This window comes from Apodemus sylvaticus, chromosome 3, assembly GCF_947179515.1.
Source record: "Apodemus sylvaticus chromosome 3, mApoSyl1.1, whole genome shotgun sequence".
Classification (NCBI taxonomy): Eukaryota; Metazoa; Chordata; class Mammalia; order Rodentia; family Muridae; genus Apodemus; species Apodemus sylvaticus.
Genome location: NC_067474.1, coordinates 54,982,335 through 55,043,282, shown reverse-complemented (window position 1 = coordinate 55,043,282; position 60,948 = coordinate 54,982,335). Strand labels below are relative to the sequence as shown.

Below are 60,948 nucleotides of genomic sequence, written 5' to 3'. Positions count from 1 at the left end.
GACTTTGACATCGTCTTAAAAATCAAAAACAAATTATGTCTTAAAACCATGTATAGGTGTGTGTACTTGTCTGAATGAAAAGATTAGGAGGCTTAGTCTTGTTGGAGGAAGTGAGCCCCAGGGGATGGGCTTTGAGGTCTCAGAAGCTCCAGCAGGCCTCCTGACTCACTGTTTCTTGCTGCTGCCTGCTGATTCAGATGTAGAACTCACAGGAGCCTCTCCCTCACCATGTCTGCCTGCATGCTAACATGCTTCTTGCCTTGACAATAATGCCCTGAACCTCTGGACGTGTAAGCAGCCCCAGTTAAATGTTTTCCTTTATAAGATTTGCCATGGTCAGGGTGTATCTTCACAGCACCAAAAACCCCTAGATAGTGTGTGTGTGTGTGTGTGTGTATGTAAGACCTGAAAAAACCGAGGGTGCCCCAGCGCCTCATGCCTCAGAAGGCAACACCCATATCACTCGAAAGAAACGGTCTTGATGCAATAGCAAGAGGATTTTTATTCCAGAGGCTCTGGGGTCCACAGTCGTACACCGTGCAGAATTGGGACAGCTTTTATGGGTTTGTAACAAAGCCCGAGAATCATAAACCAATCATTCCTTAGCATTGAGAGCCCGCTCAGTACGAACCAATCGATTTGTACCACTCTATAGTTTTTAGGCCAATCAGTTTGGATTATCCTCGCATTCCATGGACCAATCAGTTTCCTATTTTCTTGGAGGTCCATAGCTACAGCTAGTTAGCTCATTTCCCATTGCCTTATGGGGCCAGGATCACTTACTCAAGGCCCTTTTACCTAGTTCCTAACAAAGGGTGGGCTCAAGGAATGTGACCTTTCACCTAGTTTCTAACAAAGAGTCTGGAACTTCTTACTTTTTGGGATCATTAGAGAGTTAGGCTGTATTTTTTATCCTTTCATGTACAGTGTGTGTGCATGCATGTAGGTATGTGGATATGAATGTAGGTGCCCTGGAAGTCAGAGGAATCAGATCTCCTGAGCTCTGATGGTTGCAGACGGCTGTGAGCTGCTGTGTGGGTGCTGGGAATCATATCTGGGTCCTCTGGAATCCCAACAGGTGCTTGTAAGTGCTCTCCACAATTTAGGTTTTACTTCTTACTAAATGATAACTATAGCACATTCTTCTTTAGTGCTAGATATGCCAGATATGGTTAACATATTTTATATGTATTAATAATTCATTTGATCCTCAGAAAACTTTTTTTTTTTTATTTTTAATTTTTGAGACAGTTTCTTTGTGTAGCCTGGCTATCCTGGAACTCACTGCACAGACCAGGTTGGCCTCAAACTCTCAGAGACCTGCCTGCCTCTGACTCCTGAGTCACCCTGCCTGCACCCCCGCCACCTGATCCTCAGGAATTATGAGAGCTCCTAACAGCACACCCTGGACTTTCCAGGTCAGTGACTCTCAGTGCTGCAGCTCACAGGTGTGACTGTTTCCTGTCTCTCAGGTAGATGATGGGGGAGGAAGGTAATCAGAGGGTACAAATAGGACTAACAGAAAGAGGTAGAAGGTACCGAAATCTAAGAATAGGCACTTGGGGGTTGGACAGAGTCACACTATGCAGCTGCCCTAATACTCTCTATGTAGACCAGGATCACAGAGATGCTGAATTTAAGTTGTACAGTGCTAGCAGAGGAGCTCCTCCAGGCCTGGAAAATGACGTTCCCTAGAGTTCAGAGTCCAGTGTTTGGGGCAGCAAGAGCGAAGGCTCACCCTCGCACACACCCTCTCAAGTGTCCTCTCCTCCGGAGCACACACAGGGTTCATCTTCCTCAGCTGCACCTTCTCTTCCCGATAAAGGTGCCTTAAACCTCAGCACCTGTTCCCAAGTCCCTTGATGTGTCCCCCACCCCCACCCTACCATCCTCCCAGCTTCCAAAGCCTGAAAAACAGAAGTATTTGATTGGCAACTGTGAGCTGGTGCTGGTCAACTTGTAGCTCATCTGTTCTGGGGTCCGAGTCCACGCCGCTCCTCCAGTGGGTTGGGACCACCATGAAGCCTGGAATCACAAGGTGATCGCAAGCAGGGTCGTCAGGGATGAAAAGATGGACACACCTTTGTAGACACTTCCTCAGCCTTGCACTACCAGGTAGACTTGCAATATGAACTATACAAGTCCTGTCCTAGCAAGCGAGACCTCTGTTTGCCTGCCAATCTCATATCCTTGTCTTCTGAGAAAGGCCTCTTGCCAGCCCCTTCTCCTCCCACAGTTCTAACCTTCAGGAGTGAAAACAGAATCTCCGCCCACTAATTTGGATATTTCTTGAAGAAAGAAGGAAGTGGGTCTGGGCTAGAGATCAACAGTGGAGCCCTTGGCAAACAAGTGCGAGGTCCTGCGTTCAGCATCCCTAGCAGCCAGCGAGGTGTTCAAGGCTCCCGACTCCGCTGTGCCTTTGACAACACATTCGCGCATGTATCATCTGTCCACCCCAGAACAACAATAACAAAGCAAAACTGCAGCAACGACAAAAAAAGTCCCAACTAGGTCCCACAGCTGAACTGGATTTCGTAAACTCAGAGTCCCGCACCCTGAGATTTGGATCGATCGGGGCTTCTCAATCCCTCCTCTCTCCTTCCTCCCAGACGGTGCTCTTCAATACTCCAGACCAACTTTACAGGGCAATCCCGGAAAACATTCCACAGGCTTTGTCTCTTCCATGTCAGACGATCTGAAGCCTTGTGCAGACACTCAAGAAAGCGGCCCTCCACTGCCCCGGGGGGGGGGGGGGCACAGCGGGAGTGGCCAAGTCAACCACAGTGGGTGTGGCCCAGTCAACCACAGTAATTCAGTTTCTTTTGCCAGCGACGTCCTTAACTCAACAAAGAAGCTGTGAGGTTGCCTTGGCCTGTGGATCTGCAGAAATGGGGGTGGGGGGGGGGGCGGGGGAAGTCGAGCTTCTTTCTGGGCAAGAGATCAGGACAATGTGCAACCTCTGAATGGAACAGGCCTGTCCTTTTAGAGTTACAGAAAGCATATTTTCTAACAAGTTGAAACAGATGACTTTTACCCATAAGCATATCAAAAAAATAAAATAAAATAAAAAAAATGAGGGTCCTTCATCAAGGATTCCAGCGCTGGGCTGGGAACTGAACAGAAAAAGGAAGACAAAGTCATGTCTGCCACAAGTCGGTGGAATTGTGGGATGGCTTTTCTCAAGATTTGGCCTCCTGTTCGGACAAACTACGAAAATCCAGTAAACGAAGCTAACTTCTCTTCCTTTTTCCTTACTAGCCATTAAGACATCTGGAGGCCGGGTTCACAGAGAGGTTTTTGTGTGGTTCTCCTGCCCTCTGCTGGGTTAAGAAGAATGTTAGTTAAGTGGATTTCTGGAAAGGCCAACTGTCCAGAAGGGGGCGTGAATGGGAAACAGGACTTCCTGGCTGTCTCTTCTGTCTTATATCAATCGTGTTGAGGAGGCTCTAACTTAGGCGCCCAGGTTAGCCTCAAGGTGGAGTCATCATGCCTCAGCTTTTCAAGTGCCTGATTAAATTCCTCTCCCCCTCCCTTCCTCTCCCTCCCTTCCTCTCCCCTTGCCTCCCTCCCCCGTCCCTCCCTTCCCCTTCCTTCCCCTCCCCTCCCCCACCCCTCCCTTCCCCTTCTCTCCCTTCCCCTCCTTTCTCCTCTCCCTGTCTGACCTGACCGCGAGGATGCACAGACCTTAGGCAAGGCTGAAGATAAGATAACAAGCTCTGACTTGAAACAATTTGGTTCTACCGAGACTTTCCCTAATAGCTGACCCTGCAGGCAGAATATAGTCCTGCCCTTCCTCCCTTGCTTCCCTTTTGTTTATAGTGCTTTTCATTTCACCTCACTAGGAGTTAGAGTTTCCCATAATTTTTTTTTTTTATAACTGACACAACTTTTGGCAGCATAATTTTTCTTCTTGAGAAAAGAATTTGAAGATATAGAGGAGTGCCAGGAATTGAACTCAGGGTTTTATACATGCTAAAAACACTCTGTTACTGAAGTATAATCCCGATATTTTCCTTATTATTTTTTCTTTTTTAGTAATAGGGAACAGTTATTAAGAAGAAAAGGGCAGGCTGGAGAGATGGCTCAGTGGGTAAAAGCACTGACTGCTCTTCCGAAGGTCCTGAGTTCAAATCCCAGCAACTACATGGTGGCTCACAATCATCCGTAATGAGATCTGATGCTCTCTCTGGTGTGTCTGAAGACAGCTACAGAGTACTTTCATATAATGATAAATCTTTAGACCTGAGCGAGCAGAAGTCCTGAATTCAATTCCCAGAAACCACATGATGGCTCACAACCAGCAGTACAGGTACAGTGTACTCATATACATAAAATAAGTAAATAAATCCTTAAAGCAAAACAAAAAAGGAAAGAAAGAAAAGGGCATGCCCAAGTGTAGAAGTGGTCTAGTGAGTTGAATAAGACAAAAAAAAAAAATACCCAAGCAATGGTGTCACATGCCTTTAATCCCAGCACTCAGGAGGTGGTGGCAGGTAGAAGTCTGTGAGTTCTTGGTCAGCCTGGTCTATAGAGTGAGTTCCAGGACAGCCAGGGATACACATGGAAATCCAGCCTAGAAAGAAATTAAAACAGCCGGGCATGGTGGCACATGCTTGTAATCCCAGCACTTGGGAGGCAGAGGCAGGCAGATTTCTGAGTTTGAGGCCAGCCTGGTCTACAGAGTGAGTTCTAGGACAGCCAGGGCTATACAGAGAAACCCTGTCTCGGAAAAAAAAAAAGAAATTAATAATAATAATAATGATGATGACTTATTTTTAGGTATGTGTTGGGTGTGTGTGCATACTAGAATGAAAGTGTCAGCAGAGTTCAGAGGAAATCTTGAGATCCTCTGAAGCTGACATTGCTAGCTCAGTCCATAGAACATGAAATTCTTTCTTAATCTCAGGATCAAGGGTTTGAGTACCACATTGGGTGCCAGTGGTAGGCCAGTGTCCACTCTGCTCGGCTGCTTGGGGAGGTGGAACATGGGGGTTTGAGGGCCTTTACCCCACTCTGCCACCACTGAGACGCTGCTCTGGGTGGGAAGGTGCAGTCTGAGACGTGGGAAAGCCAGAGCTAGTTCGAGGGTCCTCAGGCTTGCCATGAGGCTGGGCCGTGGGGTTCTCAGATTCCTGGACATCCAGGTGCCACTAGGAGTCGCAGGAAGAGCAGAGAATAGAGTGTGTGTGTTTGTGAGAGCAGAGAATAGAGTGTATGTGGGGGGGGGGGGGCTGGGAACAGCATCTGGGGGAGCAGGGGGAAGGGGAGCTCCGGCTTGCCCCAGCGGGGTGATTGTTCTTACACATACACACTGTGTGAAGCAAAGCAGGCTCCAGCAACTTTATTTCTTCTCTTAACCCTTTTATATCCCCTAAGACATAATTTTCTATGTAAGAAGAAAATCACCTCATAGCTACAAGTTACACATTTTTTTTAAAAAACAATCATCACAAAAACCATATTCTTCAAAAAACAGATTAAAATAATTACACAAAAGGAAAATTACAACAGAATTATTGACTATGTATCTTCTTTTGAAACTTATACCCCACTAAACATTTCTCCTCTTCCTCTCCACAAGCTTACTGTAACCCCAAAGCAATATTTTCATTGTCATAAATAAACACAGTTTAAGCAAGCCAAATTTGTAGTAGTAAGTTTTCCCTATGCTTCGCTGGTGATTATCTGTCTTACTAAGGAACAGGCCACCTGTCTTGCATCTTATTTTTGAAGTTTTAAACCTGAGGATCATCTGTCCTCTGTTATATCAGAGGTATTTGCTCAGTATTCAAAAGCTTCCTTTCCATAGTGTATACTGAAAGCCTAGGTCACGAGATCGAGGAACGTGGGTCCAACCTAGAGTGAATGTTTTCTTTGATCACTAACTTGTCCCAAGCCTATTTTTCTTGCTGCTACAATTATGTGCTTGTAATGCGTGGATGTGCACTCTATTCCTGTCTTTAACGCATGCAGCTCTTGCTGTTTTATGGTGAAGGAACAAATTCTATTCTTGATTTTAATTTTAAACTTTCTATCAGCTATCCTAACTTCCCAAAGTTATTGAAGTCAAACTAACTTGCTAAAACTACTTAAACAAAACTAGGAATTCCATGAAATCATTAATTCATCTAAACAGCATTATCTTGCCCAACCGATCACCCAGAAAGTAATCATAGCAGGCTATAGGCAGTGAGGGACTCCCAGAGGCCACTATCACCAGACAAACAAGTGAGGAGTGTGGCAGTGACGGCATGAGAAGGCATCAGTAGCAAGAAGCAGTCCTGGGATGAAGTCTCTGAGGCTGTGTCTTTCCAGGGTATATCCATCGCAGCCAAGAAAGATGGTAGGCCCTTTCCAGGAAGTTCACTTGTCCACTGCAGCTCTTCCTGCATGACATCCACCAGCTGAGAAACAAACTCAGGTCCTCTGCAAGAGGAGCACCTGCTCCTCACCACTGACCCATGTCACTTCCTCCTGTCTAATTTCAAAAGAAGGGTGTGCCCTGGACCGATAGTCTACCACCATGTTATGATTCCAGCCCAAGGTTGTATTGTGTTGTTTATTTTGAAACATGTTACATATCCCAGAACTCTTTTTTTTTCTTTTTTAATTTTTAGATTTATTTGTTTTGCTTTTTGTGTCTGCGTGTTTGCCTGCATGTGTGTATGTGTACCATGTATGTACTGGTACACATACACACATGGTGCCCGGGGAAGTGTGAGGAGGGCATTGGATCCCTGGGATTGGAGTTATATAGAGATGGTTTTGAGCTGCTTTGTGGGTGCTGGGAATGGAGCCCGGGTCCTCTTAGCCACTGAGTCCTCTTTCCATTTCCCAGGCAATGAACTCTCTCTCTCTCTCTGGTTTTTTGAGACAGGGTTTCTCTGTGTAGCCCTGGCTGTCCTGAAACTCACTCTGTAGACCAGGCCGCCATATCTGACCTAAATTTGAATTTTCTTTTTTAAGACAAGGTTCCTCTGGGTATCCTGATGGCACTAGAACTCACTCTGTAGACTAGGCTGGCCTTGAACCTAGAGATCCACCTGCTTCTATCCTAACTTTTATCTCAGCCCCGTGTTACTTGCTATCTTATGCTCATGCTCATGGTCTATCTCCTCTCAGGGCAGCTTCCTCCCCTCCTCTCCTTCTTTCTCTCCCCACCCCATCCCTCCTGAGACCCCTAACTTGATCCTCAAGTCCTGCCTTTCTCTCCCTATTACCCAATCACAGGCTTCTTTTGTTGATCAGTTAACTTGGGGAGCAAGGTTTGTACAACAAACACAGGTGTACATGAGAATTCGCTCATCTTGGAGTACAGGGTTTAGCATTTTAATGACCCATGTAATTTAATTAAACCAACCCCAACAACACGGTCTTGCAATCTTCTCTTATTACCCGTCACCCCCTCCCCCCAGAACATTTACACTCCTGCTGCTCCCAGAATTGACCTCATATAAACCATAAGGAAAAGGGGCGCCCAATGAAGGAACTACTGACGACCAGGAGGGCTGGATGGTTACCACTGATAGACAATGAGTCTAGGGGCAACAGCTGCACTTGGAAGAAAACTTCCCTACAAGACTTGTTGCAGAGATATTTGGTGGTCCCAAGGTTGCCAACACTGACTCAACAGGCTAGAAAAGGCTGTCAGCGGTGTGTTCAGAACAACCTCAAGCAGCGACCCAAGGCCCCAGGCTCACAGAAAAATAGGGATCGTAGGCATTTAAATATCTAAGAATGGACTTTGTTGACACAAAGCCCACCACAGGTGCTGACACTTGCTAGTTATGGCGTGCACCTTTCAGATTGGGTTAAAAAGCTTTTCTCATCTGCACAGAGAAGACCCAATGAGTTTCCACTTTCTGACCTGCTAAATTACCCCACACTTTGGGGTCCCACTGAGTTGGAGGGTACAGAAAACAGACCAGTCTTTGTCAGCAAGGTGATCCAACACGTGTCCCAGGCAGCAGGACTAGCTTGCAGCTTGCACACATGGTACCCCAATCTTGAGGCTGAGCCGAGGGAATGAACAGGACTTTACAAACTGGCCCAGCGGTGCCAAGAAGCAGACCTCTCTTGGCCAGAAATTCTGCGACTTGTGCTGTTTAGAGTGTGCCTCATGCTCTGTACTCTCCTTCTGAGATCATGCCTCTAGCAGTTCTTGAACACGTGGCTGACGATGCACAAGAATTGCCCTGTCCTTGCCATTCCCTCAGCTCTTGAAGTTGCAGGTTGCAAACTGTTGATACACCATGGCCACACCAAGGCTGGAAGAACCGGAGCCTAGGAGAGGCAGTGTGACCTGAGTCAGGCCAGCCTCTGAAACTGACCACTTCAAAATGACTTCTAAATAGGGATGACACCCCAGATCCTACTCTGCCTCTTGATGTCTTTGCCCATACTGCTGTCTCAGTTACTGTTCTATTGCTTTGAATAGAATCCATGACCCAGATGATTTAAGTGGGGCCTTGCTTATATTTTCAGAGGGTTAGTCCATGATCATTATGGTGGGAAGAATGATGGCAGGAAGGCAGGCAGGCAGGCAGGGCACTGGAGCAGGAGCTGAGAGCTTAACATCCAGATTTACAGGTAGTAGAAACACACACACACACACACACACACACACAGAGAGAGAGAGAGAGAGAGAGAGAGAGAGAGAGCACTTGGGTGGGCCTGCTGTGACCTTTTGAAACCTCAAAGTCCAATCCCAATGACATATCTCTCCCAACAAGGCCACACCTCCTAATCCTTCCTAGACAGTCTAGCAACTGGAAACCAAACGTGAGCCTGTGGGGGCATTCTCGTTCAAACCACCACACACATGGATTCACATGTGGACCGGTCCCCATTCAGCATCTCCGACTCTGTCAAATAAATTGGTGTGGAGCACCACCTTGTCCCAGGGCAACTCTGATACCTAGATACCCAAAAATGTAACTAACTACCCTCCAGAGGGATTTTTGTCTTATCTTCTCCAAGTGCTGCTATTTGGGAAAAGGCCAGCCTTGGGTCGCGCCTTGGATCTCATCATGCTGTGATGGCACTGCCCATGCCAGCAAAGCAGATCATGGTTCCGTTTAGCATGAGAGGACCCCCAGGTAGAGGTAGTGAGAGCCTTTGGAAGAGTGTCCAGAGGACAAAGGATGATCACGGAGGAAATGTGAGAAATAATATGGAAACTGACCATAGAGGGGATGACTCATTCTGTAGGTTATCATGCTGCATATGCTGTGTTCAAGGCAAGTTCTACACTGGAATGTCTGACCAAAGCCTGGCTAACACCACAGCAGTACATGTTTAACCTGTTCAGGTCATAGAAAAAACCAGTGTGTGGGAAATAAAAATGACTGTACCAGACCAAATCAAAACAGCATTGGTGGTGGATGCTTTAATCCCAGTACTTGGGAATCAGAGGTAAACTCTGTGAGTTTGTGGTCAGCCTGGTCTACAGAATGATTCCAGGACAGCCTGGGATATCCATTGAAACCTTCTCTTGAAAAACAAAAACAGTCGGGTGGTAGTGGCGTACTGGGAGGCAGAGGCAGGCGGATTTCTGAGTTCGAGGCCAGGCTGGTCCACAGAGTGAGTTCCAGACAGCCAGGGCTACACAGAGAAACCCTGTCTCAAAAAAACCAAATCCAAAAAAAAAAAAGAAAAGAAAAGAAAAAAAGAAAGAAAGAAAGAAAGAAAGAAAGAAAGAAAGAAAGAAAGAAAGAAAAGAAAAGGAAAACAAAAACAGGACTGGAGAGATGGCTCAGCAGTTGAGAGCACTGACTGCTTTTTTGAAGGTCTTGAGTTCAAATCCCAGCAACCACATGGTGGCTCACAACCATCCATAATGAGATCTGACGCCCTCTTGTGGAGTGTCAGAAGACAGCTACGGTGTACTTATATATAATAAATAAATAAATCTTTAAAACAAAAACAGGGGCTGGAGATATGGCTCGGTGGGTAAGAGCACTGACTGCTCTTCTGAAGGTCCTGAGTTCAAATCCCAGCAACCACATGGTGGCTTGTGACCATCTGTAATGAGATCTGACTTCTTCTTCTGTAGTGTCTGAAGACAGCTACAGTGTACTTGCATATAATAAACAAACAAACAAACAAACAAATCTAAAAAACAAAAACAAAACAAAAAATAAAAGAAAAAAATAAAAAAAAGAAAAAGAAAATTAAATGTAAAAAAAAGAAAAGACATAAGAGAATGCCTGTATTTTTTACCAGTCCTGCTGGGAGCAGGGGTGGTGGTGGCGGCGCACGCCTTTAATCCCAGCACTTAGGAGGCAGAGGCAGGCAGATTTCTGAATTCGAGGCCAGCCTGGTCTACAAAGTGAGTTCCAGGATAGCCAGGGCTACACTGAGAAACCCTGTGTGTGTGGGGGGAGGGGGGATGGTATTCCAGGAGCCCCAACCCATTTCTCCAAGACAGATTCACAAGAAGAGGGAGTGAAGGAGAATAAGGAAAAAGACTGACAATAGGTCGTTGTCTTTAGCAATCTGACCACAAAAGCTTACACCAGTCAACTGCAACACTTTTAAAACCAAAAGCCCCTTGGCTAACTTCCTGTTTGTTTCTGTTCGCCAGCCTGCTCACTTGCCCCACCTTGTGGTTTTAGAGTATAAAATAAAAGTGCAACCGGCTCTGCCTCTTTGAGGATCTAGCCTGGCTTTGGTAAATGAATACTGTCTTGAATGAATCTCCTGTCTTCCACTCTCACTGGTGTCAGAATGCTTATTACAGAGACTCCTACAATGTTATCACAGAGATTTTCTTTTCTAAAAGATCCTCCTAAGGTTAAAGTAAGTTCAAAATTAAGAGAATATGAGTATAGCTGGGTGGTGGTGGCACACGCCTTTAATCCCAGCACTTGGGAACTTGGGAGGCAGAAGCAGGCAGATTTCTGAGTTCGAGGCCAGCCAAGGCTACACGGAGAAACCCTGTCTCGAAAGAAAAAAAGAAAGAAAGAAAGAAAGAAAGGAGGGAGGGAAGGAAGAAAAGAGAATATGAGTATTTGTTTGGAATTACTTCTTTTCTGTAGTAAGTACTGAGGACTGACCCTAGGTCCTATGCAAGTCCTACTATTCAACTAGATCCCCAGTCTCTTTCTGCCTTTTATTTTTAGTCAGTATTCTCTAAGTTGCCCTTGAATTCTTTGCAGCCTGAGAAGGCTTTGAGTTTGGGATCTTCCAACCTCACTTTTGAGTACCTGAAACTGAAGGCCTGCACCATCCAGCCTGTCTGTTGGAACTGGATTCTGCAGTACGTTCTCAGTAGTATTTGGCTCAAGGATCTCCGAATATTTCGTAATATTCCCTTCACTATTCTTCCACATGGTGGAAGACGAGAATCAACTCCAGGACAGCCATGGCTCAGAGAAACCCAACCTCAGGAAACAAAACACAAAGGGAAGAAAGGAAGAAAGAAATTCTTATGTTGTGCTCAGAATGGGAATATCTCAGAAGTCATTATACTTATTATTGAGATAGAATTTCATAGAATTTCTCTGTGTATCTCTGGCTGTCTCGAAACTCACTTTTTAGACCAGGCTGGCCTTGAACTTCCTGCCTTTGCCTCCCCAGTGCTGGAATTAAAGGGGTGTGCTAACACTGCCTGTCTGAGACTGTGTTTTTTAGAGTTGATGGGAAACAGGTGATTTGAAAACTGAACGAGCTGGGCACGGTGGTACACCCCTTTAATCCAAGCCCCGTAGAAGAGCCAGTTCATTGTAACAGTAGCACATAGCATTTTCTCTAGTTTCAAAGGACTGTTTTTAAGATGTTCCCAAGGCATGGTGGTGCACACTTTTAATCCCAGTCCTCCGGAAGCAGAGGCAGGCAACAAGGCCAGCCTGGCCTACACAGAAAAATCCTGTGTCTAAAAACAAACACAACACAACTAAACAACAACAACAACAACAACAAAATCAAATAAAAAAGTAAACAGTATATGAGAGGCTATATTGAAAGGCTCTAGTTTTGATGGGCTGGGGGGAAAAGAAGACTGTAAAGAAGTTGTGTGGAAGGTATGTGTAACAGACTAGAGCAAGAACCATTAGAAACCCCTAGATTATCTCAATATGTAATTTTACTAGATTTGACACTGTGCTATATATACTTTGCCAATATACTTTTAAAATAGTTTTATTGGAGATAGGCACAGTGATGTACATCTGTAGTTCTAACCTTTGGAAAGTAGAGGCATCTTCAACTACATAATTAGCTTGAAGCCAGCTATGAGCTGCGTGTCCATCCCACCTTCTTCCTAGACTTTATTTATACAATTCATCAATATTTGTCTATTTGTTTTAAAGTGGGGATTTAACCAAGACCTCTGACTTGCTAGTAAAGCACTCCATCACTTAGCTTTGTCCTCAGCTCTGTCACGTCATGCCAGTAAGGTATGATTTAAAGTCTATAGTGAAAGGAGTCTCAAATCTGTTATAACTTTGCATTTGGTTACATTTCTTTTTCCGTAACCGCAACTTTTTCAACTTAATTCTTAGCTGGAGCTGAGCGTGATAATGCACACCTTTCTTTAATCCTAGCGCTAGGGAGGCAGAGGAAGGTGGGACAGCCAAGGCTATAGGAAGACTCCGCGTGTGGGTCCATGAAACCGAAGGACATTCGCAATCGTGCCACACTTTCGCCTCCACCTCAGGAGGCCAGGCTCAACTGCAGATCCCTATACTTTCGAAGCGGGCTCTCTAGCTCCACAAAGACTTCAGACTAACACACGGAACCCCGCACCTCAGGCACCGCCCACCTGGGCGTGTCCTTTCTTCGCCCTTCTTTAGATCCCAGCGTGGCGGAAGTGACGCAGCGCGGCCGCCGGAGGTGTCGCGCGGTGCTGTGCGACCGGCTCTGTACTGAGTGGGGCCTAGGCCCGGAGTGTTACCGCTATGTCGATCGAAATCGAGTCTTCCGAGTGAGTCCTGCCGTGGCGTGTTCGCGGCGTGGCGTGGCGTGGGGTGGGGTGGGGTGGAGGGTACTCGGGAGGACGTCGGAGGGGGCTGCGCGCCGGAGGCTGCGGCCTCGAAGCCCTTTCCGGGTTGGCTCCCTCTTAGTTGGGCCCGCGGGAAAGCTGCCATGGGGCGGGCAGCCGGGAGCCCCTGGGCTCCGGCGTGGGGCTGTGCAGGGCACACGGAGCAGACCTGACTGCTGTGTTTTCCTCTGCCAGACACCCCTCCCTCGGCGCTGCCGGGGTGTCGCCAGCGCCCCAGCCTGCCTGTGAGGCAGCCCTTCTTTCTGGTCCAAGCACTAGTTATCCTAAAGGCTCGGTTGCTTCGCCGATCTGATCAGATCCAGTGTGGGCTCGTGTTTCAGTTTGCAGCTTGTAGATAGAGAACCTCTGTGTGGACACAGAGGATTTGAATATTGGGTCAGAAGAATGATAGCTCGCGAAGGCGCGTGCGGCGAGGAGCTAGGTGGGCGGGGAGTGACTGACTGAAGAGTCTTGCTTGGACTCCCCAGGACTCCTCCCGCCGCCTCTTGCTTTCTGAAAAGTAAAATTAAATTAGCAAAGAGCTGTGTTCTGAGTGCAAGGGAGAGATAGGTTTGTTCTGAAGATCTGCAAAAAGCAGGGTTTATTAAGTCGGCTGAGTCTGAAACCTGCTACGTGTTTTTAAGACTGAAGCTGGTCGTGAAGTATGCACAGCTGTAATCGCAGCACTTAACAGGCGAGTAGGAAGGCCTGGAGTCCAGCCTGGGCCTCTTCATAGCGAGATACGTGTTTCTAACTCAGTTATATGTAGGTCACTTTTTTTTCCCCCTGGGTTTTGTTTAGTTTTCGAGACAAAGGTTTCTCTGTGTAGCCCTGTCTTGGAACTCACTCTGTAGACTAGGCGGGCCTCACACTCAGAGATTCACCAGCCTCTGCCTCCAGAGTTCTGGGATTAAAGACATGTGCCAAACACCCTGCTTTATAAATCATCTTTAAATGAATGTATGTTTTGATTGCGGGAGGCAGAGAGTAGACAAAAAACAGTAAGTAAAATATGACACAGTAACAGATGGTCAGTGTATAGAAAAATAAAACAGTGACAAACAGTTGGAAGGTATAACTTAAGTCAGGGCAGGCACTGCAAAGGATTTTTTACTTTGGGACCTAATAATAACCTTAATGACCAATCGTTGAACCTTGAGGAATATGACCTTGACCTGTGCATGGTCATATTATTATTGTTGTTATTATTATTTTGTTGTTGTTTTGAGACAGGGCTTCTCTGTGTAGCCCTGGCTGTCCTGGAACTCACTCTGTTGACCAGGCTGGCCTCGAACTCAGAGATCCACCTGCCTCTGTGTCTCTGCCTCCAGAATGCTGGGACTCAAGGCATGTACCAGCTCCTCCCTGCTTGTTGTCTTTTTTTTTTTCAAAAATTTATTTTATGTATGTGAGTACGCTGTAGCTGTCTTCAGACACTCCAGAAAAGGCTGTCAGACCTCATTACAGATGGTTGTGAACCACCCTGTGGTTGCTGAGAATTGAACTCAGGACCTCTGGAAGAGCAATCAGTGCTCTTAACTGCTGAGCCATCTCTCCAGCTTGTTGTCACTTTTTAATGGATCAGATTTTCTACAGCAATTTAGATGATTTAATTTGTTATTTAATTTTGTTGTTTTGAGGCAGGGTTTCTCTGTGTAGTCCTTACTGTCTTGGAACTCGCTCTGTAGACCAGGCTAGCCTCAGAAATCCACCTGCCCCTACTTCCTGAACGCTGAGATTAAGGATTAAGGCGGTGTGCCACTACTGCCTAGCCAGTTGATTTTAAAAAGAAAAAAAAAAAAATCAGTGACTATTATAGGTTTAAAGTATCTCACACAGGGCTGGAGAGAGGGCTCAGCGGTTAAAAGCACTGACTGTTTTTCCAGAGGTGTGGTGGCTCACAACCATCTATAATGGGATTTGATGCCCTCTTCTGGAGGGTCTTAAGACAGCTACAAGCCTGGCAGTGGTTGCGCACGCCTGTAATCCCAGCACTCTGGGAGGCAGAGGCAGGCGGATTTCCGTGAGTTCGAGGCCAGCCTGGTTCTACAGACCTGTCTGGAAAAAACCAAATACAAAAAACAAAACAAAACAAAAAGTATTTCACACAAATGTCCAATAGATCTAGTGATCAGAATAATAATGGCTACCAACATGCTTTCAGTCTCCAGACTGTATGACTTTCTTTATTTCTTCCAGTGTGATCCGTCTAATCATGCAGTACTTGAAGGAGAACAGTTTACATCGGGCGCTGGCTACCTTACAGGAGGAGACTACTGTCTCTCTGAATACTGTGGACAGCATTGAAAGTTTTGTGGCTGATATTAACAGTGGCCACTGGGATACTGTTTTACAGGCTATACAGTCTCTGAAATTGCCAGACAAAACCCTTATTGATCTCTATGAACAGGTAAGATGAGGTGATGTTCTTGAGGTTTTTGGTTGGTCCTTTAATTAGGAAGTATCAGCGAGCTTCTCTTCAAGCACTTAGGGGATATAACTCCTTGTAAAATGTTCATTTTACAAGACTCAACAGTGGATTTTTTCCTTCCCTTTTGGAAGATTCAAGATTTTTCTCAAATTATTTCTTGGTATGATTTTGAGGATCAGACCCAGGGAAACTGAAATTATTTTTTAGGTGGTCATTAAATGAAATAGTCTAAAGCTGAGCATGGTGGTTTGAGACCAAGTGGTGTACATAATGAGTTCTAGGCTGACCAGGAGTATATAGTAAGACCCCGTCTTAAAGGAAGAAACAAAACAAAAAACAAAAGAGAGGAAAATTTTAAATCATATAATGTGATTCAGTTTAGGCACTGACACTAGAATTAACACATACCACTAAGTCTGACATAGATTTCTCTTATTTCAGATACTATATACCCCTACTATGTTGGGGTATGCAGGGACAGGGCATATTTATTTAATTCATTTAACTTTTTTTCTTCCTTTTTCTTTGTGTTTTTCAGTTTTTGTTTTTGAGACAGGATTTCTCTGTGTAGCCCTGGCTGTCCCGGAACTTGCTATATAGATCCAACTGGCTGTGAACTCAGAAATCCATCTGCTCCTGCCTCCCTCAGTGCTGGGGTTAAAGGGATGCATCATGACTGCCCACTTTAGGTCATTTAGGCTTTTGGCTTGTTATATTTGGTGGCTCACATGACACGATCAGATTTGATAATCTACTAAAATAATCCATAGAACTCAGAAAACCTCTGTATTTATGTGATTAGTTTGTTTGTTTTTAAATCAAGGACACCACAGATCAGTACTAGCCAAAGGAAAAGACAGAGCCAATCTAAGAGAGCCCTGCATGTAGAACTTTGTCTCTGTGGAAAGGGCTGTGACACCCACCTGCAGATCCCCAGCCAGAGGCTTCTGTGGAGATTTTGTTACATAACCCCACTGGTCAATACAGTTTCCAGCCTTAGTCTTCACCACCACCCCCCCCCCCCCCACTTCCCCACTGGCTCTTTTCACCAGAGGTGAGGTTGACTCAAAACCTTAACCTGATAGCATGGCTTTTCTAGTAAGCAGGCTCTGTTCTAGGGTATCATAAATTGACATGTTACTCAAAAGGCTATTGAATAACATAATTTTGTCACCAGTAGAATTTTAAGGGTTTTATAAGTTCTAAAATATGACCCTAGCACAGACATTGACTTATTTTTTATAAAATAACACTGAGGTGTGATCATTCAGACTTTTAACCTTAGCACTTACAGGGTGGCCTGGTCTACATAGTGAGTTCCGGGTGCTCCAGAGCTGCATTTGTAGTCAGCCCCTATTTCAAAACAATCAAAACCAAGAAAAAAATGATAATAAAAAGAAAATTAGAATTTGAAGGATGATCATGGTGGGGGTGGGGGTTGCTAAAGAGAATGTGCTGAAAAATTGGTTTTCTTTCCATTGTCCAGGTTGTTTTGGAATTGATAGAGCTTCGTGAACTGGGTGCTGCCAGGTCACTTCTGAGACAGACAGATCCCATGATTATGTTAAAGCAAACCCAACCAGAGCGCTATATTCATCTGGAAAACCTCTTAGCCAGATCTTACTTTGATCCTCGTGAGGTATGTCTATGGTAGTTAAAAGATAGCCTTTTTAATTGTGAAAACTAAGAAATATGGCCTTGCAGAAAGAATGTTTAAACTTTGTTTGTATATGTGTATTTGGGCAGGCATACATGTGTGGGGGTCAGAGGACAACTTACAGGAGTTGTTTCTTCTCATTTACTATGAGATTCAAACTCATCATCACGCTTGGTGATAAACACCTTTTTTCCAAAGATCCATCTATCTCATCCACCCAGAGAAGTACCACTTAATACACACACATAAAGACATAGTTTCTTTTTCACAAGACCTTCCACTGGAGAGCTATCAAGATAAAAGAAAGGAGAATGTAATAGGAACTGGATTATAGAAAGTTCGGATTTGGCCGAGCGGTGGTGCCGTACACCTTTAATCCCAGCACTCTGGGAGGCAGAGGCAGGTGGATTTCTGAGTTCAAGGCCAGCCTGGTCTACAGAGTGAGTTCCAGGACAGCCAGGGCTACACAGAGAAACCCTGTCCCAAAAAAAAGAAAAGAAAAGAAAAAAAAAGAAGGTTTGGATTTTTGAAGAATGTGATTCTTTGGCCCTGCAAGTATTTCTGAAATTAGAACCACACCTCTCTCCTTATCACCTGGGCTCTTCAGGAATAACTGTGGAGATGACTGATCCCAGCGCTCTCAAATACTTCTGAAATGCAAGTGTGCAGAATTAGAAAGTTATTTTAAAATACAATTTAAAATACAAATTTGGTTTAATTCCTCACCTGTTTAACTGGATATTTTGTTTTTGTTGTTTTCCTCTTTGAATGTCGTTTCCTTTGCTTTTAAATTTTTTTCTAAGTGTGTGTGTGTGTGTTCTTATGTGTACGTACATACATATGTGTACCTGTCTAAGGAGGCTAGAGGCATCAAATATATCTAAGGGCAGTTGTGAGTTGACTAGTGTGGGTCCTGGGAATCAGCCTTCTTCTCTGGAAGAGTAGTACATGCTACCAGCTGCTGAGGGATCTGCTGTGCTTCATTGTGCTTGGCTTCTCCTTGGACATGATGTCACCTCCTTTTTTTTCCTAGGCATATCCAGATGGAAGTAGCAAAGAGAAAAGGAGAGCAGCAATTGCCCAGGCGTTAGCTGGGGAGGTCAGCGTGGTGCCACCTTCTCGTCTTATGGCATTGCTGGGACAGGTAATTAAATAGGTGAAGTTACCCTGAGTTCTGGTACTGGTTCCTGTGTAGAAGGCATATTTCTGAGCTAAGGAAATGGCACAGGCTGGGAGTGGAACCTACCTATGAAGCTGACTGCTCAGTAGCTGTGCCATGCACCCTTCCTCTTCTGCTGGAACAGCAGACTAGGCATCCGGGACTATGAGTGCTGGCATCTTTAGAGTTATGTTGGGACTGTGCGAGGGTGGGGTCGGGTGGGGCGGGGCTTGGAATGATGCTCATGTTCCATGCAGTCCTTACTCTTCCCGTCTTCCTTGTCAAGCTGCGCCTGTGGCTTGGTTAGGAGGACAAACCACTTGCTTCCTGTGCATGAGATTGTAGATTTGTTCCCACCAAAACCAATAGTGAGGCATAAGTTTATTTCCTGACGTGAAAAAAAATACGTATTTATGGAATTGCTGTGAGTACATGTGTGTGTGCATGTGTCTGTGTATATGCATGTACATGTGTGCACAAATACCAGCACTTGGGAGATAGAGGTGACTTAGGGAGAAAAGGAGTTGTTTCATTATATACTCTAGGAAAGCCAGGATAAGAGCTCAAAGCAGGAATGTGGAGGCAGGACCTATAGCAGAAACTAGTTAATATGCTGCTTATTACCTGGGACCATCTGCCCAGGGATGGTACTGCCCACAGTGGGCTGGGCCCTTACATCAATTGTTAATCAAGGAAACATCCTCACTTCTGCCCATAGGTCAGTCTTTGCAGATGATTGGTTTTTGTGTCAGGTAGGCAAAAATGAACCATCAGGAGTGCAAAGCACCCTTGTCTAGATGTGTTCAGGGTAGTATTCATTAGATAAGTTGACAAATTGGAAGCAGTGCAAATATTCACTAATACATATGTTGATTAGATAAACAGAAACTTCCAGCAAACAGTATATTTTACAGCCATTAAAATGATAGTTTTGCAATTCCTAATACATATGGACTGGCATATTAAGGTATGTCAGAATATGAGGTGAAGAAAATACAAATTTAGTATATAGTGTAGTTATTAATAGAGCAATTAAAAAAGTATCATGTCAGAGGATGACTAATATAATGAGTAGAAGGAATTATGTAAAAATGTTATTAGTGGCTGGCTTTGAGTATTGGAACCCTGCTTTCTACATTTTTGTGTATAATAGAAGGAAATAACAGCAACAATAATAATTAATAATGAAATAATGGTGTGAGATAGTAGATTTTTCCTGTCAGGGTCTCCCATGAGAAGTCCGTGCACTTGCCTACCCTGAACCATGATTGTGTGTGGATGGTTAAGGGTGGTGTGACTGAAAGCTTACTCATTTCCACACACCTCCTTCTTTCAGGCATGTGTTTGCTGAGCAGTGATTACTGGCTCTTCAGAGCTTCTGAGCACATTGATTCTTCCTTTTTCACAGGCATTGAAGTGGCAGCAGCACCAGGGATTGCTTCCTCCTGGGATGACCATAGATTTGTTTCGAGGCAAGGCAGCTGTCAAAGATGTGGAAGAAGAGAAGTTTCCAACACAGCTGAGCAGGCATATTAAGGTAGGGTCCAGTCAATCCCTTAGACATGTAACAGTTGGTGATCAGTTGTTGGCTACTATCATGTATAGAGCCAGGCCTGCCTCAGGAGCTGGGGTTCCAGGGCGGAGAGCTCTGATGTCCTCCCTGGGTTCTCTTGGTGCCCATTTTGGGGGTACTGCACTAGCTTGGCAGTGTTGCATGTGAATTGTACACACAAGTAGATACATATTTGACATTCAGCCCATAGTCCTATATTTAGAGAAATGGTTCACTGTTTGGTTAAATCTTGGACTATATGAACTGTCTACCTATATGACCTGCTAAACATTCATGCTTAGTCTGTTGCATCTCAGGCAAAGGGTCAGTCAGGGCTGTGAAACTGACTTGTGATGTTAAGGAAATTTATTTTATCTAATGGCTTACTTAGTTACTATGTGAATTAATGCCAGGGATTAGACCTAGAACCTCAACGTACCACTGACCACACCTTGATTTTATTTGGATACTTTTTTGGGAGAAGGCACAGTCGAGTAGTTCAGTTCCCAGAATTAGAGGTATGCTTGCTAACATTAGCATCTCTTTTACATTCTAGCTTCTCTGTAATTTTGTGTGTTTATTGAAGTCATGGATTCAAAAGTGTTGCATATTATGGGGATAGGGAGATGGCTCAGTGGATTAAAAAAAATGCTTGTTATGCAAAGATGAGGACCTGAGTTTGGATTCCCAGCACCCACATAAAATTGAGTGTGACAGCCTGCATGTGGTAGTCCAGTGGTGGGGTAGAGTCTGACAGATAGTATAGGCTTGCTAGCCAGCCATTCTAGCAGAACGTGGGGAGCTCCAGGTTTAGTGAGAGACTGTGTCCTGAAAATAAGGTAGAGAGAGGCACAAGATACCTGATTCTGACTTTAGCCTCTGCATGTGTGTGCATGGATGAGTACACCTGCATGAACATGTGCACACATGCATACACTGCACTGTACATAAATGCGCGCACACACAGATGTCAGGTATCCTTTAACACTCTGACCTTAGCATTTTGGATTTGTTTTTTTCTGCACTGTATACTCTTTTTTTTTTTTTTTTGTTTTTTTTTTTTTTTTTTTTTTGAGTCAGGGTTTTTCTGTGTAGTCCTGGCTGTCCTGGAACTCACTCTGTAGACCAGGCTGGCCTCGAACTCAGAAATCCGCCTGCCTCTGCCTCCCAAGTGCTGGGATTACAGGAGTGAGCTACCACGCCCGGCTTTGCACTGTATACTCTTAACTGTGTACTCTGGCATTTTTGAGTAGTGACTTTACATACTTTGGTGTCATTCTGTTGATGCCACTGAGCTAGATTTTTTTTCCAGTGTAACTTTCTGGCATGCAAGGTTTGCAGTGAAAATATAACTAGACATGATGGTGCATTGCCAGTAATTTTGCAGGCTGAGGCAGGAAGACTCGAGTTCAAGGCCTGCCTCGGACCTAGACTCAGTTCAAGTCCAGTGTGGGCAACGCACTGAGACCTAGTCTCAATCGGACAGAGGGCCCGGGTAGGCCAGCAGGAGAGCACCTGCTGAGGATGTGTGGACCGGGGCTGCGCCCAGCACTACAAACAAAAAAAAGGGGAAACCATGTTAGTCTTTTCCTACCATCTGTCTACTGTCCTGTGGTTTCCCTGACATTGGAACATTGTCAGTGCCAGTGTTGAAGGCATTTACCAAGCAATAGCTTGTCTAATAATTAGTCCTAGGCCTTTATTTTCCCTAAAGATTTGTTTATTTTTTTAATTTCACATGTATGGGTGTTTTGTCTACATGTATATATCTGTGCTCCACATGCATGCCTGCTGCCCATAGAGGCCAGCAGAGGGTCCTGGATCCCTTGGGATTGTAGTTAAAGATGGTTGTGAGGTGTCTTGGGGTGGTAGAATTTGACTCCAGGTCCTATGTGAGAGCAGCCAGTGCTCTTAACTGCTAAGCCATTTCTCCAGCCCCTGGCCCAGTTTTGCTAAGCTACACAGTATCCTATGATTCAGTAAAGGTTGTGAAATAGAGATGGAAATCTTATTTTCAATACTCATATTTCATATTTTGCAAATGAATCCTCTATCCCTTCCATCCAGAGCCACAGCAGAAACGTATTAAGCCATGTTAATTTGTGGCTGCAAAACCATTTTAATAGTTGTTCTGGCAGGAAGTTATTGTTTGAACCAACTGAAGTATTTGTTCTATACCTCATGAAAATAAGAGTATTTTTTTTTCAGGTAGGTATAGGTGATAAATGCTTGTATCCCAGCACTTATTGGGGGCTGAAGAAAGAAAGAATGATGTCAAGTTTGAGGACAGTGAGTTCTTGACTAGCTTAGGCTGCATAGTGAAATCATCCTTGAAAGAACAAAACAAAGTGGTCTCTTTGGGAATAATTGCATTAAAACAACATTTAGATGTAAAACTGGTCAGATAAAGCATCCACCAGGGTCAGGTGTAGAAGTGCCCTCTGGTACTCTATAATGTGGGCATCTGTAATTATAAGCAAGGCTAGGGTTTTGCAAAAGGTTAATTGGGGATTGTTTTAAGATGATTACATAAAAATTTGTGTCTTCATTATTTCCCCTGGAACAGTTTGGACAGAAATCCCACGTGGAGTGTGCGCGGTTCTCCCCGGACGGTCAGTATCTGGTCACTGGCTCTGTTGATGGGTTCATTGAGGTATGGAACTTCACCACGGGCAAAATCAGGAAGGTAAGTATTTTAAATGCATTAACTTTTTTAGGAAGAACTGCTAATTTTTCCTTAATTCTCTGTGTCTTATTTTTTTTTCTTAATTTTTTTTTTTTTTTTTTTTTTTTAGTTTTTATTTTTGTTTTTTTTGAGACAGGGTTTCTCTGTGTGGTCCTGGCTGTCCTGGAACTCACTCTGTATACCAGACTGGCTTCAAACTCAGAAATCCACCTGCCTCTGCCTCCCAAGTGCTGGGATTACAGGCTGCCTCCCAAGTGCTGGGATTACAGGCGTGTGCCACCACCACCTGGCTCTGAATTTTTATTTTATTTTATTTTATTTTATTTTATTTTATTTTATTTTATTTATTTATTTATTTTTGGATTTGTTTTTTTTGAGACAGGGTCTCTCTGTGTAGCCCTGGCTGTCCTGGAACTCACTCTGTATACCAGACTGGCCTCAAACTTTTCTTTTTCTTTTTTTTTTTAATAAAGATTTATTCATTTATTATATGTAAGTACACTGTAGCTGTCTTCAGACACACCAGAAGAGGGCGTCAGATCTTGTTACGGATGGTTGTGAGCCACCATGTGGTTGCCGGGATTTGAACTCAGGACCTTCAGAAGAGCACTCAGTGCTCTTAACTACTGAGCCATCTCACTAGCCCCCCTGAATTTTTATTAAGGGAAAATATTCTTTTCACTGATTTTTATAAAAATTCAGAACTTTTTGTAACCTTTTATTTTGAATGAGTAACATGTCTATCTAGAGTTGAGAGAGTGTCCTGAGGTCTTTAATGTGTGAGACTCCTGCCCCTGTTGTTGAGGTAGTCGGAGCTCTTCTTTGGTTGTGCCATGGCTACCCATTTCCTGGCTTTCCAGCAAGGTTCTGTGTGTGCTAGCCGATACTCATGTGTCTTCCTAGTGCTGCTACACAGATGGTGGCATACACGCCATGTAGTGTATTTTGCTTCTTGCTTTCCTCTTTTTAGTATGTAAAAAGCGACTTAGGTAATAGTCGCTGGATTACATTGAATTGTATGAAATGAATCATGAGTCCCTTAAGGTTGCCAGTCTTACCTAATTGTAACTAATATTTTTTTTTTTTTTTTTTTGGATTTGCTTTTTTCAAGACAGGGTTTCTCTGTGTTGCCCTGGCTGTCCTGGAACTCACTCTGTAGACCAGGCTGGCCTCGAACTCAGAAATCCACCTGCCTCTGCCTCCCAAGTGCTGGGATTACAGGTGTGTGCCACCACCGCCCGGCTACTAATGGTATTTTTTATGATTGAAATTTTTATGTAAATAACCAGCATTTTCTGTTCCGTGAAGCCTGAGTCTATACACCCCATGCATGTATACATATATGAGTTAGTGTGTGCAGGTGCATGTGTACATGTGTACATGTGTGTGCTCATGTAAAGGTCAGAGGACACCCTCAGGTATTGTTGCTCAGGCGTTGCCCACCTTGTGTTTTGACATAGGATCTCTCACTGATGTGACTCCACCAATAGGCTGGGCGGATGGATCAGACCTATCTGCTTTCCTGGCTCAGGAATTACAAATGTAGACCGTGCCTTTTTTTTTTCCCACATAAATTTTGGGGATTGAATTTAGGTCTTCATGCTTGTAAGACAACTCCATAGCCCGTTTGTCCATTTCTTTCTTTTTTTTCTCCGAATGGGTTTGTAGGGACTCTTTTCTATTTTAAGGAAATCAAAAATACACATCACAAGGTCTGGAGAAATGACTCAGGTTTGCTGTGTAAGTATGAAAACTTGAGTTCAGGGCCCCAGAACCCATGTAACTATTGGGTGATTGGTTTGGCAGTCCACCTATAATTCTAGTCTTTGAAAGGAGGAGACAAACATCCCTGGAGTCAAACGGCTAGCCACACCCCTCATATTGGTTAGCTCTGAGTTCAGTTGATCCACACTTCATTAAATAAGGTGGAAAATGATAAAAGAATCCATGTCAGCCTCAGGACCCCATGTACATGCATGCCCATGTACCTATTTACACATACGAACAGACATAGTCCATTTGAGGGAAAAAACAGTTACTTCTAAAAATTTTCAATTTTGATTTTTATCTTCTGAAGTGGCTTGCAGTTTTGTATTAATGGCTTGATTTTTTTTTTTTTAAATCAAATTTTTTTTCTCATGGTTTGCTATTTATGTATGTATGTATGTATGTATGTACTTACCAACTTGGTGCCTAAGGAAGCCAGAAGGGGGCATTGGTCTCCTTGCTTGGGTGCTGGTAACCAAACTTGGTCGTTTTTTTTCCTTTTGTGTTGTTTTGTTTGTTTTAATGTAAAGTCTCTCTGTGCAGTGTAGGCTGATTCTGCTTCTGTCTCCCTGACTGCTGGGATTATAGGGGTGTATACATCACAGTGGGTCATAAGAAGGGTGGTTTCGTTTGTTCTGTTGAGAATTGAACTCAAGACCTTACACGTGCTAGGCAAGTACTCTTCTGAGGTACACTTAATCCTATATTTAGTTTGTCTGTCTGTTGTTTTTTTGAGACAGGGTTTTTCTGTGTAGCCTTGGCTATACTGGAACTTGATTTGTAGACCAGGCTGGCCTTGAACTCAGAGATCTGCCTGCCTCTACCTCCTTGAGAGCTGGGATTAAAGGAATGCGCCTCTACTGCCCAACCTTGTTTTAGTTTTTGATTCATCTGGGATTTGTATAGGAGGATAAAGTTGGTGTAGATCCAACTTATTTTTTCCCCTTCAGATTACTACTTACTGATTTTTATTCATTAACTTAAGTGTCACTTTTATTACTGAGTACTAAATTTCAATCCATAAGTAGTGATCTTTTAAGTTGCATCGATCCTTTGTTTATGGGTACTTGTGTCTGTGGCACCTGTATTGAGGTGGATGGGCAGCTTGTGGGGACTGGTTCTCTGCTGATACTGTGTGGGTCTCAGGAATTAAACTTTCAGTAATAAATCTCTGTGCTGGCTAGATTTTATGTCAACGTAACAGAAGATAGCATTATCTGAGAGGAAGGAATCTTAATTGAGAAAAATCCATGTAATAGGGTTGTGGGCAAGTATGTGTGGCATTTCTTAATTAGTAACTGGTGTGGGAGGATCTAGCCATTGTGGGTAGTGCCATCCTCCTCCCCAACCTCTAAACCCTCTTTATACCCCACACCTGCCCCCTTACCTCCACTGGTAGTCCTGGGTGCTATAAAAAGCAGGCTGAATAAGCTGTGGGGAGGAAGTTAATTAGTAGATTGGGGGTGCAGGCTGTGCCTCAGCTCCTGCCCCCAGGCTCCTGCTCTGCTTGAGTTCCTGCCCTCACTTCCCTCAGTGAAGGCAGTTACCTTGATACATGATGAGATAAGTCCTTTCCTCTCCAGGTTGCTTTTGGCCAAGGTGTTTATCACAGCACTAGAAACTAAACCTCTTTACCTACTGAGCCCATCTTGCCAGCTAGGGTACGGATTTTATGGGTGATTTATACTTTTAGTATGTTTGGCTTGAAAAATATTAAATACATTGTGGAGTCGATTCTCTCTTTCCACCTTTACATGAGTTCCAGAGATCAAAGTCAGTGTCAGGCTTGTGTGGCAAATGTCTTTACCAGCAAAGTCATCTTTCTGGCCCTTTTGTTTAAACCATGAAACAATCTTATTTCATAATTAGAAGAAAAATCATAACTTCACTTTCCATGTGTAGTAACAACATACCTCTAATCCCAGAACTTCCATGCCTCAGGCATACAAAATGAGAACAAAAAAAGAGTGCAGCAGACTTTGGTTGCAGGTGATAGATGACAGATGACATCAGGCGCAGGTTACACAACAGGTGACTTTAGGAATGCACATGACTGTTTGAGACACACGCTTCTTTACTAAAGACAAAGTGTGAAACTAGAGAGCCAGTCTAGAGGTTCAGTGAGTCACCAGAGGCTCTGGCATGCACCACCATACCCACTTTGTGTTGGTACTTTCTACAGTGCCATCCGAATTGTGTAAAGTTATTTATCCTTTCTTGTATCAGTTCATAAGGAAGCTGTACATGGCACAGCTAATTGCTTTGGAATTTGGGTAGACACAATTTAGCATCCTGCTTTTAGTCAATTTCAAGTGTTCTGGGTGGGGCCACTGGGACATTGGTTTGGGTTTTGCGTTACTTTAACAACTGTTAATCATCACTTGCTTTAGGATCTTAAGTACCAAGCCCAGGACAACTTCATGATGATGGATGATGCTGTCCTCTGCATGTGTTTCAGCAGAGATACTGAAATGTTAGCAACTGGGGCCCAAGATGGAAAGATCAAGGTATGGGTCAGTGCCAAGAGTGCTTGATTCAGCATTTTCAAGCTTTGTTTTGTTTGCTTACTTATTTTGGTTTATTGAGAACAGGTGTCTCTGTAGCCTTGGCTGTCCTGGAACTCACTCTGTACAACTTGATGGCCTTGTACTCAAGAGATCTGCCTGCCTCTGCTTCCCAAGTGCTGGGATTAAATGTGTACACCACCACCTCCTAGCTGTTTTCAAGTTTTTAAATGGTGTGGTTTTTATGACATTCATTATCTAAATAGCTCTATGTATTGAGCATCAACTTGATGCTAATTTCTTTTTCTTGTTCAGTTTTACTAATAATTCTGTCTGGAATGATCTGTTAACATGTTAAAGACATACAGTTGGTAAATTACAGATCTGGCACTTTAGTTCAAATCTGTACATGTCTGTTTTGGTTGTGTCTTTAATGTATTACATGTTGATATATATACATGTAATATATATATTACCTATATAACCTAGCTGTGGTTTATTTTTGGTTTCTGATTATGGGCCTGGGGCTAGGTAAATATGGAAAATGGTCACTGCTTAATGAACTTAACTTCTGCCTTTTTGGTTTTGGTTTTTGTTTTTGTTTTTTCGAGACAGGGTTTCTCTGTGTAGTCCGTCCTGGAACTCACGCTGTAGACCAGGCTGGCCTCGAACTCAGAAATCTGCCTGCCTCTGCCTCCCAAGTCCTGGGATTACAGGCGTGCAGCATCACTGCCTGGCCTTTTTTTTTTTTTTTAAGTAGTGTTTTGGATTGAACTTGGGACCTTGTGAATGTTGGATGAACACTCTTACCCTGGGTTGTTTTTTGTTTTAAAGGTTTATTTGTCTTAGTTTGTTTTTAGAATTTATTTTATATGTGTGAGTGCTTTGCCTGCATGTGTATATGTGCACTGTGTGTGCCTGTTACCCAAGGATGTCACAAAAGGGCATCAGTCCCCTGGAACTGAACTTGTAGGCAGTTCTGAGCCACCATGTGGGGTTGGGAATTGAACCTGGGTCCATTACAAAAGCAGCAAGTGCTCTTAAATACTGAGTCATCTCTCCAGTCCACCACTGTTGTTGTTTTTTAAATTCCTAGCCTTGAATCTTTAATAATTTATAAGGAAAGAATTGTAAGTTTCAGAAGATTTTGTATGATTGCATTCATTAGACATGCAAGATTGAATGTTGACATGCATCTTGAGACTGACTTGGTACATTAGCACCGTTTTGTGAACTGTATCTGCTAATGCTTTATTCACATGTTTTATTTTCTTAATAAAGGTTTGGAAGATTCAGAGTGGACAGTGTTTGAGAAGATTTGAAAGGGCACATAGTAAAGGTGTCACCTGCCTAAGCTTTTCCAAGGACAGCAGTCAGATCCTCAGTGCTTCTTTTGACCAGACAATAAGGTAAGAGGAATCCTTGAACTGTCTTTCTGAAGATCTGATAAATAGATCAATGCCCCTGAGGGGCTGTTTCCAGGATATGGGGTATGTGAGGCTCATTGTGTCCAGTTGAGGTGCACAGCACTGCTCTGTTTGAGTTTGTATCCAGAAGAGATTTGAAAGGGTGAACTAACAGTGTTTCTAGTTTCTCAGTGTGTGGTCTGCGAAGCTAGGTGTGGAGTTGGTGTGTAGAGGTGGCGGCTTGGACTCTTTAGCACTTGAAAGGCAGAGACAAATAGACCATGAATCCTAAGCCAGCTTGGACTTCCTAGTGAAACTGTCATCTGTGTTATAATCACTTTAGAGGACATTTTTACAGATTGCTGGGACACAGCTGAGACCACTAATTCCTTTTTTGTTTTGTTTTTTTTTTTTTTGTTTTTTGGATTTGGTGTTTTCGAGACAGTTTCTCTATGTAGCCCTGGCTGTCCTGGCAACTCACTCTGTAGACCAGGCTGGCCTGGAACTCAGAAATCCGCCCGCCTCTGCCTCCCAGAGTGCTGGAATTACAGGTGTGGGCCACCACTGCCTGGCTCACTAATTACTGATCTTTTACTAGTCTGCACAGAAACCTAAGTTACTGACATTTCTCACAGTCTCTTCCTGTGCAGGTTCTTTGTTTTTGTTTGTTTGTTTATTGTTTGACATAATGAAAATGATACTATGTATAGTTCTTTAATATTGTAATGCTTTTATAATTCATCTAAAGTGTATTCAATACTTTGCTTCCAGAAATAACATACTGGAATTTTTTGGGGGGGGGGTTGGATTTGGGTTTTTCGAGTCAGGGTTTCTCTGTATAGCCCTGGCTGTCCTGGAACTCACTCTGTAGACCAGGCTGGCCTCCAACTCAAACTCAGAAATCCGCCTGCCTCTGCCTCCCAAGTGCTGGGATTACAGGCGTGCGCCACCACTGCCTGGCTAACATACTGGATATTATTCTTTTACTTTTATTTGACAGAATTCATGGTTTAAAATCTGGAAAAACACTGAAGGAATTTCGAGGCCATTCTTCCTTTGTTAATGAGGCAACGTTTACACAGGATGGACATTACATTATCAGTGCATCCTCTGATGGCACTGTGAAGGTGATGTGTTACCCTCCACTCATTCTGGGCTGTCTGCCCTGGGTTGCTTTGTAAGAAGGTATTGTTGGTCAGGATGGTGATGACACAGCATTTGAGTCTGTGCCCAGGGTTCCTTAGTTGTCTGCATGGTATGCATTCCTGTAACTCTCAAACCCTGAGCTTTACCATGGATAGAAGGTGTTCTCCTCAACTTAGCGGTGCTTCTTTCATAGATACACGCAGTAGTTCAGTCTTCCCATAGCTGTAAGCCTGTACTTAGAATCCAGTTCAGAAGTCCCTGTTTCTTGTGTTTCTCCCCAAGTTGAGGGCTTTCCTTATATTTGAAGAGGAGTAGGGGCAGGGAAGCATAGAAGTGTAGTGAAAGTCATCAGTAACCTTGGGCCTTTGCACGCATGCCTAGGCTCACAGAATAATGGCTCTCAGACTTCTTGTATGTGAATAAATGCCTAGACCAACAGCTTGGCTCTGTTCCCTGACTGGCTCATAATTTAAGCATCTATTTATTCTAAGTCATGCTACATGGCTGTTACCTGGTCCTTGGTTTCATGCAGCTGTCTTCTGTGTCTAGGGTGAATCTTCCATGTCTGTGTCCCAGAATCCTTTCTCTCTGCTGGATGTCCTGTCTTCTAATCATGCCTCAGCTCATTGGCCATAGGCTTTTTGTTGACAGTTGAAGCTTCCATACATTGCACAAGAGACTATGTCTACACAGAAATAAGAACCTTCCAGCAGTTGTGAGTCTGAGGCAGTCCTGCCTCGGGTTCAGTGCTATTCTAGCCTGTATGAGACCTTGTCTTCAAAAAATAAGGGGCCAGGTGGTGGTGGCACATGCCTTTAATCTCAGCACTCGGAGGCAGAGGCAGGAGGATCTCTGTGAGCTCAAGGTTATACTGGTCTACAGAGCTAGTTCCAGGACAGTTGGCTACACAGAGAAACCTTGTTTTGAAAAGCAAAAAAAAAAATCAAAGGATGGGAGGGACAGCTCAGTGGATAAGAGTGCCTGTTGCTCTTGAAGGAAACCTCCTGTCAGTTCCCAGCACTTCACTTACATGGTAGCCCTTAAACATTTGTGATTCTAGTTCCAGTAGGTTCAGTTCTTTTGGTCTCTGGTGCTGGATACATATGGTGCACATCCCATAAATGCAAGCGAACCAGTTGTATTCATAAATAAAAAATATGTGAGCTCAGAATTGTCAAATACCCTTTGCCTGGCATATCTCAGCTGAGGTATTTGGTCTTTGTTACCGTAAAGATTCGGTTATGTCAGAGGCTGGAGAAAAGGCTGTGGTTAGGAGCACTTCCTGCTTTTCCAGAGAACCAAGGGTTTAATCCTTGTACCCATGTTCTAGAATGGCCTGGGAAAGAAGGGAGGAAAAAATTACCCAGGAACTGAGGACACAGCTCAGTACAATGCTTATTAGGTGAGCATGAGGACTGAACTTGGAATCAAAGGTTCAGGTGAAATGTCTGGCTGGAAAGCCCCAGGGACTGTCCTGTCTCCTTCCCAGGTCTGGGATTACTGGCACTCAGCTTTTATGTGGGTTCTGGAAATCAAACCTAAGTCCTTATGTGTAGGGAAAATGGGCAGGCGCCTGTGTACCTATAAAGGGATGGCGAGTGCCTGTGTGCCTGTGTAGGGAGGCTGCCCTGCCCAGAAGATGGGGCCGTATTGGCAAGGGCCCTGTACCTGAGGAGGAAGCCTGGTTGGGGGCAGAAGAGTCTTTGGTCCTTTCTGGCCACATGGAAAGGGGAGAAGAATGGGGGAAGAGAGAGACAAGAGAGCTAGGGGGGCCTGGCATTCCCTTTTATAGTGGGCTGGGTTACCTGGGTGTTGCCTTGCCACTGTGGGGTGGGGAAAACCTGGCTGTAGCCAGGTAACTGTGGGGTGGGGTCCAGCCAGGATGGTTATGACCAACACTCATGCTCACCTAGCAAGCCCTGTACTGAACCATCCTCAGTTCCTGGGTAATTTTTCCTCCCTTCTTTCCCAGGCCATCCTAGAACATACTTTCTTAAGATAGGGATCCTTCTGCTTATCCTCTTGATGGCTGAAATTACTGTTTTGTGCCATCACGCCTGGTATTTTGTTGATTTGGGACAGATCTGGCGATACAGTAGTGTAGGCTGACTTTGACCTCTCAACTCCCTGAGTATGTGCCTCTGTGCCAGCTTCTGGTATTTAAAGGCAGCAGTGTTGAAACAGCTAATTTCAGAGTTATGTGGTTCTGTTAGCTAAGGAAGATTATATATGAAAGATCCTGGATCATAAAGGGCTTTTATTGTTCAGCTTGTCGCTTTCATTTTATCATGCTAGGTAAATGCTGAAGAAGTTCATGTTTACTATCCATATGGTGGTGTTGGTTGGTTGAGTCTCTTAAAATCAAGCAGCTTTATTAACTTATTTGTTAATTTTTAAGACTTAAAGCTTTAGAGATGCTCATAATCTAAATGTTTATGCTTTATATATATATATATATTTTTTTTTTGTGGTAGATCTGGAATATGAAGACCACAGAATGTTCAAATACCTTTAAATCCCTGGGCAGTACTGCAGGGACAGATATTACAGTCAACAGCGTGATTCTGCTTCCTAAAAACCCAGAGCATTTCGTTGTGTGTAACCGGTCAAACACTGTGGTCATCATGAATATGCAGGGGCAGGTGAGTGCTTGGGAAGTGCTTCTGCCTGGTGTGAGCAAGCACAGTTCTCAGCTGTGTGGATTTGTAGCAAGCATGGAGAAGTATATCCTTTCATCCTTCATCTAATTTGCCCTTTATTTTTTGAGACAGTCTTGCTGTGTAGCCTGGTCTACAGTCAAACTCAGTGACCCCTTTCAGACTTCTGAGTGTTGGGTTTCTAGGTGGACCATGCCCGGCTCTGGTTTGTCGTTGAGCCTCCTGTAGATAGCAACACCCCCGTTTGGGGCCGTCCAGTGTGGTGTGGATTACTCTTTTGGGACATCTAACTACCATACAGCCTAACATGGGATATCAGTGGGAGAAAGCAGCAGTGTCCCACTGTAGCCTAGGGTGGCCTTGAACTCTGGGTCCCCTTTCTCCACTCCCCCACCTCCCTCTACCTCCCTACCCCCACCCCAATGGCTGGGACTGTAGGTGAGCACTACCAAGATGAGTTTAATGTTTATATCATAAAGCAAAGACTTAGTTGGGTGGGGTATGGGCCTTGCATCTTTAGAGTGGACTGGTGAATGGAAGTCTAGGTAACAGTGAAAACTAGAAGTATATTGATTTAGAAAATGGTTGATGTGAGCTAATGAATTTGCCTCATGAAAACAAGGTCAGTAAACCAGAGGACAGGGCTGGTGACGACTTGGATGCAAAATTGAAAATTTTTGTCAGCTGTTTTTTAGGTAGCTTATCTGTTGAATATTCAGGCAGGAAGATTTAGCACATTCTGAGTGGAACTTGTGATAGTAACCAACGTGCAAAAAAAAAATGTAAAAATGTCAGGCTTGAAATCTTTGTTTTCTCAGTGTCTGATGCATGGCTGTTATTGGGAGGTTGGAGGCAGAAGGATCAGGAATTCAGAGTCAGTTCAGAGTCAGCCTTGGCTGCATAGGAAGCTTGAGCTCAGCCTGGCTACCTGAGCCCGTCTTAAAACAGAAAGGCCTTAAGTGCTAGGCTAGGCTAGCAGCAGCAGTAGCATGCTGCCTGTGGCTGACCTGCTCTAAATCTTGTTCTGCTTTTGTCGGGATGTGATGTCTTCTAGATTGTCAGAAGCTTCAGTTCTGGTAAAAGAGAGGGTGGTGACTTCGTCTGCTGTGCCCTCTCCCCTCGAGGCGAGTGGATCTACTGTGTTGGGGAGGACTTTGTGCTCTACTGCTTCAGCACAGTCACTGGCAAGCTGGAGAGAACTCTGACGGTGAGTACTCGCTCGGGGGAATGTCGTCCTCTCAGCTCTGCAGTACAATAACCGTCTGCACTGGAGGCATTTACCAATAAATAGTTGAATAATTGTGTTATACGTTAGAATTCAGGTGTATTGTAGAACAGTTCTGCCTTAGGGAAGAGGATGACTGTACAGAAAGCAGAGAAGGGCTATACTGTCTAGCCAACTGGGCTAGATCTTCTGGGGCAGCCGAGGGACTGGAGACAGAATGCTTTTACCAGTTCCTTTAGAAGGTAAATTCCTTGCATATTATCCTTCCAAATTAATTGCTTTTGAGACTTTCAGCTTTAGAGTATTGTTTCAAATAAGTTGAAGGTATCTGGAATAATTTCCTTCCTTCCTACTTTTTATTTTTTGTTATTCAAGATAGTTTCTCTGTGTAGCCCTGGTTGGCCTTGAACTCAGATCCATCAGTTTCTGCTTCCCTTCTGGGATTAAAGGCATATACCACCACCCAGCTTATAAGGAGTAATTAAGGCCGATTGCTATAATAAACAGTCCCCAGATTTCAGTGGTTTAACAAGATAAAAAGCTTTTTTGTTTTTTGTTTTTTTTTTTTGAGACAGGGTTTCTCTGTAGCCCTGGCTGTCCTGGAACTCACTCGGTAGACCAGGCTGGCCTCGAACTCAGAGATCCACCTGCCTCTGCCTCCCAAGTGCTGGGATTAAACTTTTTGATTATATCACAATGCAGTGTTAATTGGCGAGCCCTCTTTTAAGCAATGCCTAGAGTATATGGCATCTTGGTGTTTCTTCTTCCTCCTCACCCAACTCTGGAGGCCTCTGGAGAGTGTTCCTTAAGACCTATATACCTGGGCTGGTGAGATGGCTCAGTGGTTTAAGAGCACTGACTGCTTTTCCAGAGGTCATGAGTTCAAATCCCAGCAACCATACGGTGGCTCACAACCATCTGTAATGAGGAAACAAACCTATGGGGTAGAGCAAGAGGGAGAAGGGAAGGGGGAAAAGGAAAAAGAAAGACCTGTGCACCCTGACTGTGCTTTCATGTTTCACGTTCTAGGTTCATGAGAAGGATGTGATTGGAATCGCACACCACCCCCACCAGAACTTGATTGCCACCTACAGTGAAGATGGGCTCCTAAAGCTCTGGAAACCCTAAGTCAGCCTTTACAGCGCAGCCGGGAGCATGCGCTCCAGTGGAGGGAGGGCATGTTCGTGTGTTACTTTACTTTTCCATGTCTGTATCCTAGCATAAAATGTGTAAATAAGTCAGAATGATGTATTCAGTAGCTGGGGGTTCTTTTAAAAAAGATTTTAATAAACTTAAACCTTTCTTTACCATAAGTGCTCATAAAGGGGGAGGGAGTTATTATTCTTGATCCTGAAGTCTGGTAATGAGTGTAAAACAGACTAATATGAAAGAGGCTTGGGCTGGAGAGGTGGCTCAGCGGTTAAGAGCACTGACTGCTCTTCTGAAGATCCTGAGTTCAAATCCCAGCAACTACATGGTGGCTCACAACCATCCGTAAGGAGATCTGACACCCTCTTCTTGAGTGTCTAAAGATAGCTACAGTGTACTTACGTGTAATAAAATAAATAAATCTTAAAAAAAAAAGAAAAAGGCTTAGTGATACACGTTTTAATTAGCATTTCAAATAGTTTTTCTTCTAGAAATATCAGTATCTCAAATCTTTTGGTAGAAGATTAATAAGCAGATAAACTAATGATGCCTTTAAGATGCTTTAAATGGCAACTGTTTCTTAAACAGGAAATTTTGTAATATTTGCTTACTAAGGCAGGCATGAAAAAGTTTTGGTTCTCTTGTTAGCCTTCTCACTCTGAGCTGTTTCAGTCCTACTCTTGTATTCCAGTTTCAGCAAGTTATGGGTTTATGGGATTTGATGCTTGGGCACCTCTCTTTTCTATGTAGAGGATGATTTAAAAACTGAAAATGTACTGTTGTAAAGAAAAACTAGGCCAGACAGTGGTGGCATACACCTGTAATCCCAGCTCTTGGGAGGCAGAGGCAGGCAGATTTCTGAGTTCAAGGCCAGGTCTACAGAGTGAGTTCCAGAACAGCCAGGGCTATACAGAGAAACCCTGTTTCAAAAAACAAAAAACAAAAAGAAAAGAAAAACTAGAAAAGGACCTTATGTATCATAAAAGTCTATTATGCATATATTTTTATGTATATATGTATATATATTTTTTAGTGAACTGAAGAAAAACCATTCTATCAAAAAAATCCTTGAAAATGGGTTCCATGTTGATGTCCTTCACGTTTAAACCAAAGATGTATAGAGCATTTATAATGAAGTTAGCTATGCTAGGCTGAATCCAGACAGCCTTCTTCTCCTAGGCTTTAAAAAAAAAAAAAATTGTAAAGATTATTTTATGCGTGTGAGTATGCTGTTGATTCTTTTTTTTTTTTTTTTTGGTTTTTCGGTTTTTCAAGACAGGTAAATCCCATTACAGATGGTTGTAGTTGCTGGGATTTGAACTTGGGACCTTTGGAAGAACAGTGCTCTTAATCACTGAGCCATCTTTCCAGCTTTCTCCTAGGCTTGTGTGTGTGTGTGTGTGTGTGTGGTTTTTTGGTATTTTTTCGAGACAGGGTTTCTCTGTGTAGTCCTGGCTGTCCTGGAACTCACTCTGGAGACCAGGCTGGCCTCGAACTCAGAAATCCACCTGCCTCTGCCTCCCAGAGTGCTGGGATTACAGGCGTGCGCTGCCGCTGCCTGGCTCTCCTAGGCTTTTTATTGAGAAAGTCATTACCTAATTTTATATTTGGGGCTAGGGCTGTAGATATCTCTCATTTGCATGCATGTTTTGGTTTGATTGGCAGTTGGGAGGAGGCGGGAGTACCAAAATTTCAAGGTAGCTCTATAGTAAGTTCAACTCCAGCCTGGTCTACAAATAAGGACAGTTAGGCTTTTAACACACAGAAACCAGTCTTGAAAAATCAAAAGGGGGGGAAAGAGTTTTAAGATCAATCTGGGCTATACAGGGAGACCTTGTCCTTTTTTGCCCCCAGGAATCAGAGTCTGGCAGGCTAGGCGTGTGCCTATAATTGCAGCACCTGCACAGTTGAGACAGTTTTAAAGACCAGCTAGGACTGTATTGTAAGATCTTGTCTTAAAACAGGAATTACAATGTGATATACCAGAAGGCTAAGTATGGTAGTGTTTTTAGTTGCTGGCATTATGGGTACGTACTCCCATCCTTGGGAAAGTTTTAGAAGATCACCTTGTTCATCCTTCAGCTGTATTTGGAAGGAACCTGTAAGACTTTTCTTAAGCCTTCACGTTCTCAAGCTGAAGAACCCTCCCTGAGTAGCCATAGGCTAAGGCAGCATTGAAATTGATGCCTATCCCTGGCACCCACTCCCCATTAAGGGTGTCAAGTGGGGAGAACCTCCTTATATGTGGAGGTAGAGGATGGGACCTTGTACAGGCTGGTAACATCTAGTGGTTTTTTTAATTTGGCAACCCCCCATAGCCAAAGGTGTTAAGGGCTAATGAAAGCTCAGAGTTCCTTATAAAGTCAGGTTCTTTGGCCCACCAGACAATCCTCGTATTAAATTCTGTCAGTAGTTTAAGTGTCCTGCCCCCTACTTTAAATTGACAATCATGAAATGTGTTTCAGGTGATGTTTTCCAGAAATGCCAACAGTGAAGTATTTCCTCTTCACTGCTCGTGTTTGAATCTTGCCGTCACTTTTCTTCTAGGTTCAAACTGACCATATTAACAGAAAGTGAAAGCAGCTAGATTCCAGTCTTATGATTTACTCACCCCAGATCTACACAAGCAGGCGTATTTTTCATATACTGCATTTTATATTGTCTTCCAAGTAGACTTTTTACTCTTCCCAAAGGTCTCACCTTAAATGCTAGAGCTGTACAGAAGGTTAGCATCTCATATCTGAAAAGCTTAATGAACAGTATGCTGAAGGTGGCATGTGTTTTAAGTTTACAGCGTTGAACAGCAAGGCAGCAGTGATGCATGCCTTTAATCCTAGCACTTGGGAAGCAAGTGCTAGGGGTACTTTGTCTTGATAAAAAAGCATTATATTTAACCAGGATTGTGCTTTTACCAGTTCAGGCAACTGTTTGACTAACAGTTTTGTTTAGTCCTAAAATCTGGGGCTGAGGTTATTTCTAAAATTGGAACTAGTGATACTGTTTGACCATACAGACTGGCTTTGACCCAAAACAAATCCTATGCCTTATCCTTCCCTCAGCCTCCTAAGTGCTGGGACTACAGGCAATGTGCCACTATGCCTGGCCATCCTAGGTGATACAATTCTATCCATGTTATTAGATCATGTTGAAGGCTGCTACATACAACCCAGATGAACCTAAACCCCAACATGAGACCCAATTAGAGCTTCTTAGGTAAGGGGCTGGACAGGTGGTTCAGAGTCCTGGCTGCTTTTCTGAAGATGGATTCAGTTCCCAACACCCATGTTGCAGCTCACAACTGTAACTTAAGTTTGAGGGATCTGACACACTAAAGCACATTAAACCAGAACCATTCCTAGGCAGTTCCATTTGCAGCCTAAAGTGAAACCAATGGCAGACTGAAGGCTTGGGAACTCTTTTGTATGCCAAGTTTCAGTGTTTTGTCTTTGTGCCTAGTGCCTGAAATGGGTTTTTGATTCTCCGGGACTCATTGTAGAGATGGGATACTGAACCTGGGTCCTCTCTGTCAGTACTAACCATTGAACCATCTCTTCACCATGGTATTTTGCTAACTCAAATGTTCTCCCCATGAAGGAAAACTTCAGTCTCTCAGACTGTTTTTAAATTCTTGACTAGAAAAGATGTGGAAGACTGTATTGACATGAAGTTCATTCACATACCTCATCCAGGTTGGTTGCAGCTCTTTTCTGACTTGGGCCTAATACCTTTATTCCTTACCCGTATAAAGCATCTGTACATTTCAGGAACATAGAAATAAAAATTACATCATAAAAGCCTATAATGCTTTGATGAACTGAGAAAAAAAGGCCTGCAGTGACACACTGGAAACACTTTGCAATCAGTATATTAGACAGTCATACATTTCAGTAACTGCTTAAATTCTGATATCCAGATTTAAGCATGTAAGCATGTGACTTCAAAACATACAAATCTATTCATAATTTGCTATACTACCAACAATAAATTGCAGTCATGGTGGAGCCTAGGTTGAATAGAATGCCTGTAACAGACCGAAGGAGCACCTTTCCTGGATTATACATGCAAATCATCTCCACATACAGATCTCATCACTTTAAGTTACTTGGGCTTTGGAAGTCACTACACCCAAGCAAGGGCTTTTCATGGTTTGAGAAGGGGAAAAGGTGATCATGTTCTGTTTATATATATTTAATCTGGTACAGCAGAAGGGAGTGCAGTTTAGAAGAGCAAGCCCTTCCTTAAGCAGTAGCTTACTATAAACTTCTGCAGAACTGTATCATTTCTATCACTAATAACACAGGCGAAGTGTATTATGCCACCGTCTAGTAAATGGCTGAGGCAATACAATGAATGCGAGGGCATCACAATTAGTTCACTTCATACAACTAGACAGACCAACATGTAATTGTTTTCTTTTGATTACCAGCTAAATACAGAATTTTAATCCCATAGCTTAACAACAAAGGGTCATACAACACAGACCTAGCATGTCAGTCTAATGTACACAGCTATTATCAGTTACACAAGATACGGCCTAATGGATGCTAGGGAACTTTTAAAACTAGTTTTACAAGTATTCATTTTCATCTTGAACATTGAAGTCATCATACATACAGGGCAAAGTCAGAGCTTTTATATTTGTGTTTATTCTTCATTTAACTTTTAAAACACTACTATAGTTGAATATTAAAACAAAAACAATAGCCAAGTAGTGAGTATATTATGATTACAGTCCTTCCCACATTCACTACTGCATACAGAATGTCAAAGAGTGACTGGCCCATTAAGAGGTCTGACACTGAACGCCACCTCTGGGGTGATGTTCATCATCCTCATACGCTTCTCCATTATAATGACGCCGTCTTTCCTGATTTGGATCAAAGTCCACCAGTTCTACCTGATCCATTTCATCAGTCTCTTCTACTTCCTTCCTTTCAGGAAGGAGTTTTTCCAGCAAAGAGAGTTTATCAGGAGAGAGAAAGCCATTTTCAGGAAAGTTTACCTGAAAAAATTTAAATATACTGGAATTATTTCCCCCCAGAAAAACACAATTACCCATTTCTTTATAGATGTACCTTGCAAATCTGGCTTAGAACCACTTGAACTCACTATGCAGCCAAAGAGGACTTTATTTAGAGACAAGGGTTTCTCTGTGTAGCCCTGACTGTACTAGAACTTGCTCTGTAGACCACGCTGGCCTCAAACTCTCTGCCTCCCAAGCACTGGGATTAAAGGTGTAGGCCACCACTGCCTAACAAAATGAATTATTCTTTCTTTACCCTCCCAATTCTACTTTCAAGTGCTAGATTATAGGCATGTACCACACCCAGGCCAGGTGCTAACAAAAATTAACTGTCACAGTACCAGTTGTAACCCATAGTTTAAGAGAAAGTCACTTGATGTTCCAATTTTAACTGGATAAAGGAAGATTTTAAATGCATTTGCTTGGTCTGTATTAGATTTTAATAAGCTAACCATTCTCAAATGTTCTTGAGTAACATTACAGCTTACCTTAAACTCAATGATTAGACGTCCCTTTTCATATGGCCGACGGTATATTGGCATACCTTCATTTAGCACACATTTTATATCCCCATGCTTGACAATCTGACCTAAAGACATCAAAGCCAAATTCTTTCTTAGGTATGATCTCATTTGTATGAGGCAAAGAAAAAAACAGGAGTAAAACAGAAAACCTCTGAGTTTTAGTCCAACAGCACTCTTGCCTTCATTTATGGCTTTTCCAAGAGGTAACCAATATTCACCCAAGGCCCTATAATTTCATCTCAGCCCTCAGCTTATATAACCAAGGAAGGAAAAGCAAGACACTTCCCTCAATAACTATTTCTTATAAGACAAGAAAAATGCAAACAGGGAAACAGGCTCATCTAGTTACCATACCTGGATGAGAAGTGATAACTATGGTTCGGTTGTCAAGAGTAGATATTGGCTTTTGGAAGCCGCACAATGCTTCAACCAGCTGTATGTCCATACACATGAAAAGGTCTTCTCCCCGCCTATAGCAATACAGATAGGGCATAGTTACAAATGATTATACACATACAACAGACAAACTTCTTTCACTACTCTGAAAACCAAACTACTAAATGCTGAGATTAACAAATTATTTTGGAAACAGCCAGCTATTTATTTGCTGAACAGGGCTTCAAAACCCTTAGGACAAGTGGTGCAGGCCCTATTTAACTGCCAGCACTTGTGAGGTAGTAACCAACGGCAGGCAAGATTGTCAAACTCAAGAGATCCACCTGCCTGTACCTCAAGGGCTGGGATTAAAGGTATGTGCCACCACTGCCTGGCTCTTATGTAGCATTTTTTAATAGTTAACATTTCCTCACATTTATAGTTTTCCAACACAGAATAATACCTGTGAAATATCCTTTCCTAAACAAGTTCTTTCACACAGCCCCCACAAATTATATATATTTAACAGTCCTAAATTTTAGTTTCTTATTACGATAGTTTGGATATTTACACATAAAACAATTCCGTATGAACCAAGAATGGGCAATTGGTGAAAGACATTACCTTTTCTGAATTGATTATCCAGAGATTGAAGGGGAGCAGTGTTTTCTATATAGCTTTCTCCAGCTGCTTACTGTCTATTTATGCTCACAAAAAAGAGTGATTAAGTCTTTACCTTGTAAAAACAGCATGGTCCTTCTGATCTAACACAATGATAATATCTCCTGGCTCCAGTCCTGGTTCTTGGTCTCCTTCTCCGTGGAATGTTATCTTCTGACCATCTTTCATGCCTAAACACAGATCAAGTTTGTACTTTTACTACTAAGGTCAGGATCATAGAATCTACTAAACTACAGATGTGGTCTGCAGATGCAGACTTCAGTAGTACAGTATTATGCCAAGGCATTCAATCCTCAGTATCTTCCTTCAAAATGTCCTGACCTCTACATGTGTGCATTACAGCATGTAGTACATGTCTTTGTGGATGACAGGAAAAAAAAGGGGGGGACTATTTAATCCAGTCTAGTTTGGCAAGCTGTAGCACAGGAGATGAGATAACTTTCTACAGTCAGGCTTCGAATCTCAGATATTCCCGACTTAGCTGCATACCCAACTTTCCCACACACATTTCATTCAAGCAACTGAGGATTAAAAATACTCATGTTGGGCTGGAGAGATGGCTCAGTGGTTAAGAGTACTGACTGTTCTTCCGAAGGTCCTGAGTTCAAATCCCAGCAACCACATGGTGGCTCATAACCATCCATAATGAGATCTGACACCCTCTTCTGGAGTGTCTGAAGACAGCTACAGTGTACTTACATATAATAAATAAATTAATTAAAAAAAATACTCATGTTAGAATCAAATTGACAACTGGCAAACACTATAGCCAGTTAACTATTCTGATCGTGTAACATGTAATTACTACCATTAAGCTACAGTGCCAACTGACTTTTTTTCCTGTTCTACCAGCAGTATTTCTAATAAGAAAACTACATTTTAAAATCCAGAATTCTTCTCTAGAAAGCTCCCTCCACTCTCCATTCTCATCTTCTCTGTATCTGTTACTCTGTTTAAAAAATAAAAACTCACAATCTTGTGCCATAGGTAGATTAATTACCCAGTACATGCAAAGACCCTGGTTTCTACTAGTCTGTACTGATAAAAAAACAAAAACAAACAAAAAACACAAAAAAGCTAACTGGGTAATTAAGACCTTTAATCCCAGCAGTCAGAAGGCAGAGCCAGGACCTCTGAGTTCAAGGCCAGCCAGTCTCAACCCATCCCCTACCCCACCCCAATGTTTACTATTGGATACTGTCTTAGCACATGTAGCCCATATAGAAAACACTTGAATATTTCCCAGTACAATGAATATTTTCCAATACAGCAAATGTTTTTGAAAAGGTTATGATATTTACTGAGATTCTTACTGCCCTTTAATCCTAGCTCACAACTTTTAGTTTCACTGAACCAGGCCACAAGCCCCAGGGATGCAGTCTCCACCTCCCAGACCTCCAGGGCAGAAACACACAGACTAGTAGATGGCCAAAGTTAGCAATTTTTTCCCCTTCCATGCTGGAAATTTCAACTCACTGTCTTCATGTTTGTACAATAGGTGTTAGCCACTGAGCCCAGGGCCCAAGTTTGGACGGCAGGCTTATGATCACAGTACTGGGAAGGCACAAGTGTCTTGGGCTACATACTAAAACCTTGCTGAAAAATGTTAAAAATGTAGAACAAAATCAATCCCAAACCCTTCCTTTGGGTTTCTCTGTATAGCCCTGGCTATCTTGGAACTCCTTCTGTAGAATAGGCTGACTTTAAACTCAGATCTGCCTGCTTCTGCCTCCCAAGCAATGAGATTAAAGGTGTGCACCACCACCAGACTTGCTATACTCCAATGTGAGTGAACTACACTACTATGAATCTGTAATCCAACACTTAGGAGGTAGAAGCAGGAGTTCATGGCAACTTTTATCTGCAAGAGTCCTACACCCTATCTCAAACAAGAAACACATTTTCTGGTCAAAAAGAACAAGGCTTGAAGTTAACCTTGGCAACAGAAAAAAAATCCCCATCTCAATAAAAGAAATTGGAGTTTTAAAAATAATTATAAATGACATGTTCATTAGGCCACGCCCCCACTGGAAGAATTACTGGCAGTTGATGTCACTGGCAGGAGTCCTTTTCTTAAATCCTGTAGCCACTGTTAAACTGTACATGTCCTAGTAAAGTTTATTCATCCCAATTAAATAGCATATCACAAACACCTCTACCAGAAAATGATACATTTGAAAAGAATTTAAAAGGAAGTGGTACAAAAGGTAATGATAAAAAAAAAAAATCACCAAAAATACATTACCAGTATGAATAAAATTGTAGAATAAAAAACATGATTCAGACTAGAGTAGATTAGTACTCACCCTTATCAATATGAACTTCTAAAATTTTCTTCTCTCGAACTATCTTTCTTCCATTGCAGCTTTTACATCTGTCTTTAGGACTGATGCGTTCTCCATGACCCTGGCACTCCATGCAGACCGACTGAATCTGCTGAACCATTCCCGGTCCAATCTGATGAATCCTGATTTGCATGCCTGTTCCCCGGCAGTTGGGACAGCACTCTACTGCTCCTTTCTTACCACCTCGGCCTAGACAGTTTTAAAAGAAACTTATACATTAACTTAGCTATAATTAAGAGTATAACTCCTTAGTATTTAAGACCTTATGTACAATTCAGATAAATTAATATTCTTCTTTGGACGTTTGAGAGAAAAACATGGTAGGCAAGCTATGGATCTCAGCAGCTGCCAAGGAGGCGGAGAAATCTTGCGTTTTGAGTTACGGTTTAAACAAACAAGACATATATGGGTCAGCAAAAGCAGTGGAGTTGGGGTGTCTTTAGATATGAAAATGCCCAGGAATATCTATCAGAGCACAGACAAGGGTGGGGAGAAGAGGAGATATAGGAAGGGAAGGTCAAGGCTTAGAGATCTGGCTCACTGATTAAAAGATTAAGATTGGCTGCCTTTCCAGAGGGCCTGGGGTTGATTCCCAGCACCCACATGGTGGCTCACAACCCTCCTCCAGTTCCAGGGGGATTTGATACCCTCTTCCAGCTTCCACAGGTACAGCATGCAGCAATAGATAAACACATACGAAGGCAAAACAAGGGTCAGGTGTGTGAGAGGAGGTGGTGGAGAACTGTAAAGCTTTCAGTCAGCTCTGAGCAGGCAATCCTAAAGGGAACGATATCTCTCTGCAAGCAACTGCTAAATTTCACTTTCAGAACACTTTAAGAGAGCAGTGAGATGGGCAGTAACTCCACAATTTTTGTTATTGACAAGGTTTTGCTGACCTCATAAGAGATCTAACATGGACTACTATGCCTAAGAACAGGACCATCCTTAGAAAAAAAAAGTAGGCAAACACCAGGAGGCACTCAGGAACTGTAGACAGAGTTTTAGTTAAGAGGCCAGCCTGGATGAGATGAAACTGGTCTTATAAAAAACAACAATCAACAATAACAAAATGAAAAATAAAACTTAAGTTTCAAAAAGATGCTAATTTGGTACCACCAAGACAGATAGGTAAGAGTTTGAAAAACTTTTGCCACCAAGTGATCAACCCCAGTTTGATTTTTAATGTATGCATGGTTGAAGAAAAAAACCTAATTACTACAAATTCTTTTCTGACCTCCCACAAAACACAACATGCATATAATAAATGTACAAAGTGTTTTTTTTTTTTAATTTTTTTTTTTTGAAAGTTACTTAGGATCTATACAGGATTGGGCCCATCAACATCTTGTCATAAAGGAAGGAGCTGATGGCAAGGCCTCATCCCTGAAGAGACTTGTAGCCACTGATTCTGGTGCCGGTCCTTTTGGGAGCAATCCCTCACCCAACCCATGTCCCTGTAAGCAACTCTAATGGGACTCACTGGGCGGCCAAGAGTTGGAGAATAGAACAATGATGAAAATTATACACAGACATGAAAATGTGACAACTAAAGCCATTACATTTCTCTTGAAGAAGATCCAGCTGTTTTTTTTGCACAGCATTCCAATTCTGTCTATCAGGGAATCCCCATGTTCAGAAAGTTGAGGAAGATATAAGGCCAGTTTATATCTACAAAGACTTAATTCTCAAAAACCAACTAACGACCCAACACTGAAGAACCCTTACCTTCACATTTGTCACAAATCACATTCTTTTGCAGAGCCAGTTTTCTTGTTGCACCATTATACAAGTCTTCTAAGGTCACTGAGAGCTGATGAACAACATTTTTACCTAGAATAAAACACTGCTCATTAAACACCTGTTTGTAGCGTTTCCTTGTTGAAGGCACTATAAAAATGGCAAAGGACAATAGAAGACCAGCCTCATGCTATATATCTTTTTGAGCTATACCTATATACAACATTCATCCAATCACTTGATTCTCAATTATAGATGGGGAAAATTATGTGAGCAGTTCATCTGCCTAAGAACACAAGAGGCCCTCCTAGAAACCCAGAAATTAAAATACTACCCTTAAAAGTCACTCAATGTTTAGGCACATTTCACAATGCAAAGCATGTATCTCTTTAAGGGTTTACTTATTAGGCATTATTAGGCAACATGGCTAGTTACTTAATCCAAACGTTCTTTAGCACAGTAAATTGTAATCAAGATTGGCTGGAGAAACCAATATTGTAACACTACTCAAATAGCAATTTCTACTATTTTTCAATAGTTTTTACTGCTAAGCTAGCACTAGTGTCTCAAAGTTCCCAGGCCTTTTGTTATAATACTGTCCAACAGAACTCTCTGTAATGATGGACACATTTTGTATGTACAATACTGCAAATCACCAGTTACTAGGTACAATTTTAAGTGTGGTGGCTACTACAGCTGCAGAGTATTTTTTCCCTCTAAATTAATCTCAATTAAGATTAAGATGCACACCTGGCTACTGACAAGACCGCCACACATATAATTAACTACAACAGGAAGTAGGTTGTTTGAGATCACATAAGGACAACCAGGTTACAGAAACGAAGTCACCTGTCAACGGTTAATAAGTTCCTAGCTAGTGATCCTTCCCCTAGGACTTTATCCATCATCATAGGCATTGCTTGATTACTAAGTAAAAAGTTCCAATCCTTTCTAAATACCATACATAAAGAAATACTCTTTAAATGAGGTGTTAAAAGTGTCACTACATCCTGCTTCTTTCTAGCTTCACTTTGTGTTTTTATTATCATAAAGAGAACATGTAAACAAGTAGGTTCTCACAAGTTGAAAGTTAGAGCTTTCTCAACTTTATACAGAGTACAAGAAAGAAAAAAAAAATAAATCTCTGGAAACTGACCAAGTACATTTTCCAGCAGCAACAGTTAACAAAAAACCCTCAAACTGATCTAAGCCAAAAGGTTAGTGGTAACTTTTCTGTAGCTCATACCATCTTATGGCTGATCAGGCTGATTGAGATTATAGGTTATTTGTGTGCATACATGATTATGTGAAAACCTAGAGGCCAGAAGAGGAGGTTGTCTGCTCTCCCGGAACTGGAGTTTCAGGCAGTAGTGAGCCAGCTACCTAATGTGGGTGTTGGAACAAAATCTGGATCTTCTACAAGGCAAATGTTCTTAACTACTGAGCAATTTCTCAGGCCCACAAATAAATTCTTATAAAAACATAGCAGTTTTTCAAGTCGTCTTAAATCTTTAAAAGGGCAAAGTGAAATTTAATGGCCTGCCTACTTGTTCTAGAACTGTGCCTACCCATTAGTTTGTATTAACTATATTGAGAACAAAGTGCTATGTTAACCTCCAATACTGTCTTCCCATAAACTCCTCCTTTTGGTCAACATTAAATGCACGAAAGTTGAGCTAGGAGAGCTGAAGCAAGAGTAGACAGGCAGCAGGCTCTCTGGAGACTACATTCTGCTTTCTTTCTTTCTTTCTTTTTTTCTTCCGGGACAGGGTTTCTCTGTGTAGCCCTGGCTGTCCTGGAACTCACTCTGTAGACCAGGCTGGCCTCGAACTCAGAAATCTGCCTGCCTCTGCCTCCCAGAGTGCTGGGATTACAGACGTGCTCCACCACCGCCCAGCTTACGTGCTGCTTTCTTGATAAGGTTTAGTTTTCTGTACAGGAAGGAAAAGGCCGCTGCACTCACCACTGGGTTCTAAGAGGTGGTATTATCCAAGATACAAAAGGGCTCAGAAACCTTAAGTGGTTATTCCACTGTTACCCTATTGTTGGGAATCTGTGGAGTTGGTTATACTTGCTTTTTGGCTTAGCTACTTTTTGATTACATAAAATCTCAATTATAAATAACACCAGAAGTCAGAGACACTAGAAGCTCATGGACAGAGTGTAACGTCATACCATTGTAAACTAGCATTTAAATAAATTCTCTAGTCTTCCCTCAGCAGCTTCTTTAATCTACTGCAAGTAAGCTAGATTTTTCTTACCTCTCCTTTCTCTTTGCATTCTTCCTCCTCCTCCAAAGAACATATCAAAGATATCCATGGGGGAGCCAAAGCCACCACCTGCTCCGCCCTCTTTAATCGCCTGCTCGCCTCCTTTATCATATAATTCCCTTTTCTTGGAATCAGCAAGAACTTCATAAGCTTGAGAAATCTGTTTAAACTGTTTCAGAAAAGGATATGCCATTAGAACCAACTGTTACAACCCACAGCTACTATATACACTTTCAGGCACCAGCAGAAAGATAAAACACATGGCCACACTGCTGAGCTGTTTGCTGGTGCACTCACCTTTTCTCCTTCATTTGGATTCTTATCAGGGTGGTACTTCAAGGCCAATTTTCTGTATGCCTTTTTCAATTCTTCCTGGGTGGCATTGGGTTTGACCCCCAAAACATCATAGTAAGTGGTTTCTTTCACCATTTTTTACAGCCTGAAATCAGAAAATGGTAACTTTAAACCAGCTTTAAACTTTTGTACAAAACATTCATCTGCTTCTGCCTCCTGAGCGCCAGGCTCAAAGATGTGCGCCGTGACTGGCTCTTAACTGGTAGGATTTTTTAACTACCAGAACTAAAGCAACCTGGTTTTTTTTTTTTTATCTCATATTAATAGCCTTCCCTAAAAGGTAAAAATTCCTGATATGATGATTCAGCTGTAAATTCTAACAGATAAAACATAAATTTCAGGGAATGCGAAGGAAAGCCTGTCTAGCAGCTGGTTCCTACTCTACTGCACTAACCCACGAATTATTGGCCTTCTTCCGGTTTCCTTTCCCCAGAGGTCTTGCTAGTAACCCAAGCAGCACTGAAAGGTTCCGTCCACTGGGTAGTACATTACCACTGCCTTTGTACATCTGATAAAGGCCTCACTCGCCGGAAAGACACTGGACACCCGGGAGTGGAGGAGTGGCTTAGGAGACAAGCTCCAGGGAGCAGGTGCCCGAGCCCCGTCGCCATCCTGCTCGCTCGCTCGCTCGCAGCTTACCCACTCTCGCCCCTCAGGCCTGCGAAGCGGACTCGCCCTCTGGGTTTCCCCGGCACCTGGCGCCGACCGTTAAGGTTTCCTTCCTTTCTCCCTCCCACCCTGATCGAAAAGGCGGAGGGGGAAGAAGGCCGGACCTCAACAAAGAGAGGGAGGAGAGCCAGGAGAAGCGCAAGCCGCAGCCTCCGCCCGGCTCCTCCCGCAGCCCCTCACCCCTGCCTCGGACCGCGCGTGCGCAGCGCTGCCCACCCGGCCCGGGCGGCGGAGCGCGGGGGTGCGCACCGAGGAGTCTGAGGCGGGAGGCGAGTTGGCTTGGGCCTTGGGCCGCCTCGTGGCGTGCGGGCGGGCAGGGCGCCGGGCATTCCCGGCAGCCTTCCGAAGACCGAGCCCGGCTCAGGGAACCCGCAGTCCCCGCCCACGCGGGACCAACCGCCTCCGGCTGCGGCTTCCCCGGCTGTCTGGTGTCCAGACCGCACGCCGCGACCGAGGGAGGCCCAAAGGCCGAGACTCACCGGTGAGCGGGCAGGCGCCGGAGAGCGGAAAGAGGAGCGTAGCACAGCGCAGCTCGGCCAGACGCTGCTCCTCCACCACCCACCGAGCGTTCTGGAAAGTTCCGCCCGGCCCGCCGCAGCCGACCTCTTTTGTAGCCGAGCCACGGCGCGTCACTTGCCGGAAGTCCCGCCCTTCGCTGCTGCCACCGCCCCTCGGTTACCTGAGCAACGGCGCGGGGGCGGGGAGTGGCTGCGCCCTAGGGCCTTGTGGGGGTGGACTCAAGCCCGGGTTCCCGAGCTCCGTAGAATCTTCTAGAGGCTTTTTCTTATTGCGAGGTAGCGGAGTGCGGAAGTCCTGAGGTGGAGAGGTCACGTCCCAGAGCCATAAGCCCGGGACCAGGGCTTCAGGCGCGGCGCTGGAGGGGGTCAGTGGAACCCAGCCCTAGGAGTCTAATTTTCTGCAGCTCCTTAGCTCTGAGCCTTGCGGGCAAGAAATGCTGAGCTAGGCGGCCTAGTCCCTAGACCCGCCTTGCAGGCTTTGGATCCCGTGGTTTCGCCCAAGCGCACTTCTGTCCGAGCTTTTTGGCCGAGCCCAGGTTTCAAATCCTTCTGGCTCTGACGACTTGGGTGGAGGGAACCTGGGACTGCACCAAACGGGGAAACATTTAGAATGCCTCCTGCAAACTGAGGGCCATGGACACCCAGTTTGACTGCAGAGTAGCAGCAAAAGAGCAAGATTAAATGCTTTAGCTTAGTGTTTTAATTTTCTGACTTAATTTCCAGTTAGTGAATCAAAATCTATAGTTGGCAAAGTTGACTCTTAAGCTTTCAACGGACAGAGAATGTTTTTCCTTATTCTATAACACAACAGACACATCAAAGTGGAGGTGCAAGCTTGAAAACATATTTTATAAAGATTAATTTCAATCGTGTGTGTGTGTGTGGGTGCCCAAGGAAGTCCGAGGCATGGAGTCTATGAATTTGCCTATTCCAGATGACTTAGAATCATATTTTACTTGGTTTTCTTGTTTGGATTTTTAATGTTTTTTTTTTAATTTTTTATTTTATTTTATTTTTTATTTACTGTTTGTGTATGAGCATTCTGTCTCCATGTGTGTCCCGGCCCCCATGTCTGCCTAGATCATGTGGAGGTTGGAATAGGGAGTCGGCTCCCTGGATCTGGAGGTACAAGCAGTTATGAGTCACCACGTGGGTGCTAGGAACTGACCCTGGGGCCTCTGCAAGCGCAGCCAGTGCTTTAAACTGATAAACCATCTCTCTACCCTCCTTCCTTAGCCTTGTTTTTGAGACAATAGTCTTGTCACATAAAGCCCAGACTAGCCCTGTAGTCTCTTTATAGGCAAAGCTTGCTTCAGACTGAACTCTCCAGCTTCTGAGCAGTTGTGAAGAGTAATAATACATGTTCTTAACCACGGAGCCTCCTGGTTTTGTTGGAAGTTGAACAAGCCAAAAAATTATAAGAGAAATCACAAAATACAGCTCAGCACTTGAACAAGAAGCAGTTGAGCACACGTCCTAACGGGAGTGTGGAGCGTGGAGTGAGATGCTTTAAACGTGTTGTATTGTGTGTGCTGGGGCTTGTGGCCGTTGTTGTTCTCTCCTACCTTCACGCAGGTAACTCGGGCCTTTAGTGCCTTACCAGCTGAGCAGCTGGCTCAGTGCTTTAGGAGCTCACAGGTAATTGGATGTAGCCAGAGGCTGTCTTCAAACCTACCCAAAGACATCTTGAGCTCTTGGTCTTAAAAAGCTAAGGATTTTGGCATTTCTACCTCGTGCTGTTCTGCCTCTCCATTGCAGCCTTCACTAAACTCTGTTTCAGTCACTAACACTACACCACTTTCCTTACAAACTTTTTGATTCTGTGCTGCGGTTTTGGCTGAGAAACATCTGATTTTTCTCTCAGATATCACATCTAGCAATAGGTTATGTCTTTAAAGCAGGGATTCTCTACCTTCCTAAGGCTGCAACCCTTTATTATAGCTCCTCATGTTGTGGTGACCCCCAACCATAAAATGATTTTCATTGCTACTTCATAACTGTAATGGTGCTACTGCTATGAGCTATAATTAATATGTGCCAAAGGTTTTCCAAAGGGATCAAGGCCCACAGGTTTGACAACTGCTGCTTAAAGCAGTTTTGAGTAAAATATCTAATATGCCAGGCATACTCTAGGCTTTGTCAATACAAAACTCTTGTAAGCCATGGCTCCTACCCTCAAGGAACTTAACTTGTAATGAGATTAAAAACCAAAACGAAACCAACCAAACAAACAGAGCTAGGCTAATAAAGTCTGCCTTTAATCCCAGCACTCTGAAGGCAGAGGCAGGCAGATCTCTAATATAGAGGTCAGGCCATTCTACATAGCAAGTTCCAGGGCTGCCAGAGCTACAGAGTAAGACCCTGTCTCAAAACAAACAAATAGCCTCAAAAAATTACCCGAGACCTCATATGTGATATGTTGTTTAGCATGGAAACGAAATCTTAGCTTCGTTTGGTGGCTCACCTAAAATTTCAGAACTAGGAAGTAGAACCAAGAGGCCAGTGAACTCAGGATCACTTGAGTTAGGTGTGACGCCATCTTTGGAGGGGGACTGTAACTCGGAATGAGTGCTTCTTGGCCTGTTTGAGGACCTAGGTGTGGTTCCTAGGACCACAAAAGAAGAAGAAAGAAAACTATCTCAAATGTGTTGTTTACAACCAGTCATTTTGTTGGGGTAAATAAATCAGCCTTGTTAGTTTTGATGTAGTTTGCCTGATCCCTGTTGAAATGTTTCAGTGGTTTCCAGTGTTTATGGTTAAGTGCTAAAGATCTCCAAATACAGCTTAGGTACTCACACAAACTATTTTTCTTTTGTGTTTTTTTCAACATCATATAGGCCTCATAAAGTTGAGACCACAAACCCTCTGTGTAGTCCAAGCCAGCCTCAAAACCATGATCCTCCTTTGTTAGGTCAGAGTTGATTTAAGTGATGTGAAAATAAAGAGGGGAAAAAGGTCCAGCTCGCCCAAGGCGAGGGGCCTTTGACCCTCATCCATCACCTGCACACACCACCATATTCAATCTCTAGAGCTCTATGTAGCACAGGTTGTCTTCAAACTTGCAATCCTCCCAACTCAGCCTGAAAAGAGCTAGGATTATAGGCTGGTACTACTACACTTGATGCAAATACTTCTTTAGGACAGACACCTAAACCTCCCGAGCCAATGTGAGTGCAAATTGAAAATTATAATGCTGATTCAAACTGCTTCCAGCAGCATGTGTGTGAGTGGGCTTGGCAAGTATGAGGGGATTCTGACTTGCCCTCTTGTTCTGTTAAATCTTTGCGAGTTTTACAAGTAAAAACTTACAATCAAATGTGTTGGTTTCTACCTGTGATCCCAGCATTTGGGAGGCTCAGGTAGGAAGCTCAGGAGTTCAGAGCCAACTGAGGCTACATAGAAAGTTTGGGGCTGCTTGGGATATTTGAGACCCTGTTTGGGAGTGTATGTGAGAAATTAGTATCTTATTGCTTTAAAGTTTTTTCTTTGTATGTAGTGTATGCAGTGCATAGACATACAAGCAGACAAAGCACACATACACCTAAAATGATAAAATAAAAAACCCCATACTTCCTGTCTTACTCTGTGGTGTAGGCTGGCATTGAATTTAGGTCAGTCTTCCTGCCTCAGCCTCCCAAATGCTAGGTAGGATTACAGGTATGAGCTGCCACACCTGGCCTTGTGCTGTTTACTCTCGTTGTGTGTGTGTGTGTTCTTATTTATGTATTTATTGTCTCATACAGTCTTATTTATGTAAGTACACTGTCACTGTCTTCAGACACACCAGAAGAAGGCATTGGTTCCATTATAGATGGTTGTGAGCCACCATGTGGTTGTTGGGAATTGATCTCAGGACCTCTGGAAGAGCAGTCAGTGCTCCTAACCGCTGAGCCATCTCTCCAGCCCCAAAGCTATCTTCTTAATTCATTCTGCCTTACAGAGGCTTCTCAGTCAGCCTTCAGGTCTAGCTTGGTAGTGTAACTGCCAGTGTGAGGGAAGGGTAAGAGAATGTTTGCTGATGTGTGTCTATCATGTTCCCAAGCAGTACAAACTTCATTTAAGTTACCCCTACTCCCATCTTCTTTTCTCTTTTGCTTTTCTGGGATAGAGTCTCATGTAGCCCAGGCTAGCCTCCATCTTGAATTTGGTGTGTTGTTCAGGATGACCTTGAACTCCTAATCTTCCTGCCTCCACCTAGTTTGGAACCCTGTCCAGCTTCTCTTCATGTTTTCTGGGGAGGGCACAGGTGGGTGACAGCAGGGAGGGCCTTCTCCAGGCACTGTTCACATGTTTATCAGCCACTCCAGGTGGGGTAGATAAGCATGTTCCCCGACATCTCCGACATCTCCGATGAGCACGCTGAGCACTGGGTAGTTGTAGGGTGTGAGCTGAGAAGTGTAGTGACCCCTGGGCGTGGCCAGGTTGCAGCTCTCGGACAAAGGCATTCAGTGGGAAAGTGGTCTGTCTTAAGGCCTTCTGGGTCTTCCTCCTTTTCTTAGGAGACAGTCTGAGCAATGTAAAACATTCTTTTTTTAAAAGATTTATTTATTATATGTAAGTACACTGTAGCTGTCTTCAGACACCAGAAGAAGACATCAGATCTCTTTACCGATGGTTGTGAGCCACCTTGTGGGTACTGGGATTTGAACTCATGACCTTCGGAAGAGTAGTCGGTGCTCTTACCTGCTGAGCCATCTCTCCAGCCCAATGTAAAACATTCTTTTTGCACACAGAGGACTTCAAGAATGAGGTTAAGATCTCACAGATGAAGTGCTGTACAATTTAGAAGAAGCTATAAGTAGGCTCATTCTCCAGGAGTGTAGAAACTTCAGGCATTGTATTTATTGTTGGTTCTTTAAAGGCTGCCAGTGTGGTGGCAGAGTGAGCCTGTAGTCCTAACTGCTCTGAAGGATATGGCAGGAATATCACTGGAGCCCTGGAGTTTGAAGACAGCCTGGGCAGCATGGCATCAACATACAGTATTTTTTTTAAAGGAAAGAAAAAGTAAGCCAGGCATTCTCCTGTGCACCTGTGACCTTTGGTTCCAAGCTGTAGAGAATCCTCCTTTCTTTGCTCTGAAGATCTTTCGCTCTCTCCCTTCCTATGCTCCCACCCCCCCCCCTCTTTCCTGTTCTTCTTATTCTGCTAAAGAAGCTTTATGCTTGCTGAGCACATGCTGTTCTGATGTCACTGAGCTGGATCTTCAACATTATGCCTTAATTTTATTTCACAGTTTATATATGGGATGAGTGATCAGTTTGGGGTATAGTTCAGAAGTACAGTGTTCACCTAGCATCCCTGGAATCCCAAGTTTAAACCCTAACGTCATCCAATTAAAAAAAAAAAAGAGTCAACTGTTAGAAATTATATCACAAGCCGGCAGTGGTGGCACACACCTGTAATCCCAGCACTCTGGGAGGCAGAGGCAGGCGGATTTCTGAGTTCAAGACCAGCCTGGTCTACAGAGTGAGTTCCAGGACAGCCAGGGCTATACAGAGAAACTCTGTCTCGAAAAAACAAAAAGAAAAACAAAAAAACAAAAAAACAAAAAAAAAAAAAGAAATTATATCACTCCATTCCTAAAAGCATCCAGAGCTTCTGAAATAAAATTCTTATTTCTTAGCAGAGAGGAGGAATCATTACTGTTTGGTTGCTGCCCACAGCCACCTCCAGCTACTTGTGATCTGGTCACAAGGTTACTGAGAGTTATAGTGTGCTCCATTGAAACATGCCCTCCCTTTTTTTGTTTGTTTGTTTGTTTTTCGAGACAGGGTTTCTCTGTATAGCCCTGGCTGTCCTGGAACTCACTTTGTAGACCAGGCTGGCCTAGAACTCAGAAATCCACCTGCCTCTGCCTCCCAAGTGCTGGGATTAAAGGCGTGCGCCACCACTGCCCGGCCTGCCCTCCCTTTTTATTCTTCTCTCATATATTTGGACTGAAGTTTCTCCTCTCTCTCCTACCCCCAGCCTCTCCCCTATCCACCATCCCTCTTCCTTAGATTCCCTCCCTTTCCCTTCTCTCCCTCAGGAAAGAGTAGGCCTCCTCCCAGGGACATCAACCAAAAAAAACCTGCATTAACAATCTATAATAAGACCAGACACACACCATCACAGTAAGTGATGAGGCAACCCAGTATGGAGGGAAAGGGTCCCACGAGGAGGCAAAGGAGTCAGGGGCAGCTCCTGCTCCCACGGTTAGGATTCCAACAAGAACACCAAGCTGCTTAGCTGTAAGGTATATGTAGAGGACCTAGGTCAGACTCCGATAGATTTCCTGATTTCTCAAGTTCCCGTGAGTCCTCGTCAGCTGATTCTATGGGCCATGCTGTCATGTTCTCGTGGTGTGTCCATGACCCTTCTGGTTCCACCTCAGCAGACCTCCCCTCCACGAGCTCTGCCTAATGTTTGGCTGTGGGTCTCTGCATCTGCTCCCATCAGTTGCTGGAGGAAATCTCTCTGGCCTCTCTGATGCTGATTTGCTAGGCTCAGGCCCCAGCACACTCTTCAGGCAGGACAATTGTATGTAGGTTGAAAGTTCTGTGGCTGGGTTGGTGTCCCAATCCCTCCACTTGAGGACTTGCCTAGTTCAGAAGATGTATGACCCTTATTTTTAACCAAAATCCTTATATGGCCAAAAAGTATAAATAGATATAGACATTATTTAAACAGCTAAAAATACACAAAATCACAGCACATGATAAGCATCTTCTATGCCTAATATAAAATGGCTGTCATTTATCAGAAAATGGTCAAATAATACAAATAGACAATTGATAGCCAAGTCAGTAAACATTTAAGACATGGTTAAGCACATTTCTCAAGAAACCCACTCAATGGCTGGCAAGATGGCTCAGTGGTTTTCACTTGCTGTCAAGCTTGGTCACTTGAGTTTGATTTCCAGAACCAACATGGAAGAAGGAGAGAACAAACTCCCATGTGTTGTCCTGTACCTCTCTATTAAAGGCATGGTTCACATATATACATAGACAATAGACACAGACACAAGACAATCAGATAGACACACATACACACACAGAGGGGAGAGGAGAGGTGAGGGGAGAGAGAGACAGAGAGACACACAGAGAGAGAACTCAAGTCCTCAATGTGGTAATGGCATTAGGTCAAGACAGGAGAATCATTAGTTCATGGCTAGCCTGGGTTATATCACAAGAGCCTATCTCAAACAGAAAATGGGGTAGGGAGATGGTTCATTGTGGGAGAGAACTTATTCTGCATATATAAGGACCTGAGTTCAAATCTCCAGCACCCACGTAAAATCTGGATGTGAGGTAGGCCTTGCGGTACATGCCTTTAATCCCATCACTGGGTGGGGATGGGGCAGGGGTTGTTGTACAGAGGCAGGCAGATCTCTCTGAGTCCCAGGTTATCTGGGGCTACTTAGTGATACCCTGTCCCAAAAACAAAAGAAGGAAAAACTGGGTGTAGCAGTTCCTGTCTGAAATCCTAGCACTGTAGAGGCGGAGACAGGTGGATCCTAGGAGCTCACTGATCAGCTAGTCTAGTCAAATTGGGATCTAGTCAGTTCTCCACGAGAGGTCCTATTTCAAAAACTGAGGTGCAGAGTCACAGAGGGTGACACCCAAGCATCTGCCTCTTGCTTTCCAGGGCATCCACAGAGAAGCACCCTCATTCACACATGTTCTTGTTAGTTTGTTGTCAACTTGACACACCTGGGAAAAGGGACCTTCCAGGGAAGATGTGCCTCAATCAGACTGGCCCCTGCCCCGATCTGTGGCACATTTTCCTAATTGCAAATGGATGCAGGAGGGCCCAGCTAACTATGGGTGAAAGGACTTTCAGCACCAAGATGAAAGGGCTTAAAAGGGGGGAGTATAGGGGATTAGGTGAGTATGGCTAGGCGGCGTGGGGGAAGGTGTCCAGGCGGGCCCTTGCCTGGGCACCTCTGCCCCTGAGGGACCACACACACACAGACATGGTATAGAATAGAGTTTATTCAGAGTAGGGGATGGGAGTTAGTGGTAGAGAGAGGTAGAGAGATAGAGAGATAGATAGATAGATAGATAGAGAGAGAGAGAGAGAGAGAGAGAGAGTGTGGAGGCCGGCCATGACCGCGTGGAGGGGGGAAGAGCCCCAGGGGCAGAAAGGTGAGAGAGTGTGGGAGAGCAGAGAGCAAAAGAGGGAGAGGAGGAGCAAGTAGCCCCTCTTATAGTGGGCCAGATCTCTGGGGCGGGGCATACCTGGCTATTGCCAGGTAGGTGTGGGGTGGAGCTTAGACAAAACCCCAACAATGGGAAGTGCCATCTCTGGGCTTCTGGGCCTGGGCTGTGTGAAAAACAAAATGGGGTGTGCTAATTGGTTTTTGTCACCTTGGAACAAACCCAGGTGTATCTAGGAACGAACAGGGAATCTGAGTGAGTGCTTCTGTAAGACTGGCCTGTGTGCAAGTCTGGGGGGCTGCCTTGATTAATGATTGATGTGGGAGGGTTCCCTCAGTGTGGCTGGTCCCACCCCTGGGTATATTCTGGTGGCCCTGAATGGTTTTAAAAAAGCAGGAGAGTAGGTTATGAAGAGCACATCAGTTACAGGACCTGTGTTTACCATGAGAGGGCAGTGGACCCCCTGAAACCACAGTTACTGATGGGTGTGAGCCACCATGCCGGTGAGAAGAACTGAACCTGGTCCACTGGAAAAGCAGTCAATGTTCTTAACCACTGAGCCATATCACCTGCCCCATTGTACTGGGGTTTTAGTTCAGTGGTGGAGCATTTGTGTAGCAAGCCCAAAGCTCTGGGTTTATTCTCCTGCACCCTCACCCCATCCCAAAGAAGAAAAGGAACAAAATGTCTTTTGATATATCCTCTGATCTGGATAATTTAAACTCATAAATTCCATTTGTCAATTTCTCCCCCAGTGCTAGGGTTGAACTCATGACTTTGCATTTACAAAACCACCACTCTACCACTGAGTTACATCCCTAGCTCAGAATATTTTTTTTCCTTTAAAGATTTATTTAGTATGCACAGATGTTTTGCATAATGTAGGTCTATGTACCACATGCTTGCCTGGTCCCCGAGGCAGAAGGATCATCTCTCCAGGCACCCAATAGTTTTTTGAGGAAGTCTTTTACAGTCCTCATTGGCCTCAAGCTTAAAACCATCCCTTCCTGAGAGCTGGGGTCACTTCATTACTCATGTGGGAGTATTTTACTTACATGCACATCTTTGTAGGTAATTCTCTACCTCACTTTGCTATCAGGTGTCTTTTCTAGATTGTATTTTTCCCATCTGGATTTTTTTTTTTTTTTTGGTTTTTTGGATTTGGTTTTTTTGAGACAGGGTTTCTCTGTATAGCCCTGGCTGTCCTGGAACTCACTCTGTAGACCAGGTTGGCCTCGAACTCAGAAATCTGCCTGCCTCTGCCTCCCAGAGTGCTGGGATCACAGGCGCGCATCACCACCTCCCAGCCCATCTGGATTCTTTTTTGTGCTCATAAAATCCAATGTGAATATGAATTGTTTTGCCTCAAGCTCTGCCCCCAATTTAGGAAGTCAAGTGGGAAAGAACATGTTTTTGTAGCTTAGCTTCAGCAGACACAAACCTCAGTCACCTGGGAAGAGGAAAACTCTGGAAGAGTTGCCTGGATGTAATTGGCCTGTGGCTATGTCTTTGAGGCATTTTCTTGATTGCTGATTGCTGTGGGAAGGTCCCATCTCAGTGTGTGAGGGGCCATTTTAGACAGGTAGCCCTGGGCTATAGGAAAGGCTGCTGAGCGGGATGAGATGTGGGGGGAGGGGAAGGGAAGGGGAAGAGGGGGAGGAGTAAGCATTCTTCTGTGGTCTCTGGTCTAGTTTCCAGGTTCCTGCCTTGAGTTCTGGCTTCTTTTAATGAGGCAAGGTAACTTGTAAGCCCAATAAACTCTTTTTTTTTTTTTGGATTTGGTTTTTTTGAGACAGGGTTTCTCTGTGTATCCCTGGCTGTCCTGGAGCTCACTCTGTAGAGCAGGCTGGCCTTGAACTCAGAGATCCACCTGCCTCTGCCTCCCAGAGTGCTGGGATTACAGATGTGGGCCACCACCGCCCGGTCCCCAATAAACTCTTTATTCCCTCAAATAGCTTTTGGTTACTATTTTGTTTATTGAAACATGGTCTTACTGTATATCCCTGGCTGGCCTGGCAATTTATGGAATTTTGCCTAGTGCTTGGGTTAAGGGTGTGTGCTACCAAGCCCAGCAATGGTATTTTTTGTTGTTGTTGTTGTTGTTAACCAAAGCAACAGAGAAACTGTACTAGACTACTCTGTACCCTCAGTTGGCTGGCCTTGGCCCCGGCTAGCCCCACAATGTGGCAGTCCGCCTGTATTTGCTTCCCTAATGCGGATTGTGGATGTATGCTACGAAGCCCAGCTCCCAGACTTAAGCATGCTTTCCTACCTAAGTTCTCACGTCTTCTTTAAATATGGGATTGAAAACAGGGGAGTTTGTGTATATATACTCTCTGGTGGCGAGAATGGTGGAAATTATTAGTCACACAAAGTCCATGGCGACCTTGTGTGACTACTGAGAGATCAGTCCATGGTGACCTGTGTGACTACTGAGAGATCAGTCCATGGTGACCTGTGTGACTACTGAGAGATCAGTCCATGGTGACTTTGTGTGACTACTGAGAGATCAGTCCATGGCGACCTGTGTGACTGGCTAACATCTAGGGCCCTGCATCCACGCCATCTCCCAGCATGGAGGCAGGAAGGGTATCTGTTCCAGGTTGGCCTTTATTATCAGTTTCTGTGCTGAGCATCAGGAAGATCTGCCACAGGCCACAAGAACAACTCAGATGGTGCCAACAGCTCAGATTCAGTGGGGATTGGCTAAGACCACAGGCTGGAGTTACACCAGTAATTCAGCTACTACAGTTAGAAGCTGAGGGGAAAGGCCTGTGTGGTAAGTCTTTCTTCCTGGTGACTGTTGCCTGTTTTTGTCCTGACTCTCCTCTTCCTTTAGTTGCTGATGATGCCTGAAAGGCAACCTGGAACGGGAGCTGCATCCCCTCTAGCAGATTTCAATCTCTCTAGCCTGAGGATGCCATTGTTATGACGGTCGCCTGCTGTTTCCTCTTACCTTTGTCTTCTTCAATAGTACCCCTCACTGCCAGAGCCAGCACAGGGAAAGGCAGGGGAGTGGTTAACAAAATATGGACCTGCCAGGGCAGTGATGGCACAAGCCTTTAGTCCCAGAACTCAGGGGATGAGATAGAGGCAAGTGGATCTCTGTGAGTTTGAGGCTAGTCTGGTCTACAGAGAGAGTTCCAGTAGAGTAGGGCTACACTGAGAAACCCTGCCTCAAAAAACCAAAATAAATAAATAAATAATAAAAAAACTGATTTTAAGGAAAAGTATATATACTTTTCCATATATATATATATATATATATATATATATGTGTGTATATATATATGTGTATATATATATATATATATATATATATATACACATATATATATATTAGACCAGATGTAGTGGTATTCTCCTCTAATCCTAGCATCTGGGGGTTAAACAAGAATTGCAAATTTGAAGCCAGTTTGATTTATAGATTCTGGAAACTGATTCCCTGTTATTTGAATCTTAGATCTACCGTAAGCAAGTTATTTATACTTTCTGTGCCTGAGTTTCCTCATCTGCAAAAGGGAATAATAATAGCTCCAAGATAACTGGATTATTATGAGGACTAAATGAATTAAGGCAGCCATTAGTATATAATGATGTTTTGGTTAAGGACAGAGTTTCCATAAAATTACATTGTTGCGGTCATTTCAGTTTATCCAAGTACACCTTACACCACCACCCCCAAATGACAAAATCACCTAATGATACATCTGTTAGGGCACATGCCTGCAGTTAAAGAGACACATGACTATATTATAAAGTCCTTAGAAGAGTGTCTCTAATTACCTTTCCTAATAATGATAACAGTTACAAAAATTACCATCTTGGAGGCTGGAGAGATAGTGCAGCAATTGAGAGAGCCCCAGCTGCTCTTCCTGAGGTCCTGGGTAGGGTTCTCACACTGACACAGTGGCTCACAATAGCCTGCAGTTCTAGTTCCAGGGGATCAGACTCCTTCTTTTGGCCTCTTTGGGCATGCATTCAGATGGCACA

General features: G+C 43.7%; 2 protein-coding genes across 3 annotated transcripts; one reads left to right on the top strand and one right to left on the bottom strand.

Moving 5' to 3' along the window:
* Positions 1–12,811: 12,811 nt before the first annotated feature.
* Positions 12,812–34,479, top strand: Smu1 (SMU1 DNA replication regulator and spliceosomal factor). The gene is made up of 12 exons (XM_052176246.1): positions 12,812–12,925; positions 15,182–15,392; positions 16,900–17,052; positions 18,104–18,214; positions 19,638–19,766; positions 22,348–22,467; positions 26,625–26,741; positions 28,020–28,147; positions 29,145–29,271; positions 31,765–31,932; positions 33,002–33,154; positions 34,202–34,479. Exons 1-12 carry the CDS (start codon positions 12,900–12,902, stop codon positions 34,298–34,300), a joined length of 1,542 nt encoding a protein of 513 aa, XP_052032206.1. The 5' UTR covers positions 12,812–12,899; the 3' UTR covers positions 34,301–34,479.
* Positions 34,480–38,168: 3,689 nt separating this feature from the next.
* On the bottom strand, positions 38,169–48,914 carry Dnaja1 (DnaJ heat shock protein family (Hsp40) member A1). 2 transcript variants are annotated; one of them, XM_052176247.1, is made up of 9 exons: positions 48,779–48,914; positions 47,574–47,715; positions 47,268–47,445; positions 44,995–45,099; positions 43,231–43,458; positions 40,980–41,094; positions 40,223–40,338; positions 39,833–39,933; positions 38,169–39,323 (listed from the first exon to the last, which is right to left on the bottom strand). In XM_052176247.1, the coding sequence occupies exons 2-9, from the start codon at positions 47,703–47,705 to the stop codon at positions 39,105–39,107; spliced, it is 1,194 nt and encodes a 397-aa protein (XP_052032207.1). In that variant the 5' UTR covers positions 47,706–47,715; positions 48,779–48,914; the 3' UTR covers positions 38,169–39,104. The 2 variants fall into 2 exon arrangements, with proteins under 2 accessions (XP_052032207.1, XP_052032209.1); XM_052176249.1 differs by lacking the exon at positions 48,779–48,914 and adding an exon at positions 48,270–48,378.
* Between the last annotated feature and the right edge of the window lie 12,034 nt (positions 48,915–60,948).

What these genes read in the sequence shown, in the direction of transcription:
- Smu1 (XM_052176246.1), top strand. Translation starts at nt 12,900, where the DNA reads ATGTCGATCGAAATCGAGTCTTCCGA. An exon ending in AGCTGAGCAGGCATATTAAG is followed by an intron (nt 19,767 to 22,347) that starts GTAGGGTCCAGT and finishes CCCCTGGAACAG; the next exon opens with TTTGGACAGAAATCCCACGT. An exon ending in AGCTGGAGAGAACTCTGACG is followed by an intron (nt 33,155 to 34,201) that starts GTGAGTACTCGC and finishes TTCACGTTCTAG; the next exon opens with GTTCATGAGAAGGATGTGAT.
- Dnaja1 (XM_052176247.1), bottom strand. Translation starts at nt 47,705, where the DNA reads ATGGTGAAAGAAACCACTTACTATGATGTTTTGGGGGTCAAACCCAAT. An exon ending in ATCCAAATGAAGGAGAAAAG is followed by an intron (nt 47,446 to 47,573) that starts GTGAGTGCACCA and finishes TTTCTGAAACAG; the next exon opens with TTTAAACAGATTTCTCAAGC. An exon ending in GACCATGCTGTTTTTACAAG is followed by an intron (nt 40,339 to 40,979) that starts GTAAAGACTTAA and finishes GTATTGCTATAG; the next exon opens with GCGGGGAGAAGACCTTTTCA.